Here is a 72089-nt window from a genome sequence, read left to right as displayed (position 1 = left end):
TGTGCAGGTCTCCTCTTCTGAGCTTCTACCTCTTTTCTCTGTTCCTCAGCCTTGGGAATGGCAGCTGTTTCCTGCAGTTATATCTCCATGCCACCTCAGTGTTTCCTCTTTGCTTCTTCAGTTCTCCTATACCAACTTAAATAAATCCTTATATTAAATTATTTGTGAACTATGTTTGTTTTCCTGACCATCCCTGACTAATAAGTCAATACAAATGTTCTCCAAATCATCCACATGGCTTACATATTTTTAAATGTTTCTTACAACTAGAAAAGGCCCAGACCTCCATGCCTCCTCTGATTATCATAGGATTTTATTCTGGAAAATTGATATTCCCCCAAGAAGGGATGTCAGGAAGCAAAGCTTCTGTTGGCCCTGAAGTAGTACAGGCAATAGCCAGCTATAGAGCCCAGATCTGTGATTGTGATTATAAAGCAATCTCAGCAACTTTTTTTTTGTTTTGTTTTTTTGAGACAGGGTCTCATTATCACCTAGGCTGGAGTCAGTGGTGTGATCAGAGCTCACTGCAGTCTTGGCCTCCTGGGCCCAAGTGATCCTCTCACCTCAGCTTCCCTTGTAGCTGGACTATAGGGGCATACTACCACATCCAGCTATTTTAAAATTTTTTTTCTTTTTCTTTTTTTTTTTTAAAGAGATGAGGTCTCCCTCTGTTGCCTAGGCTGGTCTTGAACTCCTGGGCTCAAACGATCCACCCTCAGCCTCCCAAAGTTCTGGGATTACAGGAGTGAGCCACCAATGTTTATTTATTTATTTATTTATTTGAGACAGTCTCTTACTCTGTGGCCCAGGCTGGAGTGCAGTGGTGCAGTCTCAGCTCACTGTAACCTCTGTCTCCTAGGTTCAAGCGATTCTCATGCCTCAGCCTCCCAAAGTGCTGGGATTATAGGCATGAGCCACTGTGCTTGGCCCACTTTTTAAAAATGATTTCTCTGATTATAAAGGCAATCCATGCTCATATATTACAAAGAGTATAAATAAATGGACACATAATCCCAGCATCCAGAGAGATATTTCTGTTGATATTGATGTATTTTTCCCATAAGTCTTGTGATATAATTTATATTTGTCTATACGTGTATTCTTTTAAATACGTCAGATGAAAATGGATTGACAGATACTGCTACGTTTTGAAGATATTTATCAATCACTGTTTTTCTCCCAGTTTGAATTCCCCGTTTGAACTATTTCAATCCACTGATTAATATAGACTTCAGATACTGACAGAAATATCAGCCTTAATGCTTGCAGGAAAAGCTTTGTGAACATGGCTGGGATCTGCAGCCAAATAAGCTTTCTCATTGTCATCCCATTCCTACTTCAGTCCTGAGAATGGGGTTCTGAAAGCAGACACTTTACCAGCCAGCTGCAAGTGAGATGATTGATGTATCCTTTGATTCCCCAGAGGAGAGGCAGAGCAGAAGGCAGGCCTGGATCCACCTGTGAGTTCGGGCATGGAGGCAGGAGCACAGCACTTCCCACCTGTGTCATAGACCTCTCTCCAGCAGACAGACCTGTTCACTGGGGACCAGCCAGTACACACTTAAACTCCCCCAAAAAGAGGGATGAGGAGCAGCAAGAGTCCAATCCCAATATCTCACCAGCCAAGAACATTATTCCCTCTCTTTTGCAGAGAAGTGGGTGAGACAAAATGAAAAGAAAAGCTGAATGGGTTTGTGTGCCAAAGTTCTCCTCTTAGAAACACAAGACCTAAGGAATAGGAAAGTCCCTCATAGATGCTGTTTGCATCTTGTTCTTTTTAAGTAATGCTGTATCGTAGCATCTATCAGTCATCAAAATATCCTTAAAACATGACTTTGTACTTTTCTTAAAACAATACACAGTCTTTGTAGAAATTTGAGAAAGAAGGCAAGCTACAAGAAAATGAGAAGCATAGTAATCCTGCCATCCAAAAATAACCAGTGCTACATTTTGGCATCAATCCTTCTAATGTTTGTTCTATGTATATGTACACATTTGTCCCAACTGAATTACATAGCACATATTGTTTTGTAACATGTTTTTCATTTAATGTTTCTAAAACATCTTTATATATTTTTCCCACTTGTCTAGTGCTGTGTAACAAACTACATCAAAACTTCATGGTTTAAGACAATAATTTATTTTGTTTATGATTCTGTGGATTGGAGCCCAGCCACATTCAATGAGATGGAGAAATGGATTCCAGCCCTTGAAGGCAAGCAGCAGGGTCACGCTACAGAAGAGCATGTGGAATGGAAGAGATTTCATAGCCTTCTTTGGAGAATACAGTATGCTACTTAAGTTATTAAAGAGTCTTCATAACTGCAGTGGCTGAATAGTATTCTAATTAAAAATGTGTCATCATTGATTTAATGAATTTCAGTTTGTGGAAACTTTAGAAACAATATTACAAACACCTTTATGATGAATATTCCTCTACAAAAACCTTTATCTGTACCTCTGAAAATTTTTTATTAGGTTAATTATTAAAAGCAGAATTACTAGGTGATACAGTTAAAACTGCCTCATATAAATGGCCAAATTAATTTCCAGAGAAACCCTTATTTAGATCCAGTTCACTTAAAAGTGTTTTACTCTTTGAAAGAAAAATATTCCCATCAATACTCTTTAAAAATACTGTTGACAATTGTCATCCATTATTTTTACAGATAGTTTTTAAATTTGAATGAAATTTCCACTGAAATTTGTATTGGAGTTTAATTAAACCCATAAATGAGCCTGGGATGAAGTGGCCTGTCTAAACTATTTGGTCTTGTGGTCCAGATGTCTTCTACCCTGATCTTCTTTTATACTCATTGGGAGAAATTTATAATATTCATGATTGAATTATTTTTAGCATTTTATACTTTGTAATTGCTTAAGGAGGAGCTCTTTCCCCTGCTATACGCTTGAACTGATTAACAATGTGTAATTGGGTAAGCAATTGTTTTATATATCTATACATGTTCGGCCAGCTTTCTAAATTCTTATTAATTCTAATAGTTTTGAATTGATTCTGTTAGGCTTTCTGGGTAGACAATCATATTAACAGCAAATAGTGAGACTTCTGATCTCCTTTCCAGTAGCCCTTCTTATTTCTGTTCCCTATCTTTTTGCATTGGCTAGAATATTCAAGACAATGTTAATAGTGAGAATAGGCATTTTATCTTATTCCTGATTTTAATGAAAATATAGTTAAAGGTGTTTCCCCATTAAATAATGATATATTATTGTTTAAAATATTCTTTACCATTTAAAGAAATCCTCTAGTTTCAGTTTCATACATTTATTTAGAATTGGTACATAATTTTTTCTGAAATGACTTTTAGCCATCCACCAAGATCATGTGGATTTTCACTTTAGATTTACAGATATATTTCATAATATTAAATGATTCTTACATCCCTGAAATAACCCAATAAAATCATCATGAATTGACCTTCTCATACACTGTTAAAATTTTTAGCATTTTATTTAGAAATTTTGTGGTTTTATACATAGTGAGAATGGTTTGTAATTTTCTATTTTACGTCTTCTTCCTCAAAGTCTGTCACAGAATTTTTGGAGGTTCTTACCCCACCATTTCAGAAGAAGTTTCTTCATCTTTACCCCCAATTTGTTTGATTGAGACCTGTATCTTTATCTTAAAAAGCTGAAGAGATAATTTGAGGCTTCTCATAGCGCTGTCTTTTCAGAGAGTAATTTGCATTTGCTTCAGTCAGGAGGGAGAGAAACTGTCAATCCCAGATCACTATAATCCAATAGTGGTGAGGTGATTTAAAGCCAACCTTCAATCCTTTCAAGGGACAGGCTACCTGGTTCACCTTTACTCCAGTGATGTGTCCATTCACACCCTTTACCCAAATCATGGAGTTTTATCAGGGGCCCCATCCCTGAGAGGCTCCTGGTCCCCCTAGTCTGCTGAAAGTCCTGCTCAGCATCTTAGTACCTCTGCTGCATCTTCTGGCATTGGAAGGCGCTCTTAGGAGAAAACTGGCCAAAAGATCCAAGCTTTCCCCGATGGGTTTCCCTCTTCTCACGGAGCTTGGCCCAGTAATTCTTGATTGACTTCTATTTTCTCTAATACTTTCAAATATGCTTTTAAAATATATTATTTTGTCTCGCTTTTCTGGTCATCCTCAGCTGGAGAATGGGTTTGAACTGCCAAGCCAGTGACTACCGGAAAGAGCGCCATGTCAGCCATCACATCTGCAGGAAGCACGAAGCAAGAGATGATGGGAGGGGGATGTACCTCCCAGCTGAGTCGCACACATTTGCTGAACCTTCTTGGATGGTCCACACAACACTCCTGCTTGTACCTCATTGGCCAGAATTAGTCCCAGGGCCACTCCTGGCTTCGAGGAAGGCTAAAGACTTTTAGCACAACATATTGCCACCCTAAATAAAATCTGGATTTTATTACCAAGAAGAAAAGAGAAGAGCAGCTATTGAGTAAGCAGCAGAGTATCTGCCACATTCCTCGTCCATAAAATGGAAATAATATTAATACCTAACTTATGGAATTGATGCGAGTATTAAAGGATATAATGCAGGTAAATGTCTTAGCACAGTGCCAGAGTGGACATTTGATCAATGTTAGCAATAACAATATTTATTGCTATATAGTAATTTGACTGTAATAGACTATTCTATGACAAACAGGAAAAAGAAACAATCTTTTTAACTTCCTTTCTCTAGTTTCACATAGTTACCTGAAGCCCCGTATAAATTCACTCAGATAAACTTAGGAATGAAATTTCTACTATTATCGTTTGTTTCAAATGGAGTATTTGCTTAGTATAGAATAGCTGTTTATAAATCTAGCAATTAATAGGTATTAAAACCATGTAATTACACTCTGGATTTTCTTGCACTGTCCACATTTTTACACAGCTTCATTCACTTCAATCTAACAAACGTATAAATAAATGTGATTTACTTTTTATGTCTTTGTAAGATCCACATCCTATTAAACAACACAACCCACACTTCAGCACAAATCCTTTTGTCAGATAAAGCTTGATTTTTAGTTGGAAATATATAGGTATTCGGCATTCTTATAATAGCTTCTGTATGATATTTGGAGATGTTCTGAGAGTTATTTGCCCTTATTTTTACCTCTTACCACAACCACACCCGCAGTGTTATACATATGGGTATGGATAAATTAGAAGGGGTCACAGAACTTTTCATTCAAGCAGCCACAACAAAACAATAAACACTATGGTATCCACCTTCCTCCAGGGATCGGATATGAGTGAGGTAGTAAGTGTATGTGTGTGTGCGTGTGAATGTGTGTGTGCACGCATGCATGGATGTATATTGGAATCTCAGCATGGCAATAGTGTCACTGCTGGTGATTATCGGAAGAAAAATTACCAGAGTGACACAAATTACTAATGACTTTATTATGCAGTGAGAAGAATAAGAAGCTGAAAGTTGTTTCAGCAAATTCTATTTTTAAGCAAATAATTATTGGGTTTCCAATGCTCTAAATTAAGTAATTCTCCTCAAAACTTTCCTTAAGTCTTCCTCTTTGAACTCCAGCGGCTGGCAAAGAATTGCAGCTGGCTTTGGGATGGGCTTTGGATTTCATTTGTAATTATTTCTTTCAACCACGCTATCCTCAAAATGAGATCTCTTCAGCAGTGTTTTTCTTCCCCCAGTAATTAGGATTTGTTATACTAAGTCATTCGCAGTTTTCCCCCCTCATTTTACAAAAGGTGGTATTGAGTAATATAAAGATTAAAAAAAAAAAAAGAACTTGGGGCTAGGCACAGTGACTCATGCCTGCAATCTCAGAACTTTGGGAGGCTGAGGCAGAAGGATCACTTGAAGTCAGGAGTTCAAGACCAGCCTGAGCAACACAGTGAGAACTTGTCTCTACAAAAGTAAAAATAGAAATAAATAAGCCTGGCATGGAGGTACACACCTACAGGAGGATCACTTGAGCCTCAGGAGGTCGAGGCTGCAGTGAGCTGTGATCATACCACTGAACCCTAGCCTGGGCAACAGAGCAGGCCCCTGTCAAAAAATAATAACAACAACAACTTGGAACCAAGTCTAAGACCAGGTTATGCCAACTCACTGGCTTTGTGACCTTGGATATTAATCTGGGTTCTCCAAAGAATAGGATATAAATATATTCTACTTCTTTGGAGAACCCAGAATATATATGTAGTATAAGGAATGGACTCTGCAGTTATGGAGGCTGAAAAGTCCCAAGATCTACAGTTTGTAAGCTGAGACCCAGAAGAGCTAATGGTATAGTTCCAGTCTGAATTCAAAGGCCCAAGAACCAAGAAAGTCAATGGTCTTAAGTTCCAGTCCAAGTCCTAGTCCAAAGACAGGGAAGGACCGATGTCCCAGCTCAAATAAGTCAGGTAGAGAGTGAATTTTCTCTTAGCATTTTGTTCTACTGTAGCCTTCAAATATGTATATGAGGGCCACCCACATTGGGAAGGACAATCAGCTTTACTCAGTCTATAAACTTAAATGTTACTCTCATCTAGAAACATCCTTACAGACACACCCCAAGTAATGTTTAACCAAATATCTGGGCACTGTATAGCCCAATCAAGTTGACACCTAAAATTAACCATCATAGGTATCCCATAACCTTCACCTGTGCTGAAGAAGTGAGGTAAGTATATGTTAGCACCTTTGAAACTAAGAAGTACTGGACACACTTATTATGTATTGTTAAGATGGCCAAAAATGGCAACAAATAGCTAGCTACATAAGAATTATAATGGCTCCCATTTTTAGGACATTTTGAGGATTTATAATATGCTTGGCACTGACCTAAGGGCTTTACGTACATTAATTTATTCAACCCTCACAATAACCCTTTGAGGTAAGGATTAGAGTTTCTCTAATTTACCCATCAGCTACAGGAAGGTTAAATAACTTGACCAAGATCACAGAATTAGCAGGTGGCAGAGCCCAGTTTCAAACCCAGATGTTTTGGATCTAGAGTCCATGCTCTAACAGCCACATACCATCACCTGCCTGAGGCTAGTGGGAATGACAACCAGCCCGAAGGTCTGAACACATCTGCTCACTTCTCTGGCCCTTTGCTTTCCAGCCATGGTGTCAGGTATCCCTTTAAAGCTTCCTAAAGATGTCCTAATGCAGAGACGGTTAGAAACATGGCTAATTTTAACGAGAGGGTACTCAAGATGGAGAGAAAAGGCAGAGAGGTCTGGGTATGAAAAACTCATTGGGGTGTGGGTAGAAATGGTTAGAACTAGGCTAGTGAATCATTGCCCATCAATCCACCATCAACCCATGCCCCCCAAGGTGGGGATATCACTCAGGGTAATTAACTTCTAATTCTTAGATTATTTTATCTGGTCACCAGCAGAACCTGAGAGGATGGAGAAATAGGGTTGGTGAGATTTCCTAAGGGGAAGTAGGGAGAGAGGGAGGTCTGAGTGGAGGGACGGATGCTCTGTGGCCCAGGCAGGGGTACCCTGAGGGCAAGTTTACTGGTCAGTGGGCAGCATGAGAGCTCTGGTCTGAAGGCCTATGTGAGATGAGCTCAGAGGTGGTGGTGGGCAGAGCAAGGGAACTCAAGATAGCCATTGTCCACTGCAAGATCTTGTCTCTGCCACATCCAATAAGCACGATGTTCATAATTCCATTAACAAAAGTTGTTAGATTGTGCAGAGACTGGCTCCTGTGCATAGTAGGCGTTGTGGGAGGCTGAGGAGGGGACAAGGACAGAGCACAGGCAGGGCCAGGGTCTATAAATGACCTTGGCAAATCAGGTGCCTCACTGAACTACCATTGACCCATCTATAAACTAGAGAAAATAATCCCAGCCTGGCTCATCTCACATGGTAGTCGCGAGAAACAACCGAGACAATGTACTTTGTAAATAGCATCTGGGAGAGCCAGTGAAGACACAGCTCCAGGTGCCTGGACTCTGGGGCATCGCATTTCTGGCTTGCCAAACCTCAACTATACTCACAACTTTTCAACTTGAAACCAGAATAGAGGGGCAACCAAGCAAGCAAAGCACGATGTGCATGCAAAATCGCCTTGTTTGATCTCAAAGTCGAGGGAGCCAAAACCATGTAATGAAGCCTCTGCAAACTCTGGAAATTTGATCTCATTCAAGGACGGTGTTCAATAGAAGAGGTGTTCCTGGGCCCCAGGCAGTTCAAAACCTTGGCTCGATTGGCAAATATTTCAGCAGAAGGTTAGCAAAATTGATGCCAACGTAAATGAGCCTCCTCTGTGGCCCTGCAGAAGTCCATGTTTGCACTGCAATATTTTCCGTTGCTATGTAAAGAAGAGAGTGTCCCAGCACAACATCAGTGCAGCCTTTCATAGTAAGTGCCCGACAGGGGTGGGCAACACATAGAAAGCAGTGCTCAGAGGCAGTGGTAACACAGCCGAAGCTGGTAACACTGGGAGACTTGGGGAAGCATTTCCAGGCTAGAGACTGCATTTCTGCAGCCTCGTGAGGACCCTCAGCCAGCAGAGCAGCAACACTGCAAAGTGCATGAGTTCAGGCAGACCTGGTTCAAATCCCACAGTGCCAGGATTTGTGTAAACTTGGGACAGTGAACTTGAGCCACTGTTGCCTCACTTACGCGAAGTGAGTGAAATAAGCCTACTCCTAACCCTGATTCCCACTTTCCTCTGGGCTGGATAACGGACAGATATCTGAATGATGTGATGATCGAGCAGATGATGGGTGTACGCAGCCTAGTCTACAGGACATGTTCAGTCATTCCTGGTGCCTTTGCCTGTCCCCACTCAGACCACTGAATTATATTAGAAGTGATTTCTGACAACTGATGGTCTGATTTTTAACAAGGTAAAGACTGGGAGGCTTTAATGCTGGCTACTCTGGAGAGCTTCAACCACGGGAAAGAGCTGCTAAGTGGGTGTGCTGGTAGCCAGTGACCGAGCCCAGGTGGTCCTGAGCATCTTACTCTGTGCCTTCGACTCTTTCCCTTGATCTGAGGAACAAAGCCTGAAGGAGAAATAGAGGAGGACCAGGAGGTTAAGGAGTCAGTGGGCTCCAGCTCCTTAGGCCTGGAAACACTAGAGATTGGTGTTAAACATTAGGGGACAGAGGTCTCAAGAGAATCTTCAGCAGTCTCTCTGCCCCCAGGGCCCACAGTGTGCAGAAAGTGCCAAGTGGTGGCAGTGGACAAGCTCTGGCAGGCCAGGGGACATCAATAGAAGGAACTCCATCTCACAGCCCATCATAGACCACTCCCTGTGTCTCATAGTTCCTTTGCCTACCATGGCACAGTGCTTGATGTTTACGAGTGAGCCCCATGGAAAAAAGGGTAAATCAGTGGGAGTGAGGAGATGGGGGTGCAGGTGGGGGCAGAGGACTAGAGCTTATGCACATAATGAAATAATTCATTTAAATGGCATAGCATCGATGAAAGAAGTCATTAGGTAGCTGTGTGTATGTATATTGTGTCTGTCCTCAGTTGCAGAGGTCTTTGCGGGCAGGAGTCTTGCCTCGTTCCTGTCTGCAGTCCCACAGGGACTGGAACATAGTAAGTATCAAAATCAATATTTTGAAAGAATAAGTGAATGAACAAATGAAAGAAGTTCCTAGAATCCACGTATGGGCTGTGTCCAAATGACTAGCCCCTTGAAAAAAGTCCGGGACAGAGCAAATGTGGAGAAAAGCAACAGGGAGGCCACTCCTTTGGCCTTCTGGTTATTCTGCCTGACTCCAGGCTTTCTCCTCCTGGTCTTTTCTGCCCACCACTTTCCAGGACTCATATGTCTGCAACACTGCTTGATCCTGAATCTCCCTGCCTGAGCACCTTCTATGGCTCCCTGTTGCTCTCAGCATCAGAATCCTCTCATGTCTTTTAAGCCTTTGCATTCTCCCCCAACAAGCCTCTCCTTGCTGTTCACCGGCCACTCATTCCAGCCAGCTACTCCCACTGGCCACCATCATTCCTGCTCCTCCCTCCTTGTTTCCTGACCGAACCCAAACAGTCTCCAGGGATCAAGATCCATCTAACAGCTGCAGCTGTTAAGGATCTGTTTTGAAACCTCTGGGCTTCCAGTTGGGGCCATGCCATTTAGCAGCCTCAGATTGCAGGTCCTTATTCCGTGGGTTAATCCTGTCTCACCAATGAGACTATTAATTCCAAGAGGAGAGGGAAGCATGTCTACTCTGACCCCACTACCCAGCTTGCAACTGGCTGATAAATCAATTATTACAATAAATTATTGTAATTATAATTGTATATTAATTGTATAATTGTACATTGTATTTATAGTACATTAATTGTATAATTGTATATATAATTGTAATTGTAATAAATTGTATAATTGTAATAAATGATTATAATTGTAATTATTGTAATATAATTACAATTATTGTAATTATTACATTATTGTAATACAATTATTACATTATTGTAATACAATTATTACATTATTGTAATACAATTATTACATTATTGTAATACAATTATTACATTATTGTAATACAATTATTACATTATTGTAATACAATTATTACATTATTGTAATACAATTATTACATTATTGTAATACAATTATTACAATTATTATTATTGTAAAATAATTTATTAAAGTCAATTTTAAAAGTCCTTCTGGGCTTCAGGCACAGGGATGGAGAAGGCTGGGTAACAAACAGATATCTGAATGATGTGATGATTGAGCGGGATGATGGGTGTGCCCTGTCCTGAGGAGGGAGACAGGGACCCCATCAGCCAATAGTGATGCAGAGTGGTCAGTGCTCAGGTAGAGGTGGATGCCAGGGAGACACCCAGCTCACTCTACAAAGCTTGCAAAGCCTGGTCTTCCCAAGGAGGTGATGGCCGAGGGACCCCTCTCTCCCTTTCTCTCTGACCCAAATCAAATCAAAACTCACCTTTCTCCATCCCACCGGGTTCATGATTCTCATCTCCCGATATATTTGGCCAGTTTACTTACATCTCTGGGCCTCTATAACCTCATTTGTAAAATAATTTTAACAAACCTAACCCTGATCCTAATCCAGTCTCTAACCCTAACCTTAATGGGATGATGAACTGCTAGCAGGACTATGGGATGATTAAGCTGGATAAAGCATGTCCTACATCCTGGACATAAGAAGTGTCCATCATTATTGGTTCCTTTGCCCTTCCCTGCTCTGACCACAGACCTTAAGTTTGGGGACCCAGGCTTATCTTGGAGCTCAGTGTTATTGTTAGTTGAATTTGTCCTGAGAGCAGTTAGCAGTTTCTCAGCTAAGCAGATACTTAAATATATGGAGGTCTACCTCTAATTTACCTGATGAGAAAACTCTTCAGCGGACTATAACGCCTAAGAATCTCCAGAAAGGAAATAAAGTTTAAGGTACACCTGCAGAAGTGTCAGGGACTTGATGTAAATATATCTAATCCTCCTAAGAATCAAAGTGGTTATTGCCCCTATTTAACAGATAAGAAAACTGCAGTTTCTAGAGGTCAAGTGTCTCATTCAAGACCTCACAACAAGTCAGTGGAAGAGCTGGGGTTTCAATTTTTCTCCGACTGCAGGAAAACTCCAGTGGAGTCACTCTTCCAGCCAGGATCATTTAGGAGTAAGGGGAGGGCCGTGGACTGATGATGACCTTTTAGTGACTCTTAGGTCATATTCAGGGAGGCATCAATTCTGTCATTTCACTCTTTGCTTGTAAGACTTTAGGTAAATTACCTTTCTTCTCTGTGGACCTCAGGCTGGTCTGTTTTTTAAAGTCTTAAGTTTTTATGGCTAAGATAGACCTAGATGGGAAGGAGTTTGAGGCAAGAAGCGGCAATTTCAGATAAATGATCTCCCTATCAGCACCAAACTTACAGGATTCTCCATGGATTCCCCTAATTTGAATACAAATCACATTTCTCACTTCCAGAACCAGTTTCCCTAAAGCCGTCATCCAAATCAAGCCCTGAGCCATACTTCCTGCCTTTGCAATCCATGCCTTCATGAATCATCAGTGCTCCCTGAATTCTTCTGCTCATTAACTGGTCAGGCCCCACTGCCTCCCCGCCTCAAGGACCATCAACAACATTGGGAAGGAATCGAAAAAAAGAGCAGTGTGGCATGTTAGAGCTGGGAGGCACTCAGGGACCACCTACGGTCCCCTCCTTTCACAGGTGAGGAGACAGGCCTTGGAAGAGCTAACAGACTCCCCACAGCTCCACAAATACCAGCTGCGAAGCCGCCCACACACGTGCTCCTAGGCTCTTACTGTCTGACGGTGGATCACGACTCCATGGAAATTAGATGGATCAGCAGGCAGTGGCAATTGAATGTAGTGGGCTACAGGCGTGGGGGCTGTCAGGAAAAGCAGTGCTCAGAGTGATCGAAAAAGGCTTCCTGAAATAAATGTGTTGTGAAGCCCGCATTGAAGAATGTAAAGAACATGGAGAACTTTGAAGACTTTGAAGCAGAAATACGTCTCAGAAATTGTGGCACAGATAATTGTGGCTAGTTGTCTATGCCAATATATGATCTCCCTTTTTTCCTCAAAAATAGACTTCCTGATTTTTCCCCACTGGGTACATGAATACCCAGAGTAAGAACTATATTTCCCAGCCTCCTTTGCAGCCAAATATGGCTAAATGACTAAGTTTTGGCCAATGAGATTTAAGATGAAAGTGCTGTGTGCAACTCCCGGGAAGTTTCTGTAAAGAAATAAGCATGCCCTTCTCCCTTCCTTTCTTTTTTTCTGCTGGAATGCAGATGTGATGGCTGGACCCTGAGCAGACATCCTGGGCCATGAGGCAGCATGTTAAGGCTGGCAGAGCTGCAACATAGCATGCTCTCGTCAAAACAACACTAGTTTTGGATGGCCTACTACCAACTTCTTTACATTAGAGATATGAACTTCTGACTTGCTTAAGTCACTTATAGCTGTCTTTTTCCCCCAAACTGAACCTAATTCTAGCTAATTCAGAGGTAGAAAATAAATTCAGAACCCCTAAGAAAATCCAGAAACCTGAAAGAGAAGCTGGTCTTGCAGGGAGTTGAAGTGAATGGAGAAGAATCACTGACATTCTGGTGGATCTAGTGGATGTTTTAAGAGACTTAGTTGCATTAGTCTGTTTTCACACTGCTGATAAAGATATACCCATGACTGGTCAATTTACAAAAGAAAACGGTGTTTTGGACTTACAGTTCTACATGGCTGGGGACGCCTCACAGTTATGGCAGAAGGCAAGGAAGAACAAGCCACCTCTTACGTGGATAGCAGCAGGCAAAAAGAGCTTGCGTAGAGACGCTCCCGTTTTTAAACCCATCAGATCTCGTGAGACCCATTTACTATCACGAGAACAGCACTGAAAAGAACGGCCCCCATGATTCAATCGTCTCCCACCAGGTCCCTCCCACAACACGTGGGAGTTATAAGAGCTACAAGATGAGATTTGGGTGGAGAGACAAAGCCAAACCGTATCACTAGTGGTTCTCAAATTTGAGTGTGCATCAGCATCACCTGGAGAGTCTTTTCAAACACAGACTGCTGGGCCCCAACCCCAGAGTTACTGATTCCATTAGCTTGGGGTAGGCCCTGAAAATGTGCATTCATAATGAGTTAGTAGGATGCTGATGCTGCTGGTTCAGGGGACCAAACTTGGAGAACCATTGTTCTAGGCTCTTCAAAGACACTTACCCCAACTCAGTTTTCTTGTGTGAGTCTCAGCTTTGTGGCTCTAACAAGGAGATATGATTTTCAGCTGCTTTCAAAGATCAGTGAATGTGGGGAGGCAGGAAGGGTCTGAACAACAGTTTGGGCAAGCTGAGCATCCAGCAAAGAGAAGATTTGTGATGCAAATGATTTACTGGTGTTCAGCTGGGAGCAGAAGGGATTTCAATATGGTGAGCCAAATCGAATTCATTACCTGACAATTAGCTCTAAATTAATGCAAGACTGTGCCGTCTGAATGTGCTGTAAGGGAGAAGGTCCCTGACAGCTTGAGATGGGCAGCATCTGAGACATCAGTCTTGGCTGGATTCAGAGGGCTTTTTCCCAGCTTGCCTGTGTACTCTGAGCTCAGAGAATGGCCAACACTCCACTCAGATGCCGTTTCCAATTGCACTCCCTCTAGGTTTAGTCCTCATTAACCCAGCCTTACCCCATCCAGGATGGACTTGGTCTCCTCTGCCCTGGCACCTCCAGGTTTGTTTCTCAAGAGACTGCCTTTGCTTGCACACGGGCTGGCTGCTAATTCTCTTACAGTGAGATGCCGTAGGATGAAACTCATTATGTTTTATAGGAGCAAACTGTTAGCATTGTGTGAGTATATCTGACCTCCTCAAGTGAAGTTGTAAATCCCTGGAGGATAGAAATTATTTTCCTTCTTTCTTTAGTTAATTATCTCCCCTACTTTTTCCCTCCCCTTCCTTTCCCCTCCCTTCCTCTATCACTTTCCCACAGGGCTCCTGATGCAGTGCACACAGGAGTATGACTGTAATGAATGATGACCTGCAGCTTGGGCATCCTTGGGACTTCATTTATTTATTCATTAAACATTATGTGCCAGGATACAGGTCATGATGGTCTCTGACCACATAACATTCATAGGCTAGTCTAAGAGACAGGCAACTGAGGAGTTAAAAATCAGACCCTAGGGTCCTAGGGCATGTATATGGAGTAGGGACACAGGGCACTTTGCAGAGAATCCTCTAAGCATTCTAGCTGGCCATGTGGACCCTCTTTCTCCTTCCCAGGACAAGCCTCAGCCCTACCAAATGCCTACAGCTCCCACCCTCTGCTGAGGATGCAAAGATGTCGCTGTCGGGTTGGCTCTGAAACATCAAGATAAGGAAGGCAAAGAAATGATGGGGAACAGGAGGACCACAGGGGCTAGATCTGCCCCTTCTCTCTCAAACATCCCACAGCCCAAATACCTGTCAAAGCCCCTTCCAGTGGGAATCTTTCCTTCCCCTTCTAGCACGTTCAATAACCTCATATTTACATCCTTGATAAAACTCTTTTAAAGTCTGTTGACAGTTTCCTTTGGTTCAGACAAATGGCCCCCAGTTTTTTCTCTTCTCATTTGACAGTGCTGAACTGTCACTCAGAGGGAAGACAGCCAAGTCCATTTCCACCCATTGGTCAGATTCTCTCTCAAAAATAATTAACTTAGATCATTTGTGGAATGAATCTGCATTTTAAAAAATTAAGAGATACCAAATGACATTTGCATAGTGCTTTACAAAATGCTGTAACTTTTATATTTTATTTGGTTTCCCTGATCATTCTTGGAATTCCCCCCAATTTTACAGAAGAATAGTAAATGTCATGAATCAAGACCTGAGCTCTGGCCTTTGGCTCCCCAGTCCAGTGCTCTTCCCAGCAGACCCTCCCTCTTTACTACGTGCAGCAGATAATGTCCACATGACACAGGCTCAAAAAATGTATGTGTGTGCATGTGTGTTTGCATGTCAGCCTCAACCTTCCACCCACCTCCACCACCAATGTCATCACACCTGCCATTCCTGGGTCAGAGTTGCTAAGGAGAATAAAAATGTTATGCTCAGGGGTTTGTCTGTATCAGCCAGGGCTCCCCAGAGAAACAGAACCAGCAGGAGTTGTGTGTGTGTGTGTGTGTGTGTGTGTGTGTGTAAAAATATTTACTTTTTATTTGTTTTGAGAAATTGGTCTATGTGATTTTAGATTTGGCAAGTATGAAATCTGCAGGGCAGGCTGGAAACTCAGGCAGGAATTCATGCTGCAGTCTTGAGGGAGAATTTCTTCTTTCCTGGAAAAACTTTAGTTTTTGCTCTTAAAGCCTTCAACCAATTGGATCAGGCCCCGCCACATGATAGAGGGCAATCTCCATCAGTTGAAGTGAGCTGACAGTAGATGCTAACCCCATCTATGAAACACCATGGTTAGTGTCTAACATTGCAGCCTTACCAAGCTGATACATACAAATGACCATCCCATCGTGTCCAGTTGCTGGCTAGAAGGCATGACGCAGAAAAGTTTGGGGGAGACAGAAGTATCCCTTCTAACCAGAAACCCAGAGATAGGATGCCAGGAAAGGGAGCATTCCCCACATGAGACTCTGGGGAAGGGTGACTACTTCGATCCCATCCTGCCAGGAATTTGAGAGGTGCATTCCCGCCAGAGAGGGAGTCTGAATAAAACTCCTCTCCCCAGAGCACAGGCCCTGCACCCTCCCACGGCTGCTTCTGTGGCATGGGTTCCAACCAGCTCTGCTCAAAGACTCCTGTGCTAGGAAGAAGGTGGGGTCATATCATGGCATCAAGATTCAAACACTATCAGGAGCCAGGGATGGGATACGTGAAGGGCTGGGAGCTGTGGCCAGAGGCAAACTGGACAGGGACACTTTGTCCACAAGCACCTGACAGTCATCTTTGAAATCACAGCAGGAACAATGTGCCTGAGAGAGGTGGGGGTCACCAGTCTGCCACCTTACTCGGAGGTAATGAAGGCCACAGCCTGGGAGCCACAAGTGCTGAGTCACAGAGTCCATGGAGAGATTCTGCAGATACAAAGAAAGTGGGAAAAATACCTGATACCAGCTAGGCTCAAATACCCCAACACCTGCTCCCCATCTGCAGCCCCTCTCAAATCCTGAAGCACCGATGAGCTCAGTCCTCACACTAATCCTCACCCTCCTGAAAATAGTCACCCCAGGATTGATTTTTCCTGATTAAACTATTTCCTACATTTGATAAATAACACCTGCCCTATTCTATCGCTTCCCTCTGACTCTGTTTATTAAACAACGCTCAAGATTTTTCTTTTTGCATGATAGGTACTAAAGGCACAAAATTCAAACTCATTATGTCGAGGGGAGGGCTCCAGCCATCCGTGGTTTTGCACCAGGCAGTGAGTGACGTTTTATTTGCCAAGGACTGAGCGAGGCCAGGAACTGAGGCAGCACAGCTTTAATGGAAAGAGGTTTGATTCTGGAGTCAGACCTGGGAGTCATCCTGGTGCAACCTCAGCCCCTGCGTGACCTTTGACAACGACTTAACCTTCATAAGCCTCAGCATGAAAATCATCTGAAAACAGGGTTTTCCCATCTGTAAAATGAGAATTGTTGAGGCATCCATAGTATGGAAAAGCATCTTTGAACGTGTAAAGTGCACATGAACACAGGAGTTAACCCACTTTCCAACCTGTTTATAAATCCCTCCTGAGCCCTGTCACCCACACCGCCTCAGGCAGTCCCTGCTTTGGGGCTAGCGTGGGTTGCTGTTGCTGTGTCATACACCACCACAAATGCATCAGCTTTTTTTTTTTCTTTTGGAGGCGGAGTCTCGGCTCTGTCGCCCAGGCTGGAGTGAAGTGTCATGATCTTGGCTCACTGCAACCTCCACCTCCTGTGTTCAAGCGATTCTCCTGCCTTGGCCTCCCAAGTAGCTGCGATTGCAGGTGCCTGCCACCTGGTTGATTTTTGTGTTTTTAGTAGAGATGGGGTTTCTCTATGTTGGCCAGGTGGTCTCGAAGTCCTGACCTCAGGTGATTTGCCCTCCTCGACCTCCCAAAGTGCTGGGATTACAGGCATGAGCCACTTTGCCTGGCCACGCATCAGCGTTTTAAACAACGCTTTTTTATGCTCAAGGATTCTGCTGGTCAAGAATTCAAACAAGGTGTATTAGTCTGTTTTCACACTGCTATAAAAAATATCCAAGACTGGGTAATCTATGAAGGAAAGAAGTTTAATCAACTCACAGTTCTGTGTGGCTGGGAAGGCCTCAGTAAACTTACAATCACGGCAGAAGGTGAAGGAAAAGCAAGTACTTTCTTCACAAGGCAGCAAGAAAAGGAGAGAGTGGAGGAACTGCCTAACACTTATAAAACCATCAGCTCTCGTGAGAACTCACTCACTATCATGAGAACAGCATGGGGGAAACCACCCCCATGATCCAATCACCTCCCACCAGGTCCCTCGTTTAACATGTGGGGATTACAATTAGAGATGCGATTTGAGTGGGGACACAGAGCCAAACCATATCACAGGACAAGGCAAGAATTTCTTCTCTCTGCTCCACAATGTCTGAGGGCTCAGCTGGAAAGAGTCAAAGGCTGAGATGACTCAGTGACTACGTACTGGAATCATCTAAAAACCTGTTCACTGACACACCTGGCTGTTGGCTGGGGCATCACCTGGGGCTGTTGGCCACAACACCTCCACATGGCCTCTCCATGTGACTGCTTGGGCTTCCTTACAACATGGTGGCTGGATTCCAAGAACAAGTGTCCCAACAGAGCCAAGTGGAAAATGTATTGCTATTTATTTATTTATTTATTTATTTATTGAGACGGAGTTTTGCTCTTGTTGCCCAGGCCAGAGTGCAATGGCGTGATCTCAGCTCACAGCAACTTCCGCCTCCCAGGTTCAGGTGATTCTCCTGTCTCAGTCTCCTGAGTGGCTGGGATTACAGGCATGTGCCACCATGCCCAGCTAATTCTGTATTTTTAGTAGAGACGGGCTTTCTCCATGTTGGTCAGGCTGGTCTTGAACTCCCAACCTCAGGTGATCCACCCGCCTCGGCCTCCCAAAGCGTTGGGATTACAGGTGTGAGCCATCATGCTCGGCCTAATGTATTGCCTTTTATGACCTAGCCTCTGAAGTCCCATAGCATCACTTCAACTATAACTGCACATCCACTCAGATTCATGGGGAAGAAATACAGGTCCTACCTCTAGATGGAAAGTCCCACTGTAAGAATAACATGTGGGATGGAAGATATTGTTGCAGTCATTTTTGGAAAATTCAATCTGCCATCAGATCTGAGTCATTAGATGAATGAACAAGCTGGCAAGTTAGAATTTTGAACCAGGAATGGAACTTGGCAGATGTTGTCCCCCCCTATTCCTGGTCATCTCTGGCTCCAGATTCCCACTGAGATCAGCACAAGTTGTACCCATATCAGGAAATCTCACCAAGGCAAAGTTCAAACCATGAAGTCTTCTAAGGAAAGAGAGACAGACTGCCCTTTCCTCCCACTCCTGATCTCCCTGCCTCCTTGGAGACCTAAGCTTGTCTGGGTATTTATGTCTCCCTATTTTCCAGAATGATTCCCGCCTCCTATTCTGTGGGGACTGTTCCCCAGGGTCTGCAGCTTTGAGGTGTTTGTAGCACACCCTGCTACTTGGGAACTTACTGCAAATGCAGAATCTCCACCCCACCCTAGACCTGCAGAACTTGCATTTGAACAAGATCCCAAAGTACTTCTTATGCTTATTAAAGTTGCTGCAGCTCCAGAATAGGGGAAAGAACTTGATTTGAAAGCTGTCACTGGGCTTCAATTCTAATTCTAGCTTTGCCCACTTAATAGCTGGACAAAACCACGCAAGTTATTTAACCTCTCTGGGCCTCGGTTTCCATAACATGTAAATTAGGTATGATGATAGCTGTCTCAGTGTATGTGTATGTGTGTTTGAGAGAGAGACAGACAGAAATAGAGAGAGACAGAGAGAGAGAGAGTGATTGTTCCTCCCAAGGCAGAGAACCAATACATTTCAACTCTAAAGGCCAAGCACCACTGTCAGCCCCACCTTGAAGGGTGGAGACCTCTCCCACAGCCTCTTCCTGCTGTGGGGTCCATCAGGAGGCTGCGGTGGTCCGTGAAAATGGTGAGCAGCTAGCGCTGCAGGGAGACAGCAAGGCAAACCTTTCCTCTGGAGCGGCAGAAGCGGGAGGCTCAGGGAGTCCTCCTCCCAGGAGACAGCTGTCTCTCTGAAAGGCAAGGGGGTCTTAGGAAGCCTGCTCTCCTTTGGAGATGTTATTTATTTTTTCTAATAGAGACTGTTTATCACCCACTTACAGGAGTTTTGACTGGGGCTTTTTGTCACCCCTTAGACTCTGGAAATTAGGTCAATCCCCTCCAGAATTTACTTGAGCTGGGAAACCTAACTTGCAGTGGCAGCAAAGGGGCCCCGCCAGCGGGCTTAGGGAGGATTCACAGAATGACAGTCCTTGTGCCCAGGGCAGTCACAGAGGTCACCTCAGCTCTCCCCGCCATGACAACAGCCACTGATGCCAAGGCCTGCCAGGCTCCAGGTGTGTCTGTGGGGATGGGGGAGGGCTTTAAGTAAAAATCATACATCAGTATCATCCTGGAAAGCAGGAGGAGGACCGGGAGAAATGTTAACAGGATTGTTGAATATTCAGTCCCTCTAAGCCTTTATTCAAAATGTTCTCAAGAATGATCTCATCCTTCCCTGATGATGCAAGCTGTGAAGTAAGCTTGGGTCCTACTATATCAATACCAATAGCTGGAAGTCCTTCCTTATGTCTAACTTAAAGCCTTACTGCTCTAAGTATCTGCAACTAGCTTCTCCCAGCACCTTGAACATAATAAGTTTTCTGTAAATACGTGGTGCATTGTTGCTCTGGAAGATTGTCCCCCGAGGAAGGCAGAGAAAAATCTCTTCATAGCTTTTCTGCTTTCCTGGCAGGTCTGGTTTCCTTAAGGCTAGACAGCCCAGGTGTGCTAAGGGTCTTACTAGGCCCACTGGCCTCCTCCCCACAAGAGTCCAGACAGACAATCAATGCTGAAATTTTCCTTCACAATTGGGCAAAAGCTGTGGGGACATTTGATTTTCTTTTCCCAAAGGAAACTGACATTGAGGTGCCTCGTTGAAGTAGAAATAAAAACTAGGGAAATACTGCATCACAGAGATCAGGGACTCTTTAGCAGGAAATTTGTTTCAGAAAAAGATCCGGCTGCTGATCCTCAGGGTGACCAAGCCTCGGTTTGTCTTCTTTACTGTGGCCTTTCTGCGAACGTATGTCTGTTTGTTTAGTTGCCCTGTAAAGTTCAGGCAAATCTAGGTAATTGTATAGATACTGTTCTCCAGTTATTTATTAACACATTTCAAAACATGTCTGCAGAATATGCTGGTGCTATAGCAGGCATCTCCTCAGAGCCTAGCATCTGCAGGCAGGATTGAGTGTCCTGGGATGGGTCATCTCAGGGTCCTTGGAGCAGGGACACAGAGGTCCTCACCCAGCATCTTCTGAATCACTGTGAGGCTGTAGGCCAAGTCTCTTTCCCAGCACAGCCACACCCTGCTGGAAATGAGAGGCAGCAGAGGAAGCTGATTAAGTGAAGTTAGGGAGCTTGGGAGCTTAGGAGCAAGGAGGAGGGGCCGACAGCAGATCAAACCTTGAAGGCAGATGCCCCAGGGAGGGAGCGGGGAAAGAGCAGGCCTCCTCCACACCACCTGGCTAATCCAGAGTCACCCAATCTGGGTAATATAGATGAGTTCTGATGATGAGATCCCCACATAACCAGATGGAGAAGCCCAGCCCCACAGCCTGGGGTTGCAACTTGCATGGCTACAAAGGCAAAAGGTTTCCCTGAAGATTTTCTCTCAGCCCTTACAGATCTGGGTCTGGCTTCAGAGTTGAAGGCAAAGATTGAGGGGTCTCTAATAGTGGGGTCCTGAGGTCCCCTGTCTCTGTGGGAAAAACATGGAGGACTTGCTAAACTTTGATCCCAGACTGTGGACTGATTATGGGCTACAATGGGAATGGACCGAATTAACCAGCCGAAGGGGTCAGTATCTGACCTGTGGCTGACAAGGTCCCCAGATGCCTCACCAGGAACAGCCAGCCTTCACCTTCCTGGAAATTCTCCCATGCTTTCTAATCACAACTTAGCTGCTCAGTGTCTCGGTTCCTCCCGGGAGTATTATCTGTCATTTCAGCATGCCAGCACCCTGTCAAACCCATCTATTCATACAAATGTGCTAATAGGAGAGCCTTCTCTTTCTTCCAGAAGCTTCTGTCATGGGCAGAGGAGGACAGAAAAAAAGGACAGGAGGGGAAAATGGGAGAGGAGCAGCCTGCAGCATTAGGGACACACATTACAGTGATTGAGAGGAGAGAACAGAGGGAATCATGGCAGACCCATGGGGGTGGTGTTTACGACAGATGGGGTCTTGCAAGGGAACACTCTGCTCATCAATGCAGAGGCAGATAGCTAACATATCTGCAAGAGGACCAGCTCCTGGGAGCCATCCTGTGAGGTACTATGAAATCCCTGAATGTCATTTCACATGTCTGTATATTTGAGTCTGCATGTGGGGTGATGGAGGTGGAAAAAAGTTTACACTACCCACCACAAAGAATTCCTATCCAAGATGTGCCCATGGAAGTTACCAGAGACTCTCACCATCCCTCCTGGCCTGCCCCACCCTCTCCCTCCTGGGTGATTACCCCACTCTCCCTTCTCCCATTCCCCAGTCAAAATTCCAAGATCTAGGGCCTCCAACTCCATTTCCACCCATAGCTCTCCTTAGGGACTACCTTCCAGGGGCCCTGTTAGAGTGAGCTCATGTAAACAGTAAATGGAGTCACTCAGCAGCAGCTGGCAAGTGTTTTCAATGAGTTGGAAAATCAGGTTGAAGGTATTGTGAAATATGGTGCTTACAGAGAGGCCCAGACGCATGGGCTAAGTACTTTGTGATTAGGCCTGCCTTACCCATTCCTCCCTCCAGCCCCATCTCTTCACCCTCCTTCTTTCCTTCTCCAGAGTTTTTAAAGTTAAAATGTGCCTGCGTATTTTATTAATATCTTGTAAGAGAAGCTTCTTCAAGCAAACGGTTCTTTGCCTTAGGGGTCAATGTGATCTTTTTTGTACATGTGTATAGCAGGATATGTTGGGCTTGTAAATGTGTGTGAGTTTCTGAGTGTAGGTGCCGAATAAATGTTTATTGATGATGCCTACCTATGCAATCTGCATGGTGCTTGTATTTCTATTGCTTGTGCATTTGCACATCATAAACACACACACACACACACACACACACACACAGAGGCTTGCTTCCAGAGCCATACATGCTCTATTTTCAGTTTCTGAGTGTCCTAAGAGGTTATATCCTGTCTAGATGGATGGACTGAGAGCACACTTGGATTTCTACCAAGATATATTCTCCTAATTCACCAGAACCCCCCGCTTCCCGCCCATCCCCTACACAGAGCATCTCACGCCATGCAGTGCAGGGAAGCACATTCCTCAAAGCTCAGCTGCCCACCTCTGAGCAGGTGCAAATCCACCCACTGCATCCTCCCATCCACCTTTCTCCCCTCTGACTTCTGCTCTCCTCCTAAATGGTCTCTTTCCCCCCTGCCTCCTCCTCCTTCGTTTCCCTTCTCCAGAGAGGCAGAGGTAAGGTGTGCTTGACCAGGATTCACCAAGTGCAGACATCAAAACAGCAAAGGGATGTGGACACCATCTCCAGCCTCTCGTTTCATGGACTGGCTAAGGTTCAGGAATGCTGAAGGATTTCTCCCATGTGCCCAAGGTAGGTCACAGAAGAGCCTGCTCCAGAGCGTGTGTTTTCCCAGCCTTTCCCACAACCTGGCCCCCGGTGGAGGAAGCGGTTCCCCTCCACCGACCCCTGCCTCCCACATCAGAGGTGCCGCACCCAATGAGTGCGGCCAACCAAGACCACCAGGGGATGAAATGAGTCACATCGACTGTCTCTAGGATGGAAACTTGGTAGGGATTCTGTTTCCTGTGAGCAGGAAGAACGCGAGATGAGACACAGGAGGACCGATCCTGCTGCTCTCAGGCCTCTCATATGACTTCACAGAGGACAACTTTGGCCCCTCCCCACCCAGCTCTGGCAGGTGCATGTCAGTGGACTCTGTCCAACAGGCAGAGTCCATGGAAAGGAAGGACAAGATGATGTAAGCATGAGATCCCAGATGCTGGCCCTGGGAGGGGTTTTAGGGACCATCTCCTCATTCAGTGTCTTTGCATTACACAGAAACTGGGCACATAGAGGCTCAAGGACTGGCCAAGGCCACCGGGACCGGTCCCAGGCTTTGCACTCCCAGGGTGCTGTCCCATTTACAAACCCTCGCCGTCCATTCCTTTTTGGAGTGAGTCCTGGTGGCACTCCTATAGGAACAGCGTGTGGGGAGGCCTAGGTGTGGCCTGGCCTCAGATGAGGACACCATCCAAGTGACCCGGCCACTGCATCCCTGCTCTTTGTGCCACACCCCAAGTCCCTTTGCTTCCCGGAGATGGAGCGGATGACAGAGGCGCACGGAGGAAGCGGGCCTGGGGACACACGGTGTGCCGAGCTCTTTCGTCCACCTGGGTCGCCCTCCACAAAGCTACTGCTCCGGGGTTCCCGCGCCGGTCCCCAGGCAGCCAGGAGTTGACGCGGTCGGCGAGGAAGGGGCTGCGGCCGCGCCGTTCCTTCTCCAATGACAGGCGCGCCCTCTGCTGCTAGAACTAGGAAGCGCGCGCCTGGCCCGGCTCAGAGCCCGAGCTTGGAACCCGCAACCGCCCGCACCCTCCAGAGAAACCGGCATAGAAAAGCCTGCCGCCGCGAAAGCAACCAGAGGCCCTCCCCCTTCCGGGGTGCTCTGAGGACTCAGAGAGGAGGGAATAGAACCTGGGAGGAGAAGGAAGAGGAGCTACCTGAACTCTGTGAGGAAAGGGAGGGGATCCTTGCATTTGGGATTTAGGACAAAATCCTTGCATTTGGGATTTAGGCTCCTTCCCCATCCTTTGTCCTCTCCACGAAGCTCCTCTCACCCCAACCACCAAACTGTGCCCATGAAGTGAATGGCCCAATAAGGAGCCTGTGGGAGCCACAGTGTCTGGAGATTTTACTGGCCATCTCTTGAGCCCTGGGAAAAGTTTTAAAATGTTCACTTTGGCAACTTCGAGCCTGGTTCAAAGCATGGTGTCTCTGCAGGAAGAGTACAGGACTGGGAATGAGGCCTCCTGGAATCTGGTTCCATTTCAACCACTCTTTTCCCCTGTGCTAAGTCCCGTGTCCTCTCTGTGGCTCAGTTTCCTGACCTATTTATTACATGGGCCTCTCATGTCCTGGAAAATTCACTGAGGTACCAGGTATGCTACAACATTAGCAAGCCGTGGTGCCACTGCCCTGCTCTGGCTGTGTTGTCTTTCCCTGGAAATGGGCAGTGGTAAGAGGAGGGTGGAGACAGAGCCTCCGGCCATCTCCCCTGCTCCTCGCCCCTGCTGGGACTCCCACTGCGCAGTGTTTCCCTCTTACCTCTGGATAATCCCACAGACTCCTTCCTCCAGGCAAGGCATCCCCAAGGATGTGCAAATAAAAATGCTGTTGGTGGTGGAGGCAACATATTCAGTGAAAATCCACCAAGGTTACTGGCTGAGGCTGGAGCAGGATGGGGGTGAGGGGAATACTGCTCGAGGAAGGCAGGAGGGACCAGGGAAGAGGTCCTTGGACAGCACCAGCCGGAGGGTCCTAGCATGGGGCCGTGGAGGCAGCAGGGAAAGGAAGCTTCTCTCTGATTTTAGAATGTCCGTGGAGACAGCCTTGAGTTGCTTTCCTTGTCAGATCACAAGCATAGGCTTTGGGAAGAACTGGTGAACAAACTATAAGGTGGCATTCTCCTTGTGCCTAGGACAGCTACTGACCCCCTCAGCCTCACTGACCTCATCCAGAAATTGCAGATGTAAAACCTACCCCAATGCAAGTAAATTCCTTCACCCAGTAAGCAGCATAGTAGTGCACAAAATTATTGTTGTTATTATTATCATGATCATCGTGGTCCTATCAGGCCTAACCCTCTCATTTTCTGCATGATGTTCCCTTACTTGAATTTCTGTTTCCTCATCAACAAAAGTCATGTTTGCCCCTCCTTAGTTCTGGGGGTTGTGGTGGGGAGGAGGAAAAAGGCATCCCAGGTGCATCAGCAGAGGAATGTCCCTGAAGGACCCGAAATGCTATTATTGAAGGCTAAATGTTCCATGGCTAAAAGCTGCTGTAGCGATCTTTGCATCCACTTGATTTGAATGGGCACATTACTGTAATGTCCCAGCGCTGCAGTCAACACGGGGAAGGTTGAGCTATTTGTAACAAGATGCATGAGCAGCATAAAGATCAAATGGTGGAAGACAGCATGTCTGGCTCACCTGAGAAAACAGGGCTAGTGGCTTTGAATATGGCTGGAATCCATCCATGGCCGCCTGCCTCAGAAACCGCTGCCTGGGGCTTGCTGTAGGGAGGACTGGAAAGACAGGAGCAGGTGGAGAAAGAAGGCAAATATGAGGAGGAGAGAGACATAGACAAACCACTGGACACCGTGAGAGAGAATCCAGTCACAATTCCAGCTCCAGGGGCATTATGGATGCTGAGAGTCCCGTCCTCCACCTGCAGCTCTGAGAATACCACCTACCAACCAGCAAGCTTTCTCCAAACCCTCATATCTGGACTGAGCTCCTCATTCTTTGGTGTCAAGCTGTTCAGGTGAGCAGCTCCAGCCTATTTCTCCCCCTGTTCTCCTGTCCACAGGGACAGAGCATGCTACAGCCGCAGGTCTCCAAGGCTCCATTTGGAACAGAGGTGGGGGCGCGATTGATGCCCTGGAAGGACTAGGGAGGTGGCAGGAGATGGAAACTAGGGAGGTGGCAGGAGAAGGCTGGACAAAAACACTTGCAGACCCTGATCAATACACCCTCCAGGCCAGCGCTGCCTTTTAAGTCATCTCCATTGCCCCCCATCAGCTCCTCCCCAGAACTTCATTTGAAACTAATATTGGAAAGGGCCTGGGAGGAATGTCATTTGGCTGAAATCAAACCCCCCATGGGATGACCAAACACTCATCCTCCTTTTTCTTTTCCTTCCAAACCCTGGGAAAATCTCTGGGTCTTGGTTTTGTTATCTGCAGATTAAGAGTAGGAGTTCAGGCTCTCTAAGGACCCTACTCACTTCTACCTGGCAACCTGCATAACTCACGCCCTCTCCTGACATCACATGTGGCACGGACTCACACTCACGCTCAGCGTTCACTCCTATTTCTCAGCCTCATCTCCACACGTGGTGTCCCTTTGCCCTCCCCACTAGCAAGGCCGGTGCCTTTCAGCACAGACATTCTGATGGCTGCTTCCGCCCTCCCCACCCTCCCTCTTATCATAGGAGGCGTTCCTCCCAGCTCCCCTTCACCGCATTGGCTGCCTCATGCCACTCTTTTTTATTATTATGGCAAAATATGCATAACTTATTTTTTATCATTTTAACCATTTGTCAGCATACAATTTGGTGACATTAAGTGCATTCACCATATTGCGTAACCATCACCACTGTCTCATCATCCCCAGTGCAAACTCTGTACCCATCCCCAGATAACCTCTAATCTACTTTGTCTCTATGAATTTCACTATTTTAGGTTTCTCATATAAATTGAATATGCGGTATTTGTCCTTCTGTGTCTGGCGTATTTTGCCTAGTACAATGTTTTCAAAAAGTCTGTCCATGCTGTAGCATATATAAAAATTCCCTTTCTTTTGATGACTAAGTAATATTTCATTGTATGGATATACCACAGTTTACTTATCCATTCATCCCTCAATGGATACATGGGTTGCTTCTACCTTTTTGCTATTGTGAATAATGCTGCTGTGAACATTGATGTGCAAACATCCCTGCCTTCAATTTTTTTTCAGGATCTACCTAGCAGTAGGATTGCCAGATCCTACGGTAATTTTGTGTTTATATATTTGAAGAGCTGCCAAACTATTCGCAGAGGTTGCACCATTTTGTATTCCCACCAGCATTGTATGGCGGTTCCAAATTCTCCACATCTTCACTAACACTTGTTATCTTCTGTTTCTTGATTATAGCCCCCCTAGTAAGTGTAAAATGGCTTCATTTCTTCTTAACTTCCCTCAACACTCAAGATCTTTGTACTTTTGTCTGTCAGCCCTAATCTTACAGCACACTAGGCACAAATAACCCAGTTGAAGGCTGAAGGCTCCTTAAGGCCAGTTTCTATTGTCCACAGGCCACCAGGCAGGGCCCACGGGTGGTGTGTCAGTGGGAATAGCCAGTGTCTCCATGAGCCAGTTTTGGTCACCGTTATCTACCTTAGAATGCAAGGTCCTGAGCCCAGCTGTCAGTCCATCTCCTTGGCAGAACCTGGAATGCCCAATAACTTAAGAGTGGTGTTTGAGGAATAGGGAGAAAATTAAATGTAAGACGATTTTTTTTAAGTTGGAGGACACTGAGACTAAAAGGACAGGACCCAAAGAGTGAAATGGGAGAGGAGAAAGATTGAAGGAGAGAACTAATCCCAGAATCCAATCTCCAGTGAGGCAGATTCTGCAAGCTCCTTGGCAGTGCCTGATTCTGATGCCTCATGGATCTGATCTGGGAAATTGAAGAGATGGTGTAGCCCAACTCCACACCTCCTTCACTACAAATCAGCTGCAGGGGGCTGAGGGGCACAGCTTCCCCTGGGGCTCTGCTGGGCTCCGAGGAGCCTGGGTGCCCCCAAGAATTTCAGCTGGGTGCCCAGCAGGCTGTCCAGCCATTGTCAAGACAGCTGTAGCTCTGGGCATTGCCAAGGGAGCTTCTCATTGCCAGGCCCTGGAGGGCTGCAGGCTGCCCCAGGAGAGGGGCCCTTGGGGACTTGGCCACAATGGAACCTGTGTGGTCCTGTTAACCAGTCAGTGGCTTTGTCCCTGCTTCTTCATGTCCAGACAGCCATGGGAAAAGCAAAAGAGATGCCCAGAAGCTCACTAACAAAGTGGGACAAGGGAGATGAATGGAGACAGCCAGAAAGTCCGGAGAGAAGATTGAGAGTAAGCACACACTGGGGCAAAGAGGGAATGGAGAACACTGATCAAAGGTAAAACCAGTGTGTAGGTCTAAATTGCAATGCTTTCCCCTCTCTGGCACCTTCTCACTCCCTCTTTTCTCATCTCTCTCCCAGTTACTATCAAAGGAAAATTTATGAAGGGCTCGAGGCATTGGATATTCCCTGTATTTCAATCTAAGTTTTTGCAATCTCCAGTGAACAGCTCGGCTGCCTCTGCCTGTCCTGTCAGGGAATTTAAATTGCAGATGGGATGGTGAACCCATGCCCAGAGCAGGAGCAGCCCCTCTGGTGAGCACCAGCATTGCTTAGCAACTAGGTCGGGAAGAACTTTAGGAAGCAGCAGAAAGTTCCACTCTGGAAAGTGCCCTTGAGCCAGGGCATCTCCTGGGAACAGGGAAGGAGTGTCCTGGAAAGAAGCAGCAGCCAGGTTAGAGATCTGCTCAATCCAGGGTCAGGGGTATGGCCAGGGGGTACAGTCAGCACCACTCTGCTCAGTCACCATTGAGTGTGTCCTTCACCGAGGGACAAAATGTCTGCCAGCCTCCATGTAGTTTTTGACATTCATTGTTTAGTAGAGAGCTTTCAAATGCATGGTATCTTCCCTATGTACCCCCTCACACCTCACACACCAACAAGAAGTAGAAATGGAAATGAATAATACCAACATCCTAACATACACACAACATGCACACACACACTTATATGGTTTGGCTGTGTCCCCACCCAAATCTCATCTTGAATTATAACTCCCACAATTCCCATGTGTCATGAGAGGCACCCAGTAGGAGGTAATTGAATCATGGGGCTGGGTCTTTCCCGTGCTGTTCTTGTGACAGCGAATGAGTCTCACACTATCTGATGGTTTTATAAAGGGGAGTTCCTCTGCACAGTTTCTCTTCTCTTGTCTGCCACCACGTGAGAGGTGCCTTTCGCCTTCTGCCATGATTGCGAGGCCTCCCCAGCCATGTGGAACTGTGAGTCCATTAAACTTCTTTCTTTTGTTAATTTCCCAGTCTCGGGTATGTCCTTATCAGCAGCGTGAAAACGGACTAATACACAGACATAATCACAAGCTGAGATAGGTAAGCATTTATGCTACTAAAAACAAAATGCCAGCAAATACCCACAGCAGGTCAAAAGGAACAAACCCATTAAATCTGCTCCTTTTCCCAGCTCAGTTCTTGGGACAGTGTTTCTTTAATTATGGCCTTCCCTCAATAAAGTGTTTGCTACATTTAGCATCCTAGTCTGAAAGGCAAGAATGTCCCAACTATGCTTGAGGCCATCATCAAGGCATATGCTTTTACAGTGGAGCTTGAACAACATGGGTTTGAACTGCACAAGACCGCTTAGACATGAATTTTCTTTCAACTCTGCCACCCCAAGACAGCAAGACCAACCCCTCCCATTCCTCTATGTAAAGATAACAAGGATAAAAATGTTATGATGATGAATAGTAAATACATTTTCTCTTCCTCAAGGTTTTCTTAATCACAATATCTTTCCTCTAGCTTACTTTATTGTAAAAATACAGTATAAAGTACCTATAACATACAAAATGTGTTAATCAACTGTTTATGTCATTTGTAAGGTTTCCAGTCCACGGTAGACTTTTAATAGTTAAGGTTTTAGGGAATTGAAAGTTATTCTTGGATATTCAACTATGTGGGGGTGTTCAGCACCCCTAAACCCCATATTGTTCAAGGGCCAATTGTACTTAAATAATTGGCTTGAAAATAAAAACATAAATAGTAGTTCAATGTGAATGTTTGGCAAAGTCTGCAGATTCTGGTGTTCCATCAACTTAGAACTATGACGTACCTTACACACACTGTCACAGAAAAACACCCCCATGTCAGACACACCCAACTACTCCTGGCCTGTGTCTACAAGAAAGCTAATATATTTTCTGGGTTCCTGTTTTGGTTTGAATCATGTTTTACCTAAAAAAGATATATTGAAGTCCCAATCCCCAGTACAACAAAATGTGAATTTATTTGGAAATAGGGTCATTGCAGATGTAACTAATTAAGATAGGTCATACTGGAGTGTGCTAATACAGTTCTATTAGTCCATTCTCATGCTGCTGATAAAGACATACCCAAGACTGGGTAATTTATAAAGGGAAGAGATGCAATTGACTCACAGTTCCGCATGGCTGGGGAGACCTCACAATAATGTTGGAAGGCAAGGAGGAGCAAAACGATGTCTTACATGGCAGCAGGCAAGAGGGCATATGCAGGAGAACTCCCCTTGATAAAACCACCAGATCTCATGAGACTTATTCACTATCACGAGAACAGCATGGGAAAACCCTGCCCCCATGATTCAATTACTTCTCACCAGGTCCCTCCCACAACACTTGGGGATTATGGAAGCTACAATTCAAAATGAGATTTGGGTGGGGACACAGCCAAACCATATCAACTGTCATGTGAAGATACAGGGACACAAGGAGAACTCCATGTGAAGATGAAGGCAATATTGGAGTCATGCAGCTGCTGAAACACCAAGGATTAGCAGCAACCCAGAGCCTGGCCCTGCCAACACCATGACTTCAGACTTCTGGCCTCCAGAATTGTGAGACAACACAATTCTGCTGTTTTAGGCCACCCAGTTTCACCCTAGGAAACACAGTCCCTTTTTGTTATTCTGTGGGAGTGTCCGGGAAAGTCCTGTTTACAGACGGTGACAACTTGCTGTGGGATAGAAATGAGTCTGCAGAGGAGAGAGCTGGCCTTGCAGGTCGAGCTTCTGGACACAGATGCTCAGATGGAGTTTGAAGGATTGAAAATCTTTGTGACTTGGGGCAGAGAAATTGATATTGACTTTTTGGTTAAACTGTTATTTTTCATTAAAAGTTTGCTCGATAGACAGTTCATGGCCCTTGAGTGGAACGTGGGGAAGCAGTGCTTTTCGGAGGGCTCAGGCTGATGCAGGGCCCAGCACCTTTGCCCTCATCTCGCTCAGATGCTGCCTGGTGCAGCTGTGAGCTTGTCCTGCCTCTGCAGGGGAAGGAACATACTCCAGGGCTGGGACCCACCTATCTCCCTCTCTGTATCCCATAGAGTCCTATGCACTTAATAGGTGCTCAGCAAATGTGTGGCAAATCAGATGCATGGGGCATAAAGTATAAAAATCATGATCTGCTCAAACACTCCTAGTGAAGCTCCTGTTGAATTAGCACTCAAATCCATTCATTTCTGATTTATTATTACTGCTGTATTACCAATTCCCCATTTGACCTGGGAATAATCCTGTTTTTCCTTTTGAGTCATTCAGAGTATTCTATTTGCATAAAGCTAAACTACCTGACTTTATCTTCCTGGAAATTCCACGAGGTAGTGTGGTGGGTTTGATTACCCCACTGCTGAGCGACTGAGCCAAGTGTGGGATCTGAGCACTGACTGGCAAGGAAAGCTGCAAGGGGCGTGGGCTGAGAGTTGGAAAAAGATGGTTCTAGACTTGCTCACTGGATGTGCAAGTGACTTCACCCCACGACAGGGTATCAGAGGCACCAACCTGTTAAACGAAGGCATCAACAGCTTAACCATTCTGCATAGGACTCTTTGACCTGCTGTCTCCCCACTGTGGTAGACAGCAAAGTGCCACTGAGATTCCCCATTTCTGTGGTCAGTAGAGACCCTCCCCTCCCCACCCGACAACTGACAGCTCCTTCAGGGTCAGCTTCAACTGAGCCACATCAGGGGTCTGAGAGGCACAGGCATCAGAGGCCTGGTCATTTTGTCCTGATGGGCAATTCACACTCCAAAGCTTCCAAGGTTTTTGAGGGCCTGCGTGACAGACTCAATTCAGCTTCTGCCTCTTCTCAGTCCTACTTCCTCCCCTTCCTTTCAGAGGTATTGATCCCTAACAACATCTCACAGACCAAACTCCATCTTAGCATCTTCATCCAGAAGGCACAACTTGCGACACCAAGTGTATTAGTCTGTTCTCACACTGCTAATAAAGACATACCTGAGACTGGTAATTTATAAATGAAAGAGGTTTAATGGACCCACAGTTCCACATGGCTGGGGAGGCCTCACAATCATGGTGGAAGGCAAAGGAGAAGGAAAGGCACGTCTTACATGGAGGCAGGCAAGAGAGCATGTACAGGGGAACCGCCCTTTATAAAACCTTTGGATCTCGTAAGACTTATTCACTATCACAAGAACAGCATGGGAAAGGGAAAACCCACCCCCATGATTCAAATACCTCCCTCCAGGTCTTTCCCACAATGTGTGGGGACTAAGGGAGCTACAATTCAAGATGACATTTGGGTGGGGACACAGCCAAACTATATCACCAAGTCTCTCCTCTGCAGACTTTTTCAAAAGTTGTGATTAAATAGATATAGCATAAAATGTACCATTGTAACCATTTTTAAGTATACAATTCATTAAGTGCATTCCCATTGTTCTGCAACCATCACCACCACCAACTCCAGAACTTTTTCATCTTCCCAAATGGAAATGACACACTCAGTAAACAACAACTCCCCATTCTCCCCTCCCCTGGTCCCTGGTAACTTCTTTTCTATTTTCTGTCTTCATTATTTTTCCCATTCTAGATATCTCACATAAGTGGAATCATAACAGTGTTTGCCCTTTTGTGACTAGTTTATTTTTTCTAGCATGTCTTCAAGGTTCATCCATGTTGTAGCATGTGTCACTGTTTCCTTCTTTGTAAAGTCTGGATAACAATTCCACATGTGTACTTACCACATCTTGTTTATTCATTCCCCCGTCAGTGTATCACTGGACACTTGGGTGGCTTCTGCTTTTCAGCTATTGTAAATAATGCTGTGCAGACTTATTTCATCTCACGCCAATTATCTACCCCCTTATACAGATGGGCCTTCCTAGCCTCCTTCAGGATAACCAAGAGGTAAGAGGAAAGGCAGGCATATTCAGAGTTTCCCAATCATGTGATCAAGAGGGGCAATTGTTCCAGCCCCTCACTGCCTCAAAGTGATTAGCTGGGCAGTGTCCTAAGACCAGATGTAAGCAAACAGACAAGGCAATATTTGCTTTCCAAGGAGAAAAAAAATGTGCACAATATGCACAGGCGAATGACAGAAAAGCCCTGGGCCAATCCAGGAAAGACTCATGCTCTTGCATCCTTTCTGGGGTCTCTTTCCCCACAACACTATCTGTGATATTCCTTGGAGGGGTAAACAGAAGGAGAGCATCCCGCTCTGGGCTTTGCCTTGTCCTGCATCCCACTCTACACTAGGCAGGGAGAGCCCAGGAAGGTTGATATGTTACAAATAATAATCCCTGACCTGAAAAATAATGATTGAATGCAGTCATGCAAGAGCAGCTTTTTGGATGCCTAACGTGTGCCAGGCTCAGTGCTAGGCATATGCCACCTAGTCATCGAGATCACCCTTCCAAGAGCTGAGAAACCCCCAGTGTAGGTCTCCAGATGTAATGGGGCAGTCTCAACCAAGCACAAGACAAGTGCCCAAGGGTGCTGTCCTCTCTGGGATGTGAACTCTGCTCCTGCTCTGAAGACCTGCACTCCTTGACTTTCAGTGCAGTTCCCCATCCACCCATGCATCCATCCATTCATTCCACAGTTGTCTTCTTATCTGCCAGATGCTGTTCTGAGGAAGCAAATGCCTGCCCAAGAATGGTGAAGAATGCTGCCCTAGTGGATAAAAAAAATGCACACATGCACACACGTGCACACACACACACAGAATGAGAAATATTGCTCAGTGATGAAGATGTGCCCTCATCTCAAAACTATAAAATAGAGCCTCTGACCAACTCCAGTAGGAGGAGAAGCACACCTCATGCCCTGCCCACGCCGAGTCAACAGTCAGCAGGTGTGGGAGTGCTATCTCTGGCTGCTCTCTCTGTAGGAGACCTTGGGTCAATCAGCCATGAGTCAGTCCCTACCTTCAGAGGGCCCCTCAACTGCATCTCTTAACACCAAGTGGCCCCTAATGAAGACTCGAGGCCACCCATCCAAACAGGATCTTAGCTGTCAGTTGTCACTCAGGAAGGAAAAATTCCAAACTGAAGGTATGTGTGCTCTCCGTCTATGCCAGACAGCTCGCTGCCTGTCACAAGCCAGATATGATGTATAGGAATAATAAGGCCCCTCGAATTACCCATTACGTGCTGTCAGCAAATCACATGATTTCTTTTTTAATATTGCAAATATCTGGCCTCTGGAAAATGATGATGATGCTATCTCCACTCGGCTAGATGATAAACAGAGTCCCTGTGCCAGGGAGCCACCGCCCCTCCTCCAGGGTTGTCTCAGAAAAGGCAAGGAAGAATGGGGAGAGGCTCCTGCAGTTTTGAGCTTCAAGTCCCATCTTCATCTGGCACAAACGCCCCTACATTGCACCTCCCTCCAGCCAATGTTCCCTGGCTTTCCTGACAGCATGGCTGAGGCATAAATGCCACTTCCTCTGAGTGGCCTTCCCTGACTGCCCTACCTAAACAAGCACCTTGCACTGTTGGCCCTCCAAGCACCTGCTTTTTCATTCCCAGCATTACACCCGTTTGCTTGTTTAATGCATCACTTATTAAACAATAAGCTCTGTGAGGGCTGTCTTGTTAATTATTCAACCCATAGTGCCTAGCACATTGTAGGGCACATAGTTTGACCCAAGTAACCATTTGTTAAGTAACTTAATACTCAGTAAACACTGCTTGATGGATCCACACTTCCTAGAACAGTCAGTGCTTCTCAAACTTCATCGTGCATCAGATCACCTAGAGGGTGTGTTAAGCCACAGATTACTAGACCCCACCCCCAGTTTCTGGTGCAGTAGGTCTGGGTGGGGCCTGTGGATTTACATCTCCAACAACATCCAAGGTGATGACAATGTTTCTGGTTCGGGGGCCCCACTTTGAGAATCACATCCCTGAGAACTGCTCATAAATGCAGACACTCACTTCCTGCTTTCCTGCCTTCTGGGCGTATTTATCAGAGCTGTTCATGTGACTATAAGTGACAGATGCAAAACCGGGTTCTTCAGATCCAGTTTGTCCAAACTGAATAAAAGTATTCTTATCCCAAATAGTGGGAAGGTAACTTGAGGCCAGTAGATGCAAAGTGAGGTGAGTTGCTCAGCAAGTCCTGGCAGATACAGCACAGAACTCTACGTACCAGATACACAGTTTCCTGTTCCAATCACTGAGCTGCACTTTTCTGACACCAACTGTAGAAATGAGTTGGCTTCCAAGTGGCTTATTAGAGAACAAATTATTCCCTGTTTTTCTACTCTTTCCATGTGAGTTAATCTGCAAGTCTAAAGTCCAAGCAGGTGCCAGAGTTATTCCTGCAACTGGCACCAAATTGCATTCAGAAAGCACAATTAGCACTTCGTTAATGTGCCTCAGAATGGGATAATCTACATTTTACCCAAAGGCGGCCTCCATCCCCACTGCATTTTACCCTAATGTGCCAACATACAGGTTGCCTGGCTAACGGGGCCTTTGCACATCCCACCATTTGCCAGGCGACAGTCCTTACCTCTTCAGTGGAGCAGAGGAGGAAGGACCCACCCTCTGCCGTTCAGGATCCAAGAAGCACCCTCTATTCATATTTCTTCTTCTTTCTTCTTCTTCTTTCTTCTTCTTCTTCTCTTCTTCTTCTTTTCTTCTTCTTCTTTTCTTCTTCTTTTCTTCTTCTCCTTCTTCTTCTTCTTCCTCTGCTTCTTCTTCCTCTGATTCTTTTCCTCCTCCTCTTCCCCCTCCTCCTCCTTCTCCTCCTCCTCCTTCTTCTTCCTCTTTTTCCTCCTCCTCCTCCTCTTTCTTCTCCTTTCTCTTCCTCTTCCCCTTCCTTCTTCCTTCCTTCTTTCCTTCCTTCCTTCCTTCCTATTCCTTCCCTGCTTAAACTATTCAATCCGCAAACCATTAGGGAGACCTAGAAGAGCAGGCACCTGTGCCAGAGCAGAGGGGACATGCAGTGGCCCACGGAGGTATTGGAGACCAACAGTATATCGAGGCTGAGGCTGTGACAGAGGCATGAGAGGGTGGCCAGGGCTAAACCTGGCATGGTGTGTGGGGCTCCACGGAGATGAGGAGCTTGGGCAGCATAAGACAATGAGCATGGAGTGTGGAGACCTGAGGAGTGAGGAGGGCTTCTGCCTTAGGGCAGAGGACAGCCCAGCACAGGCTAGAGATAAAATTGCATGAGGAGGGCATCCATGCCAGGAGGAGTGATGGCAGCAATGGAAGACTGGTTACACATAGGGAGATTTATCAATTAAGGAAATATGTTCAAGATGACTAGAGCCAGGATTCCGGCTGGCAGAGAGGGGAGCCACAAATACAAAAAGGGAAAAAAAAAAAACCTAAAGTGAATCCTGAGGTGTTAGAATTTATAGTATATATGTGAACTTGGGATTTTTAATAAATAGATAAATAAATATGTAAATATGAATGCAACTTTATGTGTACACATAGCTATATGTAAACATACATGTATATATTTCTTCACTCTGTCCCCCAAGAGGGCCTGAGGGACACTCCAACACCAGTGAGCACACCTAACCTCCTGGATCTGGGTTTCTAAATAGCATTCTTCTCTGCAAGGAACGAGGACTCTCCAGGCTGGTGCAGGAAGTTATGAGATGAGCCTGGAAAGTCTCGTTGTGCCAGAAGTAAGGACGTGCTCAAAGTGTGAAGGGAAGATGAGAAAAGCACACAGAAGCCAGCCTGGAGGGACTCCTACTGGCCAACTCAGAGGCAAACAGAGCAAAAATAAATAAATAATGAAGATCATAGGTTGCAATCCATTGAACAAGATATAAAACCCTGAGCTCATACCGATAAAAATAGATAAGTGAACAAGGCTGGTCTCCAAATATCTCCACATATGATTACTTACAAAGAGGAAAAGAATAGCTTGATGGTGGAGACGGCTGGCAGACACTACAGCAAGCAAGTGATCAAAGTCAGCATCCCTCATTCCAAGACAAAACAGAATCGTGTGCCGCCTGATAAGATGCGATGAGAAGTTTCTGTGAAACTCTTGCCAAAGATGTATGGTCTGAAATTAATCATGAGGAAATGTCCTACAAAGCCAAAGTGAGGGGCATGCATCAAAACAGTTGGCCTGTAGTCTTCAAAAGCATCCAGATCCCAAGCATTAGGGAAAGACTAGGGAACTATTCCAGATGGAAGGACACCATAGAGACAAAACAAGTAAATACAGTGTGGGATCTTGGACTGGATCCTTTTGCTATAAAGATTATTCCTGGGGCAACTGGCACAACTTAAATGGGGGCTGGGGATTCAATCAGTTCCTTTCCTGCCTTTGATGGTTGTCCTCCGGTCACCTAAAAGCATGTCTTTGTTGATAGGATACATAAACTAAAGTATTCATGGGTGATCGACATCACTTCAGCAACATACTCTGAAATAGTTCTGGAAAAAGAACGATGTTTTGCTGTACTTACAGCTCGTCTTTATGAATGAGATTGTTTCAACAACACCATTTAAGAAGCTATCACTGTGGTGCCCAGCAAAAGGCTTCAGTCTCCTTCAGCCCACATTATCTGGCCATGCTTGCAATGAGCTCAGTCTGCTTAGAGATGCTGAGTGAGTCAGCCTCACACCTCGGTGCTGAGGTCATCACAATCGTGCCCGCCATCTAAAATATCCTGCATGGAAGAGGGAATTGAGGGGGAGACAGGTGGACTCCATGCCCTTCTGGAGCCCTGCATTGATTTCAGGAAGGATTCAGGCCACAAGAATTGGGAAGATAGATGTCTCCATCACGTGGGCATTGGGTCTGTGGTCACAAGAGCAATGTCCCGACTTCTGGTCTCATGTCTGGCCCTCGCAGGGGCTCTGCTCTCAGGGGTATACCCTGGGAAGCTTCTGCCTCCTCCTCTTCCATGTGAGGAAGGCTGGTAGAGCAGGGCTGTCTATCCTGGAGCATGGGTTGAAAGAAAGGGCATGTTCCTCTCAGGGCTTGGAGCTCCTGCCTAGGACAAGAAGCCCTTCCAAGGACAAGAAGCCTCTTCCCGTGTAGTTCTGAGTCTACATCTGTCACCATAGTGCAAACACAGCAAAGAAAGACTCATGTGCACCCAGGAAAGCATGGCAAGGGTAGTGAAGGATCTGAAAACCATGTCATGAGAAGTGAAATCAGGTGAGATGGAGCATCTGTCTTCACGTATGTGAGGGGGTGGCTCATGGGAGACACTAGACCTATCTTATATAGCTCCAGATTACAAACTAAAACCAACAGTGGGCAATGGAAGGAAGTGTAGTTCAGCCCCACATAAGGATGGAACTTTCCAACACTGGCTCTGTACAAAACGTCCCAGGTAGCCCACACAGCCTGAGACCCTAGAAGTGAGCAAGCAGACCCTGAAAGACCAACCGCAAGGGCTGCTGCAACAATGTTCAGACCAGACTATCCTGATGTAGATCAACTTCAGCATCTAGGAAAAGGAGCCAGAAATTCAGTGAGAAGAGCAAAAATGGAGAATGGCTTTGCTTATGCCAACAGGATGGCCCAACAAACCAGCACAGCCTCTGTCACCCCAGCAACACACCGTCTGCCACCCAGCCCAACATTTCCAACATCCAATGTGAATAAGTGTCAAATGCCATGGTCGGGGTGTCTAAGAAATGCCCAGAACTTCATGGTACCTTGAATACCTTACATATGGGACTCAGTGGTCCCAGATTCCTGTGCCTCACCATCAGCACCACAGAGGTTGCTCCTAAGTCCAGCTTGACCACAGATCGACCTGTTTATAGCAAAAGGACCCAGTCCAAAATCTTCTGGCCTCTTGAAAAGGTGAGATGGGACATCTGCATGATGAACCCTTAGCCTCACCCTTCCATCATCAGTTTCCCTTACTTCTACCCTTGACCCTCCATCCCTTCCACATCATACAGGTGAGCAAGGAGCAGGCCTAAGTGGAACAGAAAAGCCGTTCTCTCCTTCTCTCCTTCCCACTTCACCAAGAGTTGGTGATGCAGACAAAATGTCATCTCAGCCCCTGGAGAGAAACAGTAAGGTGCTCTGAGTCTAGTTATCATCACGATTCACTTGGAGGCAAGGATAAAGCCAACACCGAATGCTTTAGATTTTTCCCTATGGAAAGTTGTAATCCACTGAAGGGTCTGTCATATACATATATACGGTATGGTTTCAAATTTGCATTCATTGTTCCCACTGAACTTAATAAAAGAAGGAGACATGGTGATTTTAAGACAGAGAAGGGGGCTTTCCTGTAGCACATGGAGAAGATGTTAGAGCTTATTGAGTCATCATATGGGATACATTATTTCCCAGGGGCCTGAATAAAGAATCAGAGCAGTGAAATCTTATTCAGCCTTTGATGTTTCAATTTCCCAAGGAACATTCTGCCTGTTGAATTTGCAGCTTGGATGCAATGTTAAGCAGACCCATTGGCCAACCCCTCCCATCTCCACACTCCCACTAAGAGTTTTAAGGAAGATCAGTTAAGATTTATTACACATTTTTATTATTCAACATATATGCCACTCAGATCCATTTGCACAAGTCACTTTTACAGAACTCATGTATTCACATCACATATTGTTAGCAACTTCATTTTAGTGTCTCAAAGTTTACCTAGTAGAAAACTCCAAAGTTGAGAACAACTGACAACCAGATGTAGAAATATATATTTTTTTTATTTCTGGAAACTCTGCTTACTTTTCTTAGCTGTTGTTTCTGCTGCACTGCATGTTGCATGCTACTGCTCACTGATAACCCCTCTCTGTGGCATCATCTGCCCATGGTGGAAAAGCCAGCAAACCTGACCTGGGTAAAAGCAGGCACAAGCAGACAGTGTGCTGGACTGGCCGTCCCAAGACCTGGCATCCAAGTTGGCTCTGCTGCTAACTCACTAGGAACCTTGGGAAAATCCACTTCAACCCCTCTGTCCCGGAAATCCGATCTGTTCTATTTACTTTCCAGAGTAATGGGGAAGAAATATCAAGATAATGGATATGAAAGTGCTCAGAAAAATAGGAAGTGCCTTCAACCTGTAAAGTTAAGCCTCTGTCATCAGGATCAGGTTTAGAAAACGAGGTCTGAACACAGGGCTGTAAAGCAGACAGGTTCTGAGACACGCCTAGCTCAAATCCTCATTTTACAGGTGAGAGCACCATGGGATACATGTCACACCTACTCACAGGACAGCAGCGGGGCCAGTCAGGTTTGGATGGGACACTAGAAGCCCCAACACATACTCAGATGCCCACCCAGTGGCCATGTAGCTGCCACTTGATTATCTTTGCAGACGAGGAGCTCACCTCCTCAAAAGCAGCCCCTTTCACCTTTGAAAGGCTTAGGTGCTTAGGAGACTTTACCAAAACATGAGGAAGAGGAAGAAATTATGGTGGCCTTTTCTCTTCCAATCATTCGTGTCACTGATGCTAAAACAGCCCCACAGACTGCACCTACCCCCTTTCCTATGCAACATGCATTGAGTCCACATGTGTTCCCTATGACACTTTTCTTCTCCAGCCTGTGCATCCCTACTTTCTTGGTTCCCGCCTCACTTCAGTCTGTGTCATCCTGGTTACCCTGCAGTCAACATACTTGAATTTGTCCAGAACTGTCCCCCAGCTCCTCTTCCAGGTGGCCATCTTGTCTTTAGCTGTTGACAACCTGGATGTTCAGGAACTCATCTGTCACCTTCCTTTTGAGCAGCTACTGTCCACAGCTCTTTAATTCCACAGTAAGCCTGGGTGTCAGGCCTGGACAAGGAGAACTCCACCTGTTCCTCGTACATGGTTGATACCTAGCAGAAGACAATGACCTTGGAACGACCCAGGAAGGTGGACCCAGAGTCTGAGGCTTGGCTGGGGCGCTGGTCATGGGCCCCCACTCCAGTAAGGAAGCCCCCTACACGTGTAGAAGGCATAAAGAGAGACCTGTTGCCATGGTGACTGTCAGGCAGCCTACCCTGCCTGAAGCCTGTGAGGAAAAGGCTCTGGGAAGGATGGTAGTGAGATGCAGGAATTCACCCACAACCACTACCAACCCTCCAAGGGCATTTACTGAATCAAGCAGTGCCTGGGCTGTTTCAGTTGTGGTCCAGAGAGGATGATGGGGCAGGGCTGGCGTAATCCATTCCACAGGAGGGAAGGAGGCCTTCAAGGGCGTGTGTGTGTGTATGTGCATCTGTGCGTGTGTGTGTGCATGTTTGTCTGCATGTGTGTGTGCTTGTGTGTGCATGTGTGTGCACCTGTGCCTGTGTGTCTGTATATGTGTGTTGACACATTGAACTGACACAGCATTGTTTTCTCCTTGGGCAAAGCCTCTTTCTTCAGGCGCCACTGTGACGTGAAGCATCTTGGAGCAGCTGGGGGGATATGAGTGAGGCTGAGGGAGTCATTCCTCCTCCGTGCCCCCAGAGCGCTCTGCCCACGCCTCCATTAGCACTAACTACACTGTGCTCTAATTCTCTGTTTACACATCTGGCTCTCTCACCAGAGCAGCTCCAGTGCAGGGGCTGCATCTTGTTTTTATATCCCTGATTCCTAGGACCATTCTTGACATATAGTAGGTGTTCATTAAGGGTTGCCTGAATAAACAAATGAATCTCTGCTAAGGACAGAATCAGAGTGTTCTGACTTAAAATGGCAGCACGCAAGATTGAGGTTCAAATCTCACAACAGCTTCGTGCAGCTCCTGCCATGTATAGGATACTGTGCTGGGCATACGGCCTCATCTTCAGGGACATCACACTCAGTGACAGGGAGAAGGCAGAGGGCCATCATATTTGTAGGCACAAATACCCAATTACCCAACATATTTGTAGGCTTATTACAAATTGTCTTTATTAACCAGTCATTCCTTCATAGGACTGTAGAAAGCCTTTCTTTGTTGACCTGTTTCCTGTCACTGTCAATACTTGAATGTAATGACAATGTATCTCTTTTAAAAGATTTCATAATTCAAAATTTTCACTAATTCAGACCAAGCTTCCACAAATTAGTCTGAATTAAAGAAGTTTGATTGTACTAGGTTGACCCATATGAAATTGGTGCTATTCGACCATTTTTGACCTAGAAAAATGACAGTTTTATATGGTTCAATCTAACACTTTTCTTTTCTGGTGCCCCTTTCCAAGCAACTAAAAGCATTCTTTATTTCCATGCTTTCCTCCTATGGTATTTTAAAGATAAAAGTAGAAGAGTGGGATTGACTGCCACAGCCCCCAACCACCTGCCCCTCAGTTCACAAGTACAGAAACTGCAGACCTGGTGGGCACGAACATAGCAGCCAGAGATGGGTGATGAGTACCAGGCAATGACAGAGCTGTGAGAGGAACCCAGAAGACCCACCACCAGGGTGCCTGCTTGATAGGTTACCAAGGAAAGGCCTGGCCTTATTTCATGTTTATTTAGTTGTTTCTAATTTACGTACAGTCCAACTACTCTTTTTGATGCATAGGTTTATGCATTTTGACAAATGCATATACTTGTGTAACTGCAATGAAGATAGAAAACAGTTCCATCATTGGTCAGTTTGTTGTTTGTTTGTTGTTTTAAATAATTGCTTTTATCTTATCTGGTTCCTTTTTTATTTCATATCCACGTTAGTGGAGACATGCAACTGAAAACTGAGTCCATTTCTTGTAATAGCCTCATCAGATTTATCCAGGCTTTAAGTCCTATTTGACATTTCAAAGCAAGAGAAGAAGGGACAGGAAGCAGTAGGATGAGATTTGGCACCAAGTTACATTGAGAGAAGAGCAGTGTTTTGCTCTAGATTCCCCATCTCTGATCAGAAGGACATACCAGCCAAGGAGGGAAGCCTGTGAGGATAAACTTTGCCATGCATCCCAGGTGCACTCCTGAAGAGTTATGCCTAATTCCAATTCTATCAAAGAGTCTATCAATCTCTGTTTCTGCTGGTCACCAAATGTTGCCTCCTCTCCTCCCACCCATGCATTCCCTAGAGTTTCAAGTAAGCAGAAAATTGATCAAATCACTTGTAAATAAACTTAAATATAATGGACAAATTACTATTATTTAGGAACTTTTTAAAATGTTTTTATATGAATAAATATCTTTCTGAAAGAATGGTTTTAAACCATAATGGATGGAATTTGTACATTCACATCAGGGTTGCTCTTTGAAACATTTCTGTGGGATGTTGTTGGCTTATTCCAAGTTTGCTGCTATTACCCAAAACATTGTTTGAACTTTGCTTCTGAAACTGCTTCCAGAATCAGTATACAAGACATACAAGAAAACCAGCCTCATTTTTCAAGTCACATATATTTCCATCAAGTATATTTTCCTCTTCCAGGATACTTGTGAGAGTTGCTCTCCACTGATTTTCATTAACCTAATGTCCAACCTTAAGGTCAGGAATAGAGTAGTCAAGCATCATTAATTTGGAATCCACTATTTTGGAATAAGAAATAGTTCAGACAAGTAAACTTCAACCATACAGTTGCTTTCTTTGAAAGGATTTGTCAAGCAAACTAATCATATATGCAAATCAAAAGGCAACTATTTAAAGCTACTCAAAAGAATAAACTGATTAAGCATTCTCAAGTACATACACCCTATATTAAAGCATCTTTACCCAACATATTTGTAGGCTCATTACAAATTGTCTATTAACCAGTCGTTCCCTTATGGGACTGTAGAAAGCCTTTCTTTGTTGACCTGTTTCCTGTCACTGTCAATACTTGAATGCAATGACATTGTATCTCTTTTAAAAGATTTCATAATTCAAACTTTTCACTAATTCAGACCAAGCTTCCACAAATTAGTCTGAATTAAAGAAGTTTGACTGTACTAGGTTGACCCATATGAAATTGGTGCTATGCAACCATTTTTTACCTAAAAAATGACAATTTTATATGGTTCAATCTAATACATTTCTTTTCTGGTGCCCCTTTCCAAGGAACTAAAAGCATTCTTTATTCCCATGCTTTCCTCCTATGGTATTTTAAAAATAAAAGTAGAAGAGTGGGATTGACTGCCACAGCCCCCAACCACCTGCCCCTCAGTTCACAAGTACAGAAACTGGGAGATTTAACAGAAAGAAGAAAATCATTCAAAACACAACTTCTGCTTTCTTTGCTGTACAGAGCTTTTACATTCGATGTGGTCCTACCTGCTTACTTTCGTTTTTGTTGCCTGAGCTTTTGGTGTCATTTCCATATTATCATTGCCAAGAACTATGTCACAAAGCTTTCCTGTATGTGTTCTAGGAGTTTTAGGGTTTCAGGTTTCATGTTTAAGTCTTTAATCCATTTTGAGTTGATATTTATGTATGGTGTAAGATAAGGGTCCAATTTCATTCCCTTGTGTATGGATATCCTGTTTTCCCAATACCATTTATTCAAGAGACTATCATTTCCCCCTTGTGTGACCTTGGCACCCTTGTGGAAAATCACTTGACCATATATATGTGGATTTATTTCTGGGCCCTCTGTTCTGTTCCATTGGTCTAGATGTCTGTCTTTATGCAAGTACAATACTGTTTTTATTACTGCAGCTTTGTAATATATTTTGAAATCAGGAAGTATGATGCCTTCAATTTTGTTCTCCTTTCTCAAGATTAGTTTGGCTATTCATGGTCTTTTGTGGTTTTACATGAATTGTAGAATTTTGCCTCCATTTCTGAAAAAAATTTATTGGAATTTTTTATAGGTATTTGCATTGAATATGTAGATTGATTTGTGCAGTAGAAACATTTTAACAATATTAAATCTTTCAATCCATGAACATAGGTCTTTCTTGGTTGTGTCTTCTTTAACCTCTTTGTCACTATTTTAGAGTTTTCAATAGACAAGCCTTTCATCTCTTTAATGAAATGTATACCTAAGGCCGGGTGTGGTGGCTCATGCCTATAATCCCAGCATTTTGGGAGGCCAAGGCGGGCAGATCACCTGAGGTCAGGTGTTTGAGACCAGCCTGGCTAACATGGTGAAACCCCGTCTCCACTAAAAATACAGAAAAGTAGTTGAGAGTGGTAGTGTGCACCTGTAATCCCAGCTACTCGGGGGAGGGGGGCGGGGGGCTGAGACAGGAGAATTGCTAGAACCCAGGAGGCAGAGGTTGTGGTGAGCTAAGATCTCACCACTGCACTCCAGCCTGCGTGACAGAGTGAGACTCTGTAGCAAAAAAAAAAAAAAAAAAAAAATTATACCTAAGCATTTTATTCCTTTTGGAGCTATTGTAGGTAGAATTGTTTTCCTAATTTCCTTTTCAGATAGTTCATTGTTAATGTATAGAAATGCAACAATCAACACAGTAAAAAGGCAACCCACGAAATGGGAGAAAATATTTGCAAACCATATCTCTGATATAGGGTTAATCTCCAAAATATATTAGGAACTCCTACAACTCAATCACTCAAAAAAACTAACAATACAATTTTTAAAAGGCTAAGGACTTGGATAGACATTTCTCCAAAAAAAACTTACAAATTGTCAACAGATACATGAAAAATACTCAACTTTACCAATGACCGGTGAAATGCAAATCAAAACTACAATGAGACATCTATCTCCTCACATTTATCAGAATGGCTATTGTCTGAAAATAAAGATAAAAAAATACACAGTGGTAGTGAAAATGTAAGAGAATTTGAAACCCTTGCACACTATTGGTGGGAATGCAAAATGGTACAACCACTACGAAGAACAGCATGGGGGTTCCTCACGAAATCAAAAATAAACTACTATATGGCTTAGCAATCCCACTTCTGATTATCTATTGAAAAGAATTAAAATCAAAATCTCAGCCGGGCGGGGTGGCTCACGCCTGTAATCCCAGCACTTTGGGAGGCCGAGGTGCACCGATCACGAGGTCTTGAGTTCGAGACCAGCCTGACCAACATGGTGAAACACCGTCTCTACTAAAAATATAAACATTAGCCGGACATGGTGGCACATGCCTGTAGTCCCAGGTACTTGGGAGGCTGAGGCAGGAGAATTGCTTGAACCCGGGAGGTGGAGGTTGCAATGAGGCAAGATTGCATCATCGTACTCCAGCCTGGGTGGCAAAGAGAGACTCTGTCTCAAAAAAAAAAAAAAAAAAAAAAAAAAACCTCAAAGAGATATTAGCACTCTCATGCTCATTATAGCATTATTCTCAATAATCAAGTTGTGGAAACAGCCTAAATGTCCATCTACAGATAAATGGATAAAGAAACAAGAAAAAAAATACTATTTAGCCTTTAAAAAGAAGGAAACTCTGCAATATGCAACTGCAGCATGCAATATGGGTGAACCTTAAGGACATTATGCTACATGAAATAAGCCAGTTGCAGAAAGTACACAAACGATGTGTCCCTCCACTTACATGAAGTATCTAAAATAGTCAAATTCACAGAATCAAAGAATGCAGTGATGGTTGCCAGGGGCTGGAGTTGGTGGGGGTGGGGAGGAAGAAATGGGGAGTTACTAATAAGAGGCATAACATTTCAATTGAGTAAAATGAATAAGCTGTAGAGATCTGCTGTACGACAATGCACCTATAGTCAACAACACTGTACTGTACACTTAAAAATGTGTGAAGAAGGTAGATCTCATGTTAAGTGTTCTTACCACAGTGAAACAAAATTTTAAAAAGCACACATACAACTGCTGCAAACTGGGCATAAAAGAGTAATATATCCAGAATAAACAGAACTTAAAGCTGCTTCCCCATCGTCCACATTCGCACCCTCTGCTTTAGACCTGTTTTCCCTAAGAAGTCGGCTGGGCAATCTAAAACTCGCTTCAGGGACAAAATACATCCTGCCTGTCCATAAGTGTAATCTACTGGAGCCCAAGAGATTCTGACTGTGTAAAGTAAAATTCCAACCTAAGACTTCCTAAAGGACTGGGGATGAGAGGAGAGGAAATTAAAGTTTAATAGAATGGAAACTCAGAAAACGGACAAATGCAAATTAGGAGAGAGAAGCAGAAATTCTTCTCATTTTCAAAAGGCTCTTCATTAATTTATTTGATAGCATTCTGAGAATTTGTTTAAGGAATGCAGGGATGTGTAGATTCGAGAGTGCAAGAATGACTCTTCTCTGCTTCTGGGCAAGGAAACGGATTTGCACTGTAGCAAGAAGTATTACTGATGAGTACGAAAAACTTCCTGGATTGTGAAGGAGGGGGATAGCATCACACCATGAAATGTCTTTGTCTGGAGGTATTATAGTAGAGGAGCCCACTTGGAGAGATCGGGATTAATTTTGTCTTTATTCGACATTGTCCTTCTCTGCCAGAGTCCCCTGTGGCTGGATGGTAGACTAGTCTCTATGGCCACATTGGGCCTCTTTGAAGTAGCTATGGCCACTGGGAAGAATGAAGATGAGCATTAGACAGTAGATTCCTCTGCAGAGCTGGGGCGCTCCATCCAGCCAAGAAAACCCTTCTCCCATAAAGACCCCTTTTACGGGAGCCATGGGGTGTTGTCGCTTGCAACCTCTTCCGACACATATACTTCCTGAAACAGAGAGGGAGGAAGAGCTACCTGAAAAGGTCTCCTCCTCAGTGTGACGTGGGGGAATGGAGGAGGAGTGATGTATGCTTAGCTTATTTTTAAGCAAGTGACATACAGACATGGAGAATGAAAATGCAAGATAGTTTTGAAGCTGCAACCTTTCTCGGGGGATCTGCTAGGAGATGGGCTCTCTGCGGGGCAGCTCCATTTCCCTATGTTTTGTGTTACTGGGCGGTTGAGGGGGAGCACTTCCCACTCCTGTAAAGCCAGACAAACCTGCCACTTGAATCCCCATCTCCTGGTGACTTGGGTGCACAGTGGCAGTATATGGCAATAGAATTAATGTGGCTCTAAAGTAATTTGAAAATGGCAAGAGTAGTGAATTATCACATGAAAATGCAAATTGTTCCTTATCTGGACTGTTCCACAGATGCTATGATTCATCACTGAGTGTTCAGCTGTATTTCCAAGTAAGATCTCAGTGAGAAGGTAGAAAGGCAGGGCTGAGGCACGTTCTGCCTGGAGAGATTTATAGCTCCTTTTATCCAGATGTAAAGTACATGAAGTTGGGAGGGAATATTAAACCTATAAAATCTCAATCTATCATGGAGTCCTTATTTGAGGAGGGCCAAAGGACACACAAGCATACACTTAAATCCTCCAAAATTTCCTCTCCCCAGACATGCATATACCTTGTAGGCAATTCACCCTTCACTTTACCTTCTTACCTGAGTCAAGCCAAATTCTTCTATCCATCCATCCACCCACCCATCCACCCTCCTACACATCCATCCATCCAGAGTTTCTTTCATATATTTATTCATTTTTAGTGGGTATATTGGCGAATCCATTAAGCCCTCACTTCTGGCCACAGTCACAGTTTCTGATTAAGAAAAGAGATCCAAATGAGCTTTTTTTTTTTTTTTTCTCTTTCACTAACATTTGTAGTGGATGCTTGTTAAAGAGGAGATGCTAAACTTGAGAACTGGATCAGAGCCCAGTGTGTGAATGAAAAGCAATTGTCTAAAAGCTGGAATCCAAAGGAAGACATCCCTTAGCCAGGTCGGGAGGTAATACTCACATAGTGCTTTCCGGGTGCCAGTGCAGTTCTAAGTGTTTTATGAATACTAATTTATTTACTGAGATCAGAAGATGAGTGTCACCCTGAGTGAAAGCTACTGGCGGATCACACTTCCACTTTTGGCAACTATTAATATCATGGAGAAAAGTCCCTTAAGCTCAGGATATGTCCCGAGGGGGCCAAATCTAGGGTCTTTTGCAGAGTCTCTGTACCTCCTAGTGTAGGTCAAAGTAGGCTCCAGGAGACTGCCACAGAATGGGTGGCTTCCCCAACCTCCCTGTGTTCCCAGATATCCTTGTATCTCTTCCTGGCAATCTGGGAAGACTGACCAGTAAGCAACCATCCAAAAGGCTGTTCCACAAATGATTTCCTGAGCAACAGTGCTGCTGAAACAAAGAGCTCCTGCATGGGAAGGGTGGGCAGCAACCCTGCAAAGGGAGCCTGGGGCTACTGCCAACTGGAGGCTTTAGAGCAAAGTTCCCCCACCCCCAGGCCGCAGACGGGTAAGAACCGGGCTGTACAGCAGGAGGTGAGTGGAGGGCAGGTGAGCAAGCATTACCTCCCAAGCTCCGCCTCCTGTCAGATCAGCAGCAGCATTAGATTCTCATAGGAAGGTGAGCTCTTTTGTGAACTCGGCTTCTCAGATTCCAAGGAAGAGATACAAGGATATCTAGGAATATGGGGCGGTCAGGGAAGCCACCCATTCTGTGGCAGTCTCCTGAAGCCTACTTTGACCAACACTAGAGGTCAAAACACTATCTATTCCAGGCCCCTCTCCTAGCTTCTGGCAGGTTATTGGCTTGTGGAAGCCGAGCTCCAATCTTCGTATGGTGTTCTCACCTGACTCTAGCATGACTTCATCTTAACGAACTCATCTGCAAGGACTCTATTTCCAAATAAGGTGTCAGTCTCAAGTGCTGGGGGTTAGGACTTCCACTTATCAATGGGGACACAATGCAATCCCGTAACACAAGCTACGGGATTTGGACTTTACAACAAACTGTCAAAGGACTGCAGCCTCCAATTACAGGCCCCTCCATATAAAATTTGGCCTTCCAAAGCCCCCTACCGCCGATGTCTAAAAACGATAACGAGAGGCCATGTCGGAGGCCTCCCAACCCTGCTTCCTGTGAACATTTCAGCAGGGAAGACACCATAGCTGGTATTCCCAAAGCTCAGATGCCACTGTCAGAGTTGCTTCCAGCATCCTTGTCATACTTCTCACCTCTTGGTCCCTTTGATATGTAGTTTCAGGAGAGACACAGAATTGCTCTTTTTCCTAAACACACTAGCTGTCCTCCCAGAAGAAGCTGCATAGAGGGGTTTTGAGTGTTTGACCATCCTTCTCATGCAGACAGACACAACCCTCCCAGACTTCTGCATGTTCCACTTCAGCCCTCCACCCGCAAGGACTGCCCTGCAGATATCAATAGTTTTCTACAACACGAGAAGTGGAGAGCTGGGAGCGACCATATGTAGAAGGCCACGTAAGACTTAACAGCATCTAAACCAAGCAGAGGAGGCGCCTGTTTCAGATGCTGTTACAGATAAATTACCTTTAGTGAGATGTAATTTACATACAATAAATTTCATCAAATTTTAGCATATAACTCAGTGCATTTTGACAGATATACATGGGTGTGTAAACACCACTACAGTCATGACACATAGTATTTCTATTCCTTGTGCTTCTTTTCAGACTATCTTCTCCTCCGCCCTCCATGGCAACCACTGTTATGCTTTCTGCTGCCGTAGTTTTGGCTTTTTCAGAAGGTCACATAAATGAAATGATTAGCTATGGAGACTTTTGTGCCTGGCTTCCTTCACTTAGCACCATGTTTTTGAGATTCTTCATGTTGCTTATGCCAGTAGCTCATTTCTTTTCACTGCTGAATAGTATTCCATTATGTTCATTTGCCACAATTTGCTTATCCATTTATTTGTCATTAGACATGAGGGTTATTTCCAACTTGGGTCCAATAAGAATACAATTGCTATGAGCATTTGAGTATGTCTTTGGGCTGACCTAAGGTTTTCATTCCTCTCAAGTGAATACCTAGGAGTGGGATTTCTGGGTGGAATAGCAAAACTGTATTTAACTTTTTAAAAACTGCCGCTGGGCTCGATGACTCACACCTGTTATCCCAGCACTTTGGGAGGCTGAGGCGAACAGACCACTTGAAGTCAGGAGTTTGAGACCAGCCTGGCCAACATGGCGAAACCCCGTCTCTACTAAAAATAAAAAAAGTTAGCCAGGCATGTACCCGTAATCCCAGCTACTCGGGAGGCTGAGGCAGAAGAATTGCTTGAACCCGGAGGCGGAGGTTGCAGTGAGCCAAGTTCGTGCCACTGCACTCCAGCCTGGGTGACAGAGCGAGACTCCGTCTCAAAAAATAAAAAGAAAGAAAGAGACTGCCAAACTGCTTCCCAAAGTGGCTGTGCTGAGTGCTTTGCTGCACTGTGCTGAGTGCTGCTGCATTCTCAGCAGCAAGGTATGACAGTTCACATTGCTGCACATCTTCATCAAAACTTAAAATCATCAGTTCTTTAAATGTTAGTGATAGTGGTAGCTCACTGCAGCATTAATTTGCATCTCCCCAATGAGTAATAATGTTGATCATCTTTTCAGGTGCTCATTTGCTATTTATATGTCTTCTTTGGTGACATGACTGTTTAAATCTTTGCCCATTTTTTATCATGGTATTTGTCTTATTAATCAGTTTTAAGGATTCTGATCCATGAACATAATACATATCTCCATTTATTTAAGTCTTTTTTAGACTCTTTCAGCAATGTTTTATATTTTTCAGTGTGAAGGCCTTGCACATTATTTCTTGCACTTGAAAAGAATATGCAGTCTGCTCTTGTTGGATAAAATGTTTTATAAATATTAATGAGATCAAGTTTGCTAATAGTGCTTATGACCTCTAGATACTTGCAGATTTTTTTTGTAGAATTGTTCTATAAATTTTTCGAGAGAGGACTATTGAAGTCTCCAACTGTAATTGTGGGTTTTTCTATTTCTTCTTTCAGTTCTATCTGTTTTGCTTTGTTTATTCTGAACCTTTATGTTTAGGTATACATGCATTAAGAAATTTTATGTCCTCTTGGTGAATTGACCCCTTTTATCATTATATAATGCCCTTCTTTATCTATGGTAATTTTTCTTATCCTGAAGTCTGATTTGTCTCATATTAATAAAGCCACATAAGCTTTCTTTGTCTCAGCATTAGCATAGCATATTTTTTCCATACTTTTACTTTTAGCCTATCTTTGTCTTTGTATTTGAAGTGGGTTTCTTACAGGTAATATGTAGTGGGTTTTGCCTTTTTATATCCAATCTGACAATTCTTTTATTTTGAATGTTTAGACAATTTACATTTAATGTAATCATTTGTATGATTAAATTTAAATCTACCATCTTATTATTTGTTTTCTTTCTTTCTTTTTTTTTTTTTTTTTTTTTTTTTGAGATGGCATCTCGCACTGTCGCCCAGGCTAGAGTGCAGTGGTGCGATCTCGGCTCACTGCAAGCTCCGCCTCCCGGGTTCACGCCATTCTCCTGCCTCAGCCTCCCGAGTAGCTGGGACTACAGGCTCCCGCCACCATGCCCGGCTAATTTTTTGTATTTTTAGAAGAGACGCGGTTTCACCGTGTTAGCCAGGATGTTCTCGATCTCCTGACCTCGTGATCCACCCACCTTGGCCTCCCAAAGTGCTGGGATTACAGGCATGAGCCACCGCACCCAGCCTTATTTGTTTTCTATTTATCTCATGTGTTCTTTTTTCCTTGTTTTTCCATTTTTTTCTTACTGTATTTTTAGGACACCATTTTATCTCCAATATTAGCTACACTCTCTTTGTTTCATTTTTTTAGTGATTACTTTGGGGTCTGTTAAGTTATCCCAATCTGCCTTCCAACAATATAATATCTTCTCACATATAGTGTAAGAATCTTACAGTAGTTTATTTCTATTTCTTCCTAGTATCTTTTTTGCTGTTGTCATACATTTATTTCACCCAATAAACCATAAGTTACATTGCTATTATTTTTATGTAAAACAATTATTAAGTCATGCATTTAAAAATGAGAAAGAATTTGTTTTATATCCATCCATATATTTAGTACTTGGAGAACTCTTCATTCCTCTGCATAGATCTAAACTTTCATCTGTTCTCATATTTCTTCTACCTAAAGAACTTACTTTTTTTTTCCAGTTCTGGTCTGCTGTGATATATTCACTCACCTTTTGTTTGTCTCAAAAAGTTTTCATTTCATCTTCATTTTAAAAGATATTTCTAACACTAATGAGAATGAGACTCTGTTTCAAAAAAAAAAAGAACTAATGAGAAATATGAAGTCTTTTGCTCTTATCTGATGTATCTGGGGAAAATGAATACATAAATAAATAAAATATATTTTTGCTAGGGATAGAATTCTAGATGGAGAATTGCTTTTTTTTTTTTTTTTCTATCATACCTTAAAATGTTGCTCTGTTATCTTCTGGTTTGCTTAGTTTATGATAAGAAGTCTGCTATAATTTTATCTTTGCCACTTTGTGCAGAGCATGTTTTTGGCTACTTTCACAATTTCCTGATTATCTCTGGCTTTTAACAATTTGATTATATCCTTCACCCACTTTTTGATGGGGCTGTTTGCTTTTTTCTTGTAAATTTGTTTGAGTTCATTGTAGATTCTGGATATTAGCCCTTTGTCAGATGAGTAGGTTGTGAAAATTTTCTCCCATTTTGTAGGTTACCTGTTCACCCTGATGGTAGTTTCTTTTGCTGTGCAGAAGCTCTTTAGTTTAATTAGATCCCATTTGTCAATTCTGGCTTTTGTTGCCATTGCTTTTGGTGTTTTAGACATGAAGTCCTTACCCATGCCTATGTCCTGAATGATAATGCCTAGGTTTTCTTCTAGGGTTTTTATGGTTTTAGGTCTAACGTTTAAGTCTTTAATCCATCTTGAATTAATTTTTATATAAGGTGTAAGGAAGCGATCCAGTTTCAGCTTTCTACATATGGCTAGCCAGTTTTCCCAGCACCATTTATTAAATAGGGAATCCTTTCCCCATTGCTTGTTTTTCTCAGGTTTGTCAAAGATCAGATAGTTACAGATATGCAGCTTTATTTCTGAGGGCTCTGTTCTGTTCCATTGATCTATATGTCTGTTTTGGTACCAGTACCATGCTGTTTTGGTTACTGTAGCCTTGTAGTATAGTTTGAAGTCAGGTAGCGTGATGCCTCCAGCTTTGTTCTTTTGGCTTAGGATTGACTTGGCAATGCGGGCTCTTTTTTGGTCCCAAATGAACTTCAAAGTAGTTTTTTCCAATTCTGTGAGGAAGACATTTATGCAGCCAAAAAACACATGAAAAAAATGCTCACCATCACTGGCCATCAGAGAAACGCAAATCAAAACCACAATGAGATACCATCTCATGCCAGTTAGAATGGCAATCATTAAAAAGTCAGGAAACAACAGGTGCTGGAGAGGATGTGGAGAAATAGGAACACTTTTACACTGTTGGTGGGACTGTAAACTAGTTCAACCATTGTGGAAATCGGTGTGGCGATTCCTCAGGGATCTAGAACTAGAAATACCATTTGACCCAGCCATCCCATTACTGGATATATACCCAAAGGACTATAAATCATGCTGCTATAAAGACACATGCACACGTATATTTATTGTGGCACTACTCACAATAGCAAAGACTTGGAACCAACCCAAATGTCCAACAATGATAGACTGGATTAAGAAAATGTGGCACATATACACCATGGAATACTATGCAGCCATAAAAAATGATGAGTTCATGTCCTTTGTAGGAACATGGATGAAATTGGAAATCATCATTCTCAGTAAACTATCGCAAGAACAAAAAACCAAACACCGCATATTCTCACTCATAGGTGGGAACTGAACAACGAGAACACATGGACACAGGAAGGGGAACATCACACTCTGGGGACTGCTGTGGGATGGGGGGAGGGGAGAGGGATAGCTTTTGGAGATATACCTAATGCTAAAAATGATGAGTTAATGGGTGCAGCACACCAGCATGGCACATGTATACATATGTAACTAACCTCCACATTGTGCACATGTACCCTAAAACTTAAAGTATAATAATAATAAAATAAAACAAAATAAAATAAAATAAAAACAATTTGATTATAATGTGCCTTGATGTAATTTTCCTTATGCTTTTTCAACTTTGGTATTGTTGATATTGTTGGATCTATAGGTTCAGATTTTTCATCAAATTTAGAAAATTTTTGGCAGTTATTTCTGGAAATATTTTTCTGTCCTACCCTTTTCTCCTCTCTTTCTGTAATTACAATTACATGCAATAGGCCACTTACTATTATACCACTAGTCACGCACAATTCTGTTTCTTTTTTTAAGTCTTTTTCTCCTGTGCCTAATTTTGAATTATTTTTAATTTTTTTTGTTTGTTTTTTTGTTTTTTGAGATGGAGTTTTGCTCTGTCGCCCAGTCTGGAGTTCAGTGGCATGATCTCGGCTTACTGCAACCTCTGCTTCCCAGGTTCCAGCGATTCTCCTGCTTCACCCTCCTGGGTAGCTGGGATTACAGGCGCATGCTACCACCATGACTAATTTTTGTATTTTTGGAGAGACAGGGTTTCACCATGTTGGTCAGGCAGGTCTTAAACTCCTGACCTCAGGTGATCCGCCCACCTTGGCCTCCCAAAGTGTTGGGATTACAGGCCTGAGCCACCGTGCCCAGCCTATGCTATTACTTTAAGTTCACTGATATTCACTTCTGTAGCATCTTATCCACTGTCAATTCCACCCAGTGTATTTTTTCATTTCAGTTGTTGTGTTTTTCATCTCTAAAAGTTTCACTTGACCTTTTTTTATATCCTCTATATCTCTCCTTCTCCTATTCTTATGTTCTTTCTTGGATATACAGATCATTTTTATAATTATTTTGATATATTTGTCTGCTAATTCCATCATCTTTGTAATGTCGGAGTCTATTTCTACAAATTGATTTTTCCCTCAGTTGTTCATCTTATTTTCTTGCTTCTTCCAATGCCTTATAGTTATATATGTATTGCATGTGCTCTCATACACAGTTAAGTTACTCAAAGTCCGTTGAATATTTTTGAGGCTTGCTTTGAAACTTTGTTAGGGCAGGTCCAGAACAACTATCAGTCTAGGGTTGTTTTGGCTCTACTACTGAGGAACGCTCTTCTGAGGATTCCACTCCATGCCTTATTTATCATGAGCCCTTTCCACTCTAGCTGGTGGGAATATGAATTATTCCCACCCTTCTGTGAGCTCTAGCAATTGTTTAGTCTACTGCTTTCTACTGGGTTTTCACCCGCCGTGGTGAGTTTCCTTTCATGCATGTGCTTATCAGTACTCAGCCCAAGCTTCAAGAAGACATTGCTACAGATCGCTAGAGATCGCTCTCTGGGCAAGTCCATACTCTGCCCTGCAAATTCAAGTTACCTTGTTCTCCCCAAAGTCTGATACTGTCTTCTCAAGTGAACAAGATTACCAAGCCACATTTTTCTCCCCTCACCCTCACCTCACACTGTAGCTTAGAAACTGCCTCCAGGATTAAGCTGGTACAATCCTAGGACTCGCCTCTTTTGTTTTCTTTTTCTTAGAGCTCATACTCCTGCGCTATCTGCTGTCTGTAAACTATTGTTTCATGCATTTTGTTTTGATGGTTTAGTTGTTTAAAGTGAGAGCATAAATCCGATCCCAGTTACTCTATTGTTGCTGTTGCTGGAAGTCAGTATCTATAAGGAATTTTAAAGGATAGATTTCCACATTTCCCACACTGATCTATCCTGTTATCCCATTTAACCTCACTATTATCCCTTCTGAACAGCCATATTTTAGATCTACTGGAAGGGGTTTGGCACAAATACAGTCTTCAGGATACTGCTAGGGCTTTACCAGCCTTAAGCATGCACTCTCCAGGCAGCAGAAGAATGGGAACTCAGCTGCTCTTAATACAATGGTGCCTTAATTTCTTATCACAGAGAAACGTGTATTTGGCCAAATGACCTGAGCCTAATCAGTGGGGATGCCGAACAGAGCCCTGTATTGGAAGGAACCTAGTTATCAAGGTAGGAACAGATGGAGTGGGGAAGGAGTGATGCCCGTGGCATCTGGGGAGGGGGAACTAGAACTAAATTCTAGTTCCATTCTGCTGCTTAGTGGCAGTGTTCATTTTGGGCATGTCACTGAGTTCAGTTTTCTCATCTGGATGACTTCGAAGTCTCCTTCTAATTTTAACAGTTTATGCTCCTAGAATCTGATCATGGTCTCTTTCCATCAGCTTTTCCACATAGGTAAGTTATGCACGCATTCTTCTCTGTTCCGTGATCCTGAACACTGCCACCCATCAGTTCTCATTATTGCTGCAGAGGGTCTTCTGGGTTGAGGGGGCCCCCATATGACCTCAATGCTGGGCCATTATCTTCCTGGGCTCACCTCTTACTTTATTTCTTCAAAAGGACATATATGTGTCATCTCATGTGCCAGATTCTTCTTTCCCATTTGCCATCATATATAAATGCATGTTCCAAATCCCTGGTAACTCCAGTCGTGACAACTGCAGTCTTCCCTCCCCTCCCCAAATGCAACAGGCATCACTCCTTCCCCACTCCATCTGTTCCTACCTTTACAACTACCTGCTGGATGCTATGATAGTCACTGCACATCTCTGGGCCTGGCATCAGGAGAAGTGGAACAGAGTAGGGTCCAACAAGAGCTGATAAGATTGCTGTAAAATAGCAATCCCTATATCAATGTGTCCATGGTCCAGCAATCAAGCCCAGAGAACTCATTCCATTCCCTGTGGAAATTTAGTGAAAAAACCCTTAGGATTTCACTTAGGGTGAAATTGTTAGGATACAGACATTCATCTCTGACTCTGACCACTCTATCCCTGGATAACCTTCCTTCCGTGGACCTTGTTTCTCTCCTATCTAAAATGGGGTGCACCATTGCTGGGCCCTCCATGACTCAGCGTTGCTGATAGGACCAATAAGATCATAATGGTGAGGACAGAGTTTGCTGGATGCAAGGAGGCAGCAACAGTACTGAGATAATTAGCTTTTCTGTACTGATGAGCTGCAAATGCACACACAGGAACTTTCTTTTCAGGCTTTCAGGCTGTTAAAAGATACTGTGATTTCCCAGTTCACCCCTAGAATTTCTTTGTGTTGTCCTGAAGAAAAAGAGAGGGAAACAGGGGGAAGGTTTACTCCACAGTTGCTATTTTAGTATCCAGAAGAGTCAGCCTTGTTGATTGCAGAGAGATTGTTATCTCTTTCAGGGCTCAGTGAAGGTCACCTTCAAATCTTTTTTGCTAAGCCAGAGGCTCCTTTTTCCCTTGTGCTCAATTGATGCAAAACCTGGGACAGTGGAGTGAAGAGCGGGTGGAAGGGGCACTGTGCAGCAGAAGCCCTGAGAGCTAAAAGAAGAACTCGGTTCTCTTGGTAGGAAAGAGGGAGGAAAAGGAACAGGTAAGAGGGATGTTTAATGCCACTCCCCGCCACTCCCAGCAGTACACTATAATAGATGTCTGGGAGGAATCTGAGAAGTCACTTTTAATAATGCAGATAAGGACATAATTAATGCCCTTATCTGCACCAGATCTCCCCCAGGAAGACAACAGGATAACTGGGAGGGAAGGGTTGTAGATTTGGAGTCATAGCTCTTCTATGGATGCCTGTGATTAGGATGCAGCTGCTGCCTGGGGGGCCGAGGCTAAGGAGGGGAAGGGAGCCATCAGAAGGATTCTCAGAGATGTGACACCAATGGCAGGAGCTACAGCTATTAAAAGAGTTGATAGATGTAATTCACTTAGCATACAGTCTAGCACATTCTCAACACTGCAGGAGCAGAAGCGAAGGGGGTATTCAAACACTGACTCAGCCCTTCATAGGTGTAGCAAGAGGGGCAGGGAGTGTATCACACAAGGGATACACAGAGATGCCCGTGTCCAGAATTGGTGGGTTCTTGGTCTCACTGACTTCAAGAATGAAGCTGCGGACCCTCACCGTGAGTGTTACAGTTCCTTAAGATGGTGTGTCCGGAGTTTGTTCCTTCTGACGTTCGGACGTGTTCAAAGTTTCTTCTGGTGGGTTCGTGGTCTCACTGGCTTCAAGAGTGAAGCTGCAGATCTTCCCGGTGAGTGTTACAGCTTTTAAGGTGTGGGGAGTTGTTCGTTCCTCCCGTGGGGAGTTGTTCATTCCTCCCCGTGGGTTCGTGGTCTTGCTGGCCTCAGGAGTGAAGCTGCAGACCTTCGCAGTGAGTGTTACAGCTCATAAAGACACTGTGGACCCAAACAATGAGCAGCAGCAAGATTTACTACAAAGAGCGAAAAAACAAAGCTTCCACCGTGTGCAAGAGGCCCCAAGCAGGTTGCCATTGTGCGTTTATTCCCTTATCTGGCCCCACCCACATCCTGCTGATTGGTCCATTTTACAGAGAGCTGATTGGTCCGTTTTACAGAGAGCTGATTGGTCTGTTTTGACAGGATGCTGATTGGTGCATTTACAATCCCTGAGCTAGACACAGAGTGCTGATTGGTGCATTTACAACCCTCTAGCTAGAGGTAAAAGTTTTCGAAGTCCCCACTAGATTAACTAGACACAGCACTGACTGGTGTGTTTACAAACCTTGAGCTAGACACAGAGTGCTGATTGGTGTATTTACAATCCTTTAGCTAGACATAAAGGTTCTCCAAGTCCCCACCAGATTAGCTAGATACACAGTGCTGATTAGTGCATATACAATCCTCCAACTAGACATAAAAGTTCTCCAAGTCCCCACCCAACTCAGGAGCCCAGCTGGCTTCGCCTGGTGGATCCCGCACCAGGGCCGGGGCGGAGCTGCCTGCCAGTCCCGAGCTGTGCACCTGCACTCCTCAGCCCTTGGGCGGTCGATGGGACCGGGCGCCGCGGAGCACGGGCCAGCGCTCGTCGGGAAGGCTCTGGCCGCGCAGGAGCCCAAGGCGCGGGGGGAGACTCGGACATGGCGGGCTGCAGATCCCGAGCCCTGCCCCGCGGGAGGCAGCTGAGGCCCGGCGAGAATTCGAGCGAGGCGCCGGCCGGCCGGCCGGCACTGCTGGGGGACCCGGCGCACCCTCCGCAGCTGCTGGCCTGGGTGCTAAGTCCCTCACTGCCCGGGGCCGGCAGCGCCGGCCGGCCCCTCCGAGTGCGGGGCCCGCCGAGCCCGCACCTACCCGGAACTCACGCTGGCCCGCGAGCGCTGCGCGCAGCCCCGGTTGCCGTCCGCGCCTCTCCCTCCACACCTCCCCGCAAGCAGAGGGAGCCGGCTCCGGCCTTGGCCAGCCCAGCGAGAGGCTTCCACGGTGCAGTGGTGAGCTGAAGGGCTCCTCAAGCGCCGCCAGAGTGGACGCCGAGGCCGAGGAGGCGCCGAGAGCGAGGGCTGCTAGCACGCTTGTCACCTCTCACCCCCACAGAGGAAAAGCTTCCTGAGACAAGAATCATCATCAGCCACCCTAGAATCCAGACCCTCATTTGAACACCTGTGTGAAACAAGAGACCAGAGTGGTGCTATCTCCAAGGACAATCTAAGCCAGGCTGCTCCTTGTAATCTGGTCTCATCCCTGCCCTTTGCCCCCTCTCCACATGTCTCTGTTCTTCCTTTCCCAGGTTCCCTGGGTGTCGCCCACACCCACGCCTGCACCAAGACAAATCGCACGGGGCTAGGCTCTCCCGAGAAGGCCTTTGCAGACTGCTGCTGGCCTCCCAGCAAGTGCTGCATCTCTGCGAGCCACTAAGCATGCAGGGAGTCCCTGAAGAGACAGCTTTGAAATGGGATCATTTTCTTCCTGGAAGCAAAAGGGTGTTTCCTCAAGACCCTATTTCTCCATTAAAGTATGAGAAATTCCATCTCTGAAGCTCCCAGTGGGGCCAGACATCGGGTTGGGGTGGGGACGGGACGTTGATAAGAGTCAAATCTAGAGCACTGTGCTCTTACCGCCTCATTTCACCTGGTGTCTCTGGGCCTGGCTTCTGGGAGCTATTTGTGATGTGTGGTATGAGTGCATGTGCTGGAAAGTATTCTTGTATGAGTTCAAATTTATGTGCTCACCTTGCCCCTTGGGGTATTACTGGCCTTCAAGTTTGATGCTTTTGGAAGCTGAGTTCTCTCCCGTCCTTTCAATCAAACTCAACCCTTGCTGCAGTAATCTGTCTTTAACAACTCCCACTGCAAGTCAATAAAATGTCAATTTAATTCTCCTTTTGTTAAATCTTAAATCTGTGTAACGCCTCTCCTTTCCTTTGCTTGTTAAGTGCAGCTCATGTTTACCTCCCCCAGCATCTCCCAGCCTCCTCAGCAGGGGCACCTGCCCTTGAGCACAGGCGCAGGCATCCTCACTCAGATGGGAGTCAGTAGAGGGGCCTTGGAGATAGGGAGACCTGAAAAATGGAACCACCAGCTTTCTCTAGTTTTCTTCTATTATCAGAAACCCTGAGCAAACTAGCCTTCTTTAGGACCACTAAGGTCCTTCATTTTCCCAAGCTTGCTTTTCAAGTGGGCAGTAGTGAAGTGGACAGTATTGCACAGGCATTAGGAATGAGACTTTGACTCAAAACCCAGCACCGCCACTTACTAGCTCTATGACCTAGGATAATTATTTAACTTTTCTGGATCTCAGTTTCCTTATCTGTCTAATGGGGTAACAATATCCTCATTGCCTACATAGGCTGATTAAAGGAGTTAATAGATGTAATGCTCTTAGCTCAGAGACTGGCACATTCTCAACACTGTATACCTGTTTGCCATGATTTATTATTTTCTGGTTTCTTACCCTCTATTTTCTCTTCAGCAATTCAGTTTCCTCCATTGGAACTACGTCTTCTCCATTGGGTACAGCCTGGGGGATAAGTAACTAGAACCTCTCCCTTTTCCAGACAATGAAAGGTTGACTAATGCAAGCGATGCCATAGGATGCCCCTTTCTGGAATTTGAATCTTGAGCATAGGCACAGAGACTGAAAACAATCAGCTGCAGCTGCATCTTGACCAGGCTCATCCTAATTGGCCACCACTATGTGGTAGCTGCTTCTGGGCCCCTGGATGCAGCCTTGGTTCTTGCCTGTCCCCCATCCCATTTCTCCCTTCCATACTGGGAGCTTCCTTTAGGAGAATTAACCAGTTTGTTTCCTTTGCTTGCAATCAAAGAATCTTCATCCATATGGAAGTTCAGGGTTCATGTGTCTTCATGAACCAGGGCTTCTATCCTACCGTCTCCTGCCTCCTTCCCTTTGCCCTCTCACTCTACCTGCTTTCTGACCCCTTATGTTCTGCAAGGAAAACAGAAGCTAAAAGAGAAGAAGAGAGAGAGTCCCAGGAAGTCTGGGCAAAGAGGAAGAAACATCAAGAATATCAAGCAGTGATTCTTTCCTTGGGCTTGGTGTGCCAGCCCTCCACCCGGCTCCACCCAACCCTGGCTCCATTTCCACTTCAGCAGCCTCCCTCCTCTCAGTGAAGGACTCCTTTGTGTTAATGGCCACAAATGCAGCAGAAAGAGAAGTGGGAAAAGGACAAGACAGCTCTGGCATCAGCCACAAACTGCAGGGCTCAGCGTCCAGCAATATCATGCTGAAAGCAAGCTGCTCCTTGCTTCTGCCCTTCATGCCACCTGAGCTGAGCATCTCACTAAACCTGCATTCCAATCAGCCCAGTCCACCTAGAGGATTCCTCTGGGAGGAAGGCTCACTTGCCAAAAGTAACTTGGCCAAGGTTTGATTGATTGGAAGCCAAATCACCATTTGGCAAGATGAAATTGATGAATGTACTTTCTGTGAATTGAGTTTTGGTGAATTTTCCCAGAGCCCCTGTGTCCAGAACCACATTCAGAGAATCACCGCTTAAAAAAAAAAAATTCAGGGTGTCCCAACAGTCTATTCCAAGGGGAAGGCTGGAGAGGTAGATAGGGAGGTCACCTGACATTTGGGAATCACGTACTCTGCTCCAGGAGTCTAATGGACACGATCTCATTTCATCCTCCACACCCAGCCCATGAGCTAGGACCAATTCACTTTATATGTGGGAAACCTAAAGCTTGAGAAGTAAGTGACTTGCCCACAGTTTCTGCCTTCAGAGGTATAGACCTTTCTTTACGTCCTTCAGTCTCCTTCTTAGCCACCTCTTTCCCCACTTCAGGCCAGGCCAGGGAAGAGTGGTCCAGCCAGAGAGAAACCACTCTAGAGGCCCACAGAGGCATGCAGAAGCCAGCATTTGGGTGGTAATCCTGCAGCTCACCCATATTCAGTCCAGGCCCCCATCTCTTCCATTTGGCAACCAAACAGTGAAGAAGAAAACTGATGTTCTGAGAGGGTGTGCTGTGTGACAGACATTGTCACACATACTTGTTTGTATAGTCTCTTCTCTTTGAGGCCAGGGCTCCCAGCAGTGCATAGCTCACCCAGGGTCACATAACTCCCAAGTGGTGGTAACAAGTTGCCCCAGCAGTAATAAAACTTGCTTTCCTGCCAATAGCATTTGTGCCCACATTTTAAGACTTGTTTCAAGTCTGCACCTGTATGTTACAGATAAGTAAATTAAGGCTCAAAGAGGGGCAGCCCATGATTGGCTTGGTGTCCCAACAAAGCAAGCCTTTGAGTTCCCTGATGGAGCATGGGACCTTTGAGCCTTTGGTCTTCCTGGCCTAAGATGTGGTCTTTATCCCTGAAATTCTAAGAACTGTGGGCTTGCCTGTTGCCAAATTACCCTCTAGGACCATAGATCCTCCAAGCCCACTACAGAATCCAGCTGAAGCTTTCAATTATGTCAGCCTGTGGAAGTATCTAAGGTGAGTGATTGATGGGCTGCTGTCAGAGAAAGCAGAATGGATCAAGCTCAAAGATCTGAGAGGCAGCTGTAGCACACTTTCCTGAAATGCAAACCCCACCCCCACGCCACCAGCCTCCAGATTTCAGCAGCATTACTACCCATCAAGGGCTGCTTAATTTGCCTTCAACATCCGAAGGCTGTCAGCAGGGAGGGCACTGCCAATTAGTCCATCAGTGAGTGAGATCAGATGTAAGGTTGTAATTGCCCTGGGACCTATATGAAAGTATCAACACTCTGTAGGAGGGTGAGAGACCCAAGAGTTTGGAGCAAAGAGAGATTCTGACTCTAAGAGAAATGGCAGTCACAAGCTGAGAAGAGTAAATACATAATTATTTTAGCTCTTGGATGTCCTAGTATTAAGGAAACTGAGTCCTATAAATTCCTTCTCTTCAATACCTCCCAAATTCCTTATTTCCTTCCCTTTCCCATGGCCACCCCTTAGCTCTTGTCTACCCTGGTGGTAATGCAAAGCAGGTGAGCCCCTAATGGGGCTTAGACAGGGAGGGTTCTTGGTTTTGCCCAGGAAAGAATTAAAGGGCAAGCTGCAGTAGACAAAAACAGCTTTACTGAAGCAGTGTTACAGTTGTGGTGGTTTTATAGTTCCGTGACTGCTCCTGCACAGCAAGGTGACCCCATAGGCAGAGAGTAGCATCTCAGGGCAGTTTTGCAGTCATATTTATACCTATTTAATTACATGTAGATTAAGGGGCAGTTTATGCAGAAATTTCTAGGGAAGGGGTTGCCATGGAAAGGGGCAATAACTCCAGGTGTTGCCATGGCAATGGTAAACCTACATAGCACACTGGGGGTGTGTCTTATGGAAAGCTGCTTTTGCCTCAGCCCTGTTTTAGTTAATCCTCAGTTTGGTCTGCTGTCTGAGCCCCGCTTCCAGAGTTGAGTCCCACTTCCTGCCTCAGCAAGAGTATATCAACAGCCTCCTAAAGGCTCTTTCTGTCTTGTCTACTGCCCCTTCCAGTTCATCTTTCACATGCCAACAGGGTGATCTGTCTAAAACTAAGTCCACCTAAAATGTCCTTCACTTAGGGCACAGGTCTCTAAATTGGCGTGCATATACTCAAGAATACACAAGATGCATTGGGGTGTAGGAGATAAAAAAGACAACATATATTTTCATTCATTTTTCTAAAAACTAAAAGAAATTCAGTTTTCCTAATATTAATATATGTAATATGCATCTTGACATTGGCAACCCTGTTCAGCCCAGGAGGTGTCATGAGGGGAAACTGGGGGCCCCACAACAAGGGGGTTGACAGCAGTGTCCTCATTCAATCTTTCAGGGTCAGATTTTTCTTCTCAGTGGACCTCAGTGGCACTGAATCAGGTTATTCAGAATTCTTGATGCATAACATGGCTTCTCATGGGTCATTTATTCATTTATGTATGTATCTACTTTTCACTATCTGATAAGCACCTGTGAATCTACCATCCAACCTGAAGACTGGGACCTTGGCAAAAACTTTCATCTCGCTACATGGCCATTCTCCTGCCCAGCCTCCTGTTTCCCCCATCCAAGGCAGCCACCATCCTGAACCACAAGTCCATTGCTCCCTTACTTCCTTTGAATATAGTGTTCACTCATCTATATGTATTCCTTAAAAGTAAACATTTGTTAGTTGTTTTTACCATTATAAAAAGGGCTTATGCTGCATGTAATATTCTGAATCTTTTCTTCCCCAACTTAATAAAATTTTGCTAAGATTCATTCACATTGCTACATTGCATAGTTTCATTCATTTTTACTGCTATGTAATATTCCTTTGTGTGACTTTACCACAATTTGTTCATCCACTCTCCTGTTCATAAGCATTTGGGTGGTTTTTATTAATAGATAAAAATAAAAATTTATTTTAAAATTTAAATGGAAATGCAAAGATCCAAAAACAGCCAAGACAATCTTAAAATATATGTATATTCTCCAAAAAGACTCATATGCATAATTTAAAAGGAACATCAAAATTCAATAAGGATAAGACAAATAATCCAATAGAAAATAAAACAGACTCAAACTTCATGAAAAAAATCTAAGTGGCCAATATACAAAAAATGCTCAACCTCATTAATCTTCAAAGAAACATAAAATAATACCATAGTAAGATATGACCTCACACCTAATTTTTACAATGGTAAAAATTAGAATGACTAATAATACTAAGTGTTGGTGAGGATGTGGAGAAACTGGAACTCTCAAACTTGCTGGTGAGAGTATAAATTGGTAGGACCACTTTGGAAAACTGGCATTAGCTATCAAAGTTGAACGTACACATTGTAGTCCCCCCTTACCCAAGGGTCTGGCTTTCCACAGTTTCACTTTCCACAATTTTAGTTACCCATGGTCAGCCAAGGTCTGAAAACAGGTGAGTATGGCACAATACAATAAGATATTTTGAGAAAGAAAGACTACATTTAGATAATTTTTATTACAGTATAGTGTTATAATTGTTCTTTTTTTCATTAGTTGTAGTTAATCTCTTACTATGACTAATTTATAAATTAAACTATACCACGGGTATGTAGGTATAGGAAAAAATATAGTATATATAGGGCTGGCTTTATCCATGGTTTCAGGCAGCTACTGGGGGTCTTGGAACATACCCTCCACAGATAAGGAGGGACTACTACTGTATACTCTGTGATCCAGCAATTTTACTACTAGATATATAGCCAAAGGAAATGTATACATACATAAACAAAGACATGTGTAAGAATGTTTATAGAAGCACTATTTATCATAGTTCAGTGCCAGTTATAAATTCAGCTCCAAGGACGTACATACTATATGTATATATACACATACACATTCTTCAGCATACCTACATCAGGACTGGAATTCACCTCTCCTCAGCAAAGTGTATGGCAAAAGTATTTCTAAGTACAGTGGGCTATAGAGAGGCATTCCTATCCCCCATAGAAAAAAAATGATTGTGTTTCTAGAACTTCTACTTGGGGATCCAGTGCTAAATATTCACTCATCACCAGAATTTTCTTTAAACGAAAAAATTTGTATTTTGGATTTTAGGTATTCAGCATTGGATTAATCACAATCCTAGTTATGACTCAATGCCAACATTGTTTCACATATGGCCCACTTTTTTACTCATTCGTTCATTTATTCACGCCTTCATTCATTTTTTTTCACCATCTGTTTTAGTCCATTTCTGTTGCTATAAAGGAATGTTTGAGACTGGATAGTTTACAAAGAAAAGAGGTTTATCTGTCTTGCAGTTCTGCAGGCTGTACAAGAAGCATGGAGCCAGCATCTGCTTCTGGTGAGGGCCTCAGGCTACTTCCACTCATAGTGGAAGGGGAAGGGAAAGGGAAGCTGGCTTGTGCAGGGATTACATGGCTAGAGAGTAAGCAAAAGAGAGAGAGAGAGAGGGCAGGTGCCAGGCTGTTTTTAACAACCAGCTCTCGTGGGAACTAATAGAGCAAGAGCTCACTCACCCCAACCCCAGGAGGAAATTAATCTACTCATGAGGGATCCACCCCTATAACAAAAACACCTCCCATTAGGCCCCACCTCCAACACTGGGATCGAATTTCAACATGAGGTTTGTTGGGATGAACATCCAAGCTATAGCACAATCCAACTCAAAATCTAGAACAATATGAACAGCATGTCTGCATGTTCCTGTGCTATCCTGGCCCTCTGCCTTGGCTCTCACCACCTCTGCCAAGGGTAATCATTACACTAAACCTTTTGCTTTTCTTTCCTTTGCTTTATTTTTCAGTTGTATCACCTAGATATGTATGCCTACATCACCTATTTCTTAGTTTTAATTTTGAAGTTTGATGTGTGTAGCCTTCTAGAACTTGCATTTTCCTACTCACTATATTCTAAGATTCACCCATATTGCTACACGTAGTTTACTAATTTCCATTTCCTGTGCTGTAAAATATTCCATTTGGTGAAGATGTCATTATTTATTTATTTATTCTTCTCTCCATGGACTTTTGGGTTGTGCTATGGACAGTCTTGTTCAAGTCCTAACCCCTCTCCCTTCTCACGCTGATTGTTATGGCTACATTAGGTTTGGGGGCATGAATTTTTGGAAAGGTGGTAAAAATATAATCATCATCATCATGTGATGGTGATAGCTGATATTTGTCTGTGGTGTTACCTGTTACAAGGAACTTATATCACCATTATCCAGTTGGACAGACTCCAAGAATTGGCAGGCCTATCACAGGGTTAGGAAACAACCAAATCCATGTCCTTTAGATCTTGTTTCGTGAGTTATTCTGACCCACTCTGGAGCCTTGGGCTTGATTGGCATTTCTCTCACTGTAAAGCCTAGTTTCATTGCAATACATCATTAAAAATGGGTGGGACATCTGAGAAAACTGAGACATAGAAAAAGGCTATCAGAGGGCAGCCAGACCTAGTATCACCCAAAGTTTTTTTTCCTAGGCTCCAGCCAAAAACCAGAGCCTCCATGACATGTAGGAGGCCAGGGGCTGCCCAGGAGATAGAATTTTCCCCACTACCATACACCACTGGTCCTCTCAGGATGAGAGCCAGTCATCTTTGACTCTTCCAGGCTGTCTGCCTCTCCCAGTTCCCATGTTACCCCTGGTGAAGCCAGGCTCACTTGGTGACACAATGCCAACATTCTCCACTCCCCATCCCTATCACTGAATAATGAATACCAGCTAAGTGTTGAGCAAGTGCCAGCAAACTTCTAGCAAATATTCCCCCTGGGGCTTGGATCAATAACACTTAGCTGCTCCTTTTCAGCCAGGAAAGGGGGCAGCAGGAAAACCAGCCTGAACCTTTCCCTCAGGGACATGCTGTCTGACAACCCAAGCCCACCCTCATGGGCTCTTGATTTCCCAGTGCAGGAGTGAAGACTTGTGTCCACAGGAGAATAATTACCCTCCTTCCTCAGCCCCTGTTCCCCAAACATTCCCTTGGAATGTGATTATTAAGCTCCATCTCCAAGAAAGGGCTCTTTCCCTGGGAGCTCTGGCTTGGGTAGCCTATGAGAGCTAAGGGGACACTGTGTTCTGGATTCAGGAGTGGTCACCAGCCATCTCATAACCTCGAGCTGCATAGTTTGGGATTAGATAGGAAGAGAAGAAAAGGGAAGGTGTTTCACACATGTACATCAATTCAGTGGCCTTGGCCATGCTCCATGTCTAGTCTAGGCACTGTCAACTCCAGCCTGGTTCTGAGAATCACGTCTTTTTTGGTCTTAGAAGTCTTGCAGAGTTGAGAGAATAATGAACCAGTACTCACAAAGTACCTCTTTTGTGCCAGACTCTGTTCCAAGCCCTTGACTCTAACTCATTGTATCCCATAGTAACCTATGAGGTACATGCTATCATCTCCACTTTAGAGACAAGGACCTTGAGACATGATGAGGTGAAGTGACTTGTCCAGAGTTACAAGGGTAGGAAGCATGGAGCCAGGGGCTGGTCCCAGGCTACCTAGATCTAGAATACATTGTCTGGACCACTCCACCAAGCCACTTCCATGACACTTCACCCCTGGGCTAGGACAGGAGCTCTGGAGGCAGATGTTCCTGGCTCTGAATCCAGCTGTTACTTACAAATGATGTGATAGGTAAGTTTCTCAACCTTTCTACTTTTCTGAGTCTCCCTTTCCTTATGTAAAAAACTGAGATAATACTTAGCTCAAAGTGTTGTTGTAAAAATAAAAATTCAATAAACTACAGAGCTGATGTTCAATAGGTATTTATTTCTTCATTGAGGGGCTGAGGCCCCTTACTCTTCACTGTAGAGGCAAGCTTCCTGGCCTGGGCAGGAAAACATTGGCCCACATTTGAGGTTCTGGCATCATCTCACTGGCCTGGTATCAGGTTGCTCTTCCAAGGTTCCTCTTCCTGACACTTCCCCAATATCCCAGCCCCCTTCAAGAGTGAAGGGTTAAACCACTTCCTTCCCCTGGCCCTGCTGGCCTCTACCACTCCTGCCAATCTCCCAGGCCACAGCTGACGCCTGCCAAGGTAGACTTTTAAAGCCATTCCCCAAATACTAGCAGGGGCTATGTCCTCCTCAAGGAAGGCTTGACCACATCATCTGGAAACACTGCTTTGCTGATGGCACAGCTTAGATCTGTGGCCATATAAGCTTGTCAAAATGGCATTCCCCCCTCCGCCTGAGTTAAATGTCTCACTCCATCACAGCGGACCTGGCACACTGGTTATATATGGCTGCATAACAAACCACCCCAAGCCTAATGACATCATAAACAGTAATCATGTATCATCTCATGGTTTAGGTGAGTCAGGAATTCAGACGGGCACAGGGAGGATGTCTTACCTCTGCTCCATGATGTCTGGGGCCTCAACTGGAGCGCATGAGGGCTGAGGGACTGAAGTCATCTGAAGGCTTGACCAGGGCTGGAGGATATGCTCTTAAGGTGGTCCACTCATATGCCTCATGAGTTAGTGCTGGCAATTTTGTTCCTCTCCATGTGGGCCTCTACACAGGGCTACTGGAGTGGTGTATGAGTTTGCTAGAACTGCCATAACAAAGCACCGCAGACCAGGTGGCTTAAACAATGGAAATATATTTTCTCACAGTACTGGAAGCTAGAAGTCTAAGATCAAGGTGTCAGCAGAGTGTTTCTTCTGAGGCCTCCCTCCTTGGCTTGCAGAGCACCACCTTTTCCCTGAGTCTGCTCACAGTCTTCCCTCTGTGCATGTCTGTATCCTAATCTTCTCTTCTTATATGAATACCAGTCATATTGGACTAGGGCAAATGATAAAGACCTCATTTTATCTTAATCACCTCTCTAAAGGTCCTATCTCCAAATATAGTCACATTCTGAAAAACTGGGGATTAGGATTTCAACATATCAATTTGGGGAGATACCATTTACCCCATAACAAGTATTCTCATGAAATGGTGGCTGGCTTCCCCCAGAATGAATGTTCCAAGAACATTGGGTGGCTGCTGTCATGTCTTCTATGAGTAGATTCAGAAGCCACACAACACCAATTCTGTGCTATCCTATTGGCTTCACAGATCAACCCTCTTCAGTGTGGCAGGATGCCACAAGACGACGTGTGTTCTGGGAAGTGAGGATCTGGGAGGGCAGCCTAGAAATGAGCTACTACCACACGTGGGCACACAAATGCCTCCCACATTTACCACACACCGGAAGAGCAACCCGCCCTGAAAGAGAAAGCCCAGAAGGCACAAAGCCTCTTCTTGTGCTCAGCAGCAAGGCAGGTGGCTCCAGAGGCATATGGAGAAAGAAGGTGGCCACATACTTCTCAAACTACCATCTCTGGGGAGAAGAAGTTTTACTCCCTCCATGGAAACCTGGGGCTAGCATCCCAGATGTAAAGAGAGGTTCCAGTCTACTCCTGGGTTTGCTCCGCCTGCCCTGTTGTACAACTGCACGGTGTCCCTACAGTGGACTCCGCCGAGGGAACACAGATGGAAAAGATGAGTAAGATACCTGCCGTGCACAAGGAGCTTACAGTGCACATGGCACAGAACAAGTGCACAAAATAGTAACTCACAAGTTAGACTGTGATTGTTAATTCCTAGAGCACGTGAGACTATATTCGTAGCAGAGGAGGGGAAGGTTTCACTCCTTTGCTCTGAGTAGATGTGACTTAAAAGCAGAACCCTGGTATTCCTTCTCCCTTATCTGATTAATCTGCAGAAACAGAGAATCACAGTCAAGCCAGCATCTGCTACTGGTGATCATAGGGTCAAAGGTCTGTGTCTGGGACCCCAGATGATTTGCAGTTCATTTACTGAGTCCCCACTGGGAGTGTGTCCATGAAGACATGGATCAGCTGAAGACTATGTGCCTGGTGACTGCCGGCCTTCTCAAAGCAGATGTGGCCTTCTGATAGGCCTAGTGCTGGGGTCCTAAAGTACAGCTCTGGGTCCTGCCTTGGAGTCCTGAGCAGGGCTGCCTCTCCTCCCCTTATCATGTACTCCCCAGGTTACACACCAGAATAACCAGTTCTCCTCATCCAGATTCCCCATCACCTTCCTCCTAAGCAAAAACTCACCTGGCCCAAGTTTTGGGGACAAAAGGGGAGAAGAGCTCATCCTGCAATGTTGTCTTCTCTTCCTCAGAATCTTTGGGACTGACTGAAAGT

The 72089-nt window shown here is 44.6% G+C and overlaps 1 long non-coding RNA gene across 1 annotated transcript; it reads right to left on the bottom strand.

Annotated features, from left to right (window-relative positions):
- Positions 1 to 20821: 20821 nt before the first annotated feature.
- LOC130541675 (uncharacterized) lies at positions 20822 to 59503 on the bottom strand. Its single transcript, XR_008955753.1, has 6 exons — positions 59152 to 59503; positions 43355 to 43511; positions 41148 to 41349; positions 40257 to 40364; positions 37443 to 37629; positions 20822 to 21044 (listed from the first exon to the last, which is right to left on the bottom strand). It is a non-coding gene; the product is annotated as an uncharacterized LOC130541675 (long non-coding RNA).
- Positions 59504 to 72089: the final 12586 nt, after the last annotated feature.

This window comes from Pan paniscus, chromosome 6 (genome assembly GCF_029289425.2).
Source record: "Pan paniscus chromosome 6, NHGRI_mPanPan1-v2.0_pri, whole genome shotgun sequence".
In the NCBI taxonomy this organism is placed as follows: Eukaryota; Metazoa; Chordata; class Mammalia; order Primates; family Hominidae; genus Pan; species Pan paniscus.
Note: the sequence above shows the minus strand (reverse complement) of the source record. Positions and strands in the feature narration are given on the sequence as shown.